At 35.7% G+C, this 72,089-nt stretch overlaps 3 protein-coding genes and 1 long non-coding RNA gene across 8 annotated transcripts in view; 2 read left to right on the top strand and 2 right to left on the bottom strand.

Moving 5' to 3' along the window:
• The window catches only part of LOC114164037 (TITAN-like protein), a 3,385-nt gene extending 2,223 nt beyond the window's left edge, over nucleotides 1-1,162 (top strand). For 2 of the 4 annotated variants that reach the window (XM_028048498.1, XM_028048501.1), the window contains exons 7-8: nucleotides 248-351; nucleotides 467-656. In XM_028048498.1, coding sequence (XP_027904299.1) covers nucleotides 248-351; nucleotides 467-542 — 180 coding nt within the window. In that variant the 3' untranslated portion in view covers nucleotides 543-656. The other 2 variants (XM_028048499.1, XM_028048500.1) reach the window with 2 other exon arrangements.
• Nucleotides 1,163-47,277: 46,115 nt separating this feature from the next.
• Nucleotides 47,278-49,484, top strand: LOC114162109. Of its 2 annotated transcripts, none has more exons than XM_028045885.1 (4): nucleotides 47,278-47,523; nucleotides 47,831-47,895; nucleotides 47,979-48,071; nucleotides 48,159-49,484. In XM_028045885.1, exons 1-4 carry the CDS (start codon nucleotides 47,466-47,468, stop codon nucleotides 49,092-49,094), a joined length of 1,152 nt encoding a protein of 383 aa, XP_027901686.1. In that variant the 5' UTR covers nucleotides 47,278-47,465; the 3' UTR covers nucleotides 49,095-49,484. The 2 variants fall into 2 exon arrangements, with proteins under 2 accessions (XP_027901686.1, XP_027901687.1); XM_028045886.1 differs by lacking the exon at nucleotides 47,278-47,523 and adding an exon at nucleotides 47,529-47,593.
• A 1,325-nt stretch (nucleotides 49,485-50,809) lies between these two features.
• On the bottom strand, nucleotides 50,810-58,178 carry LOC114195861. The gene is made up of 3 exons (XR_003606589.1): nucleotides 58,034-58,178; nucleotides 57,821-57,908; nucleotides 50,810-51,003 (listed from the first exon to the last, which is right to left on the bottom strand). It is a non-coding gene; the product is annotated as an uncharacterized LOC114195861 (long non-coding RNA).
• A 5,218-nt stretch (nucleotides 58,179-63,396) lies between these two features.
• On the bottom strand, nucleotides 63,397-65,814 carry LOC114163805 (acetolactate synthase 3, chloroplastic-like). The gene has a single exon (XM_028048141.1). It carries the CDS (start codon nucleotides 65,666-65,668, stop codon nucleotides 63,704-63,706), a length of 1,965 nt encoding a protein of 654 aa, XP_027903942.1. The 5' UTR covers nucleotides 65,669-65,814; the 3' UTR covers nucleotides 63,397-63,703.
• Nucleotides 65,815-72,089: the final 6,275 nt, after the last annotated feature.

The following is a 72,089-nucleotide window of genomic DNA, read 5'->3' as shown; positions in this document are numbered from 1 at the left end:
TTGTAAATGATTTTTCTGGTAAAATGCCTTGACCAGCCTACATGGTGACCAGAATCAAATCATAATATCTGTCTTAAGTCTTCGAGAAATATCCATTAGAAGTTGGTGGGTTAAGTTAGGTAACAGTTAGTCTGGTATGGCGTACGGCTGTTTAACTCCAAATAATTATTGTTCCTTATGCACTTTTAACTTAGATTAGTTTGTGTTTGTCTGGTTGATGAATGTTTGTTCAATGTTAAATGTTTAGGAGTTGATCTCTTTCCGAGTTTATGGCCCATCTAAGGTGGCTTCATGGCAAATAGTACATGGTGTCATGACCCTCCTGCCATGGATGAAATGCAAAGCAAATTGGCAAGTGAATGATATTTTTATTTAATCAGTTGTAAATCCAGGATATTCAAACATTTTAACGCTGAAATAAAAAATAAAGAGTCCACAGAAATCATTATTCTCATCTCTTGGGTAGGTTCAAGGCAACACTGGATAATGTGCTTGCCCTGCTTTGGGCGAAATTAAAAACAATCTGGCAAATCGATGTGTGAATTTATAGCACTAAGTTGAGTTGTTAATTTTGGATTTTCCTTCTTCCATGTACTATGATATTGATATTTCAGTTATCATATGTAAATATTGGATATGCTCCTTTTGTGTGTTCTTTGCAGCGGATGGATAGTGGGGGTGATAATGGAAGCAGATGAAATTTCTTGTCGCAAAGATGCTCGGGGAGTGTAATCCGTATGGTAAATATGCATAACAACATCTATTGCATTGGAGGGGAGAAGACTGGAAAAAATTTACACGGTGAAATGTGGCACGTTTATGTGAATCCTTGGAAAAAAGTACCTCAGTCATTGTACAGTATTGAAGCATAACAATAGATTACTGAAATATGTACATGCATTAAGCTGAAAACGAAGGGTTAGTCTGCATGAATGATTGTGATGATTGGGAAAACCCATTTTACGACATTTCGATTTAAATGCCTTGTGATAACAATTCTTGTTATAGTTGGTCTGCCCATTTTTGTGCAGTTATTGGGTGCCTAGGATCGCCTACCAGCTTGCTTTTGAAGGTAGGGATGGTTACTATTGAATATTAATATTCAGATCGGCACTGCCTTTAAGCATGCTCTTTTACATTGAATGGAACAAACTTATCCAAAGATTATAGTTGCCAGCTATACAAGAATACCACTGTAATGTCCTGGATCTTAACTTCTAAATTTAATCTTACATTTCAATTATTTTTGTGCTTCTAACTCCTGTCCAATATTTACACCAAGACAAAGTATGATAAACTTTTCATTAAATAGTAGAATCGCGACTAAAATCTTTACTTATTTGTTTACTCAGAGTGTATGGTACTGCTACGAGTCAGTAGTATATAGACCTAAATAATTCAGGAGAGGAGTTCCGAAATATTTGAGCGTGAATTTTTTTTTTAAGCTTGTAGTTACAACTTTCAGGGCTGAACAGTGTAATATTTGATGGTTATCTTCTAATTTTGAACTGCGTGGTCCTTATCGTGTTCTTATCAAGATGATACTATATATTTTTTTAGCCTGTATTCAATTTGAATGAGGTAAATTGAAAAAACCAAATAATCATACATACATATTAAGATTCGTAAAAAAGTTTGCTAAGGTTCATAACCGTTTCCACATACATTTTACTGGCGCATCACTAATATTCATTGTTTGTAGTTCAGATAAAAGGACATGATTTAGTTTGTTAGCACACTATCAGACCTTATGTGGTATTTCTGAGGATGCTGTATCTGACCATAATAAATTACCTATGCCTGGTGCACCATGACTGCATGTGCACCTGCTTTGTTTGTTGATTCTATTTTTATTTAAAGTGGGTATTATTCACGTTTGAAAACTTGATTGCGTTACTGTATGAAGAATTTCTAGAAGACAATTCGTTTTTATGAAGAAATTGTCATTTTTATAATAAAATATAATGACTAGAATAAGAATTTTAAGAGAAATGCAAATTTTAAGAATGTAAGAATTTATAAGAATCATTTGATTATTTAAATTTACATAATCTTAAATTTTGTCTTAAAAAAATAAGAATATGAAATTTGTTATGTTCTCTTTTTTTCCCAAATTCATATATTTTTTTATTTTTTTTTCAACTAGTTCGAGAAGTATGTGCGTATGGATTGATTTTTTTTTTTGTGTTTTTCTATATTAATTTATTTGATTCAAAATGTTTAAGTTTTATTTATTATATTATTAATAAAGTCTTTTTATAATTTATTTTATATATTATTATTTTTAATTTAATTTTATTAATAATGAATTTTAACTAATGATATACATAGTATACGAAATAATTTTAATAAAAAGTGGTTTTCTTTTAATTTTTGTATTGTATTTAGAAACTCATTATAACATGAAAACCAATTACAATCCTACAGGTTCAAGTCTTTATAAGAAGTTAGCCTAAATATGTTAATAAAAAAAGAGACTAGCATTACACAATATATAATATTTACTATATCTTGGCTTTCGCATCAACCCAACTTCAACTACCTAGTATTATTGCCACTTGCAGCCTCGTATGCTCTTGCCATGACACTGAGAGGGCTCATACCACAAGAGAAAACACAACAACCAACCAAAAAATAAGAAAGAGTAAGCTAATAATAACTTTTGAATATTTACCATTTAGAAGTCATAATCTACAATGTAATACATCAACTAACACTCAAATTAATTCACATATACTTATCAACAAACAATACATATTAAAAGATTCATAGACTCAATTCCATATTCATGCATTAAATCATATATTAAAAGTCATGCACATGCCATGAACTCACGAAATAAAATGTCACGACTAATCCAAATTTTCCAAGGTTCAATCCCTCATGACAGGGTAAATCACACACCAAAACTAGTCTTTACCATGAAAACCCTATATTTCTCTTTCTCTCTACACTCACAATTTTCTTCTGTTTTGTGTGTCAAATACTTAATCTCATCTGGTAATTGAAATTCATTTCCAAAATAAAATAAAAGGATGTTGAAAAAAACATAGAAAATAATAAATTAAATAACAAAATACTATATTAAAATAACCATTAGTATTGTACGCAACCTTAATTTTGTACATATTTATAATTTTGTAGGCATCCATAAAGAAAACGCAAACAAAAATATGATGGATCGACTTTTATTTGATTTAATTGTTCATTTTAGGTTCATTCATTTGCTTTACATTCTTTTATTTTTTACTATTATTATATTTGATGAAATCTTACTTAACAGTTTAAGGAGAAAGGTGAAAGAAGAAAAATTGGTGAAGAAAGACCACAAATGATGGTTGAAGAAGAAAATATAAAGATACCAACTGAATAAGGTCTTCCATGGACAACATAATAACTTGAGTTAAGGTCATCTTTTCATTCAATTACTTTGTTTATGTTACTTGTTACAATGTATACTTCTTAATTACAATGAATTAATGGGCTTTGCCACTTTTCGCAGCATTTGTTAAAATGTACCGTGAAAGAGAGAACAAGGCCTATTGACCTAAAGCGCCATAGTGATATGTGGGCAATTGATTTTGCTAAATTTGACCAACAAGTGCCTCTTTCATCCATTTATTTTCCTTTTACTTTATTTTTGTTACTAAGTAGTTTCTTTAGGTTTTCCAAGTTTATTTTGAGCCATATCTTTCATTTGAGAAAAAAATGAATGATTGTTCAAAATACAACCAAATGTGAATCATTTGTCTGTAGGTGGCACAAAATATGAACTTCATAGAACAACTGAAGTTGGAAAGGGAAAGACAACATAAGGTAAACAATATCTACCATATCTATTGTTTGTATGACAAAAGATTCCCTAATCTCCATACTAAAAATATTGATATCTTTGTACCTCATTCCCTTATATAGATGACATAAAGAGATAAAATAAAGAGGGTGAGGAAGGAACTCGTTCCAAAGGCTCAACCGATGCCTTATTTAGGGATCTATCTAGGTTAAAATGCTAATAAGAAAACGAGTTTAAAAAGAGATTTTGGAATCGCCACCATAGTTATTTCTGGAAAATTATGGAAAACTATAAAGATAAGATGAGTCTATAAAAAACCATATTTTGGATCCGGGAGTCCGTTATACGTAGGGAAGGTGTTAGCACCCTATCGTACTCGCCCGAGGGCGGTACTTTTAATTAAACACACAAGTTGATGTGGTTTTCAAAGTGTTAATTTTCCTAAAAAATAATAAGATAAAAATATATAAAAGAAACAAAAATATTTTTTTGGTTTTTGGGCTCGATAAGGAAAGACCTTGGTCCTACGTATTCTCATTCAAAATGAGAAATCAGGGTTACGTAGTTCTTAAGGAGAAACAATTTGGAAAACTATATGGAAAATGATTTGATTTTTGTTAGAGGTGAACCTGACAAGGGCTAGCCTTGTTCATACGTATCTCGTAGTGGAGAATCAAGGATCACATAGTTCTTAAGGATATCGTTGTTTAAAAATGTATTTTTTATATTTTGAAAATATTATATTTTTTTGTATTTTTGAATTACTTGAAAATAGATGTCACATGACAAATCGGCTGGACAAACACCAAAAGAAAAAAAAGAAAATATTTTTCATTTTATAATTTTTGCATTTTTTTTGTAGTTTTTTATAATTTTTAAATTTTATGAAAACACAAGCTTAGTGTGAGAGAATGTGAGTTATTAAAAGGAAATGAGGTGGAAGTGTGAAAAGTGTTTTTAAAGTTTAAAATAATAGTCCAAAACATAGAATGAAACCAAAAAAGAAAAAGAAAAAGAAAAATAAAAATAAAAATGAAAAAAACAATAGGTGTGCAAGATAGTAAAAAAGGTGGTGCAGGAAGTAGTTAATGAGAGGTGTGTATGCAATGAAATGTGGGTTGCAATTAAAAATAAATAAGCACAGAAAAACACACAAACAAATCCAACACAAAAAAATGGCGGTGCAGAGATTAAAACAAAGGGGTGCAGAAAGTAAAATGTATTCTAGCCTAAAATGAAATAATGGAAGGTGCAAGGTACAACTACGAGGTGTAAGGTGCAAAATGATGGTCAGATGTGACATGTGAAACCCAATTTACCTAAACCCTAACTGCTAAAAAACCAAAAGAGGCAAGCCCTCTTTTTATTTCTCTTAGAGATGGTAATATGGATCTGATCCGTCAAGCCGACCCGCTGACCTGCAAAAAAAATGCAGAGTGGACCAAGAAAATGAACCCACAGGCCCGCAGTGACCCGTGACCCGTGCAGGCTGCCCGTTGGCCCGTAAATCCTAACTTAGTAACCTAGAAATAAACCTAGCACCCACGTTCACTGATTCAGTTGTCTTCTCTCCGCTGCCTACAACTTCACTTCTCTACACTAGTTCACGTTCACCATGACCATGACGCACGCCGCTGCTCCACCGCTTGCACGCCGTTGATCCAGTGCACCGAAGCCTCCATCGCACTCCACCTGTTTCTCTTCTCATGTCTTGCGCGTCTCACATCGCACCACCACCACAACCTTCATCGCACCGGTGCGACGCCACTACATCGCCACTACCTTCCTCGACTCATCTCTTTCTTTCCCTCACATCCACCCATCCCCTCGCATCTGGGCTCAAAGAACGCCGCCGCAGCCGAACACCGTCACATCCCTCCCTTCCCGTCTCTCGGAATCATGGCTAGCCATCTCGAACCCTGAATACTGTCGACGAAGACAAATCAGTTGGGCCATTCTCTCACGTTTTGTTTCCGCTGTCCATATTACTCTGTTCAATTTTAATTTCATGTATTTGGCTGTGACAGTGATTATGCAAGTGAAATTGTGGATGGGGTTTTGTTGGATTTGGTTGGACCAAGCAGGGTTTTCCTTTGAAATGGGGGGTTCAAAATTGTGACTGACGTTATTTTGCTGAAGCAGGGATCTGTTTTATTTTTAATTTAAATTGTCTCAACATGTGCGCGCCAGCCCGCGGGCTTGTGGGCCAATAACTGTGCGGGGCGGGCCATATAATTCAACCCGTGAATTCTATGTGGGGCGGGCCTGATGCGGGCAAGTCTAAATGGGCCGGCCCGGCCCACATTGTCATCCCTACTTGACACCAAGACCCTATCACCATTCACCTCAATTTGCTTCACAACGCTAACCCTGAGAGATCGTCACCTCGCCGCAACCATCCAAAGACGTCGTTGGCGGTAGCGACATCCACCACGGACCTTGACGACGAAAGCCTAGGGACATGCGACCTTCACTCTCCCTCCTCTCAGGCACGACATGCACTGCTCTCGCGCGAACCCCAGGGCCACTGCCATTAGTGTGCATCTTCCGTTCAAAGCTTTGAATCGTCGTCGACGAAGGTTTCTACTCCTTTGTTCATCTCTCTACTATGATTGGGTGTGGCTGATTGGGGAATATGAGACTTGAATGTTTGGCACTGGAATGGGGTTCCAGTTCTCTATTTTTTTTTTATGCAGGTGAATGATAAAGATGAGAAACAAAGGTTAACTAATGGTTGAATAATACATGATGGTGATGATGATTTTTGTACCCAGAGGTGTGTATGAATGTTTCCCTTACGGGAGTGTGAGTACGATGAAGGTTCTGAATGAATGGAGAGAAGGATGGAGATGGAAGCCTAATGGTGATGGTAGTGATTCTCCTCTTTTTGTTTTCATCATTTTGTTTTGAAAATCACGAACTTGACAACTTGCAAGAAAACAAATGACTAAAACGTGACCATCTTGCTTTCTTTTATTTTTTTTTTCGTGACACCCTTTTGGACTTGTTCATGATGAGAGATAAGATATATCATATGCTTGAAATCCATGAAGGAGAACAGTGCAACTAAACATAATTGTCATAACAATACGATAGAGAAATCACACCACTATCACAATATGAAAAACATGAAATTGCCAATGTTTACAAACCTCTGAAGGTCTTCATGTAAGGGAATTTTTGTGCCCCAGTAGAGGATTTTCTTCAACATTGGGTTGTCCTCCTTCAAATGTTAGTCATCTTGAATCAATCAAGGATTGCACCTTGCGCTTTAGAGCTTCACATGCTTCTGTTGAATGTCCTGACGCTCGTCCGTGATAATCACATCTAGCATTTATGTCATAATTCTTCGGGTATGGAGGTCGTACAGGCTTGGTAGGACAAACCTCTATAAGGTTTTTACAGAGGAGATTTGGTAATATCTCTCTATAAGTCATAGGGATAGGAGTGAAATTCATCACTTTCTTGTCCCGGTTGTAATTTCCTTTCCCAATGGCCTGATTGGATTCATCACATTGCAACTTTTGAGGACAGACAATGAGATGCATATTAGCTATTTGTTCTTCTTCTCACATCCTGGAATATGCTCATTCAAATTTGCTACCACATTCAGGCTGAGTGCAATTTTTTCACTTCTTATGTTTCCCTCCATCCTATCTCCAATTATCAATATATCAACAAAGCTTGAGCATACACTACTTATCATGTGTTCATAAAATGGTGATTGTAGAGTATTTAGTGATGAAGGATTATCTTGTTTCCTTTTAAGATTATTGAATATGGTGAAGAGTTGTTTAAGGAAAACTCAAGGAAATCCCCACTGGACATTAAGATAGCAAGCTATCTAGATGTGAAGGTTCCTTTCCAAGAGTTCAATAGGAGAAGATGATGGATTGATTCAAAACAAAAAGGAAATGGAAGGCACATAAACCATAGAAAACCAAGAACAATTAAAGGAAGAAGAAAACATAAAATGGAAAGGAAAGAAATGATAAAAATGTGAGAAGCACGCCACTACAAGGCTAGGCTAGAAGCCATGACATCCTTGAAGATGAGTGGATGTGTGCCGCCACTTGCTATGCAAGATAAGGCTTAAAAGTATTCACTTCCAAGGGAGGAAACTCTCACAAATGGTTGAGACACAAGAGTGTTTTACTTCAAAATGTTTAACCCTTTTACATGTCTAGGACCACCCCTTATATAGAAGAGTTTAGGGGCCTCTAAGCAAATAAAAGATACCTAAGGATGTCTCTACAAAAACCTAACCCTAGCTTCTAGAAACTAGGTCAAATAAGGTTACAAAAATGAGAGACAAAAGAGCCAACTATGGTGTGTGCAAGGCTAATTTCGTTTTAGCACAAAAGGAGACAAAGAATGTGTCTCATATGTCTCCAAAAAGTGGCCAAAGTGTGCTAAAAATAAAGGAGACCGAAGGTACATAGGTACACTTGTTTTATGCCTTTTACTTTATGCTTTATGCCTTTGCTTTACTCTTTCATCCACATCATTTATGCTCCCCAATCACCATGCGCCACCTAGCATTGCTTTCTTACTCTTAATTAACCTACAAAGCAAATAAACATAGATTAGCATGTTGGCTTAAGTCAAGTCAACTATAGTCAACAAGTCAAACCTAGTCAAAGGTCAACAAGTCAACTAAAGTTGATTCAACTAAGTCAATTTAGGGAATAAAAAATAACAAACACAAATGAAAGGGATGAAGGATTAATGAACTTCCTTTCTAAACATGCTTAGTCTTCTTAAGCATGTGCCTCCATCCTTGGTTGGGGTCAATCCTTCATCATCCTCCCTTCCTTGGAGAGAATTTGACCACAAATTCTTTAAGCCTTTGTAGATGGAGCTTGACTTGATGTGGGGGAGGATTTGCACCTCCCTTTTATGAGCTCTTGTTCCATCCTTTCTAAAGGTATTACCCCTAGCTTTGGTTAGGCCATCCCTCTTTTCTAGACCATTCTTCCTCTCATGCTTGCGCATTGGGTCTTCCTTTTGAGCCTTGGAAGAGAAGGAAGAATGGTGATGTCCATCTTGCTTTGGAAATATTTTTTTGGAGGCAAGTAACACTTTGAAGGTAACTTGCTCTTTTTCTTTTTTATCTTTTCTCTTATCTTTCACTTTATTTTGGTCCTTATTTGCTTGATTGGGTGAGAGAGGTAGGAGTGTGAACTTGTTGCCTTGGAAGGAGAAAGCATAGGTGTTAGCATGGCCATCATAAACGACTTTTCTATCAAATTGTGATGGCCTACCTAGCAAAATATGAGTTGCTTCCATAGGCACAACATCACATAACACCTCATCTTTAAAATTTCCAATTGAAAAGTTAATGAGGACTTGTTGAGTTACTTTAATGTCTTCTTCCTTAAGCCATGATAGCTTGTAGGGCTTGGCATGAGGGATAGTTTTCAAGCCAAGCTTGTCCACAACCCTTGTGCTAGTCACATTTACACAACTTCCATTATCTATGAGGAGGGGACATAGTTTGTCATTGATATGACACCTTGAATGAAAAAGGTTTTGTCTTTGAGAAGGGTCAAGTTCCTTGGAAACTTGTCTTTGTTGGTGCCTTATCATTAACAATCCACCTTCAAGGGGTTTAATCCTTTCACTTGAAAAAGAAGTGTGGGAAGAAGTACTTTTGGGGGAAGGGGGAGAAGAATGTTCACTCTCTATTTCTCTTTTAAGGTTTAAGGCCATGGTTCTTTTGGTAGGACAATTTGAAGCTATGTGCCCATATCCCAAACACTTAAAACATTTTATAGAACTTGTCCTTGTACCTTGAGAAGAATTAGGAGTTTCATTAGAAGGCCTAGAAGAATTAGTCCTAGGAAGTGGGTCTTGGGAACTCTTGGGTGGTGATTTATCATGTTTTCTTTCTTTACCTTTCCAAGTACTAGAATAGTAGTCATTGTATGAACCACTCCTCTTGGCCTCTTTTTTCTTTTGCAATTGAGTTTCAACTTTGACGGCCAAATGTAAAACTTTGTTAAGAGAGGAGTACTCATATAACTCTACTAAATCTTGTATGTCCCTCCTTAACCCACTCACAAATCTAGCTACCTTTTCCTCTTCACTTTCAAATTGGAGTCCTAATTTTAGAAGCATGGACTCCATTAACTTGTAATATTCATCTACATACATGGACCCTTGTTGAAGCCTTTGGAGCTTCAAAAGAGTCTCCCTCCTATAGTAGGAAGGAACAAATCTAGCGCGCATCAAATTTTTAAGGTCCCTCCAAGAAGTCGCGAGTGACTCTTGGTTAATATTGTCCATATATAATTGATGCCACCAAGTCATGGCATAATCCTCAAACTCTAAGACTACCAAATCTACTTGCCTTTGATCACTAACTACATGAATGGTAAAAATTTGGTTCACTTTTTGTTCCCACTCAATGTAGATGTTTGGATCATTTTCTCCTTTGAACTTAGGAATCTTTGGAGTTTGCTTCTCTTGTGATGGGTTGCGCCTAGATTGCCCTCTTTTCCTAGCCTCTCTTTCTTGCTCCTTAGCTTCAAGCCTTTGAATGTGCTCTTGGATTCTTAGGTCACTTTGCTCCTTGTCCTTTCTCAATTATTCAAAGGCCTCCTTCCTAGACAACTCCAAATCCCGAAGCAATCTCATCAATGTATTGTTTTTGTTTGGTGTAGGTGCATTTGATGAACTTGCCATGATTCCTACAACAAAAACACTCAAAGCCAAAACAAAATAAATGAATTAAGGGTTAGACAACATGAAAACCAAGACCAATTCCAACCCAAAATGTAACCCAAGTGTTTAGATCACTCTCCCAAAGTAACAAGGCAAGGCTACACTTAAAGCTCCTCAAAGGATTGAAGAAAACACTTTTAAAAACTTGTGCAAAACCTTTCAAATGCAAGACAAGTGATTTGGCCACAACACCCCAAGAGTTTCAAGAAAAGAAAACTAGTAAGACAAAACAAAGAACACCTAGTGACAAGCAAGAAAAGCACAAAAACAAGGAAAGCTAAACTCTATAGAAGAAAAGTTTGAGACAAAACTTTTAACAAGACTAAAACAAGAAAAGCACATTTTAAAGACTCTATGGAAAGTACTTGACAAGCATCTTCAAGTCTTAAATCATGCATACACCAAGAAAGATCATAACCAAATTAAAGCATGGAACTAATTTGCCATTATCACCCTCTTCTCAAGCATGAAAACTAGTAGCATAACACTTAGTGAAAAACACACTTTTAGTTCACCAATGAGCAAGATTGCTCTAGGTTTTTTAGACAATATTTGGTGCAAAAATTTTCTTCTTTTCACAACTAGTTTCATAAAATGGTGAGAAAGAGTTTTAGGTGGCTTGAACACTTAGTTCCTCAAGTTTTAGGCCAAAATCAATTTCATGGAGCATACATCAAGCAAGACATAAAGTGAAAGCAAGATTCAAATACTTGGAAAAACAAGAATAAGAAAACTTCAAGTTAACATATGACATATGACTTAAGCAAAAGTTAGGCACATTTAAAGACTCAAACATGTAGCTATCATGCATTTAAAATTTTGGAAATGAAGGTCAATGATTAAGCACACAAAGACATGTTATCCAACAACATTTAGGTGTAAGAAGAGTAACAAAAACAGTAGCCAAAACTGCCCAACATAACCTGCAAAACGTTGATTCGCGGTGATCTCGGCAACTCTGACCTTTGCTCACTATTTCAATCATAACTCTTTCCACAGAACTCCAAATGCATTGGTTCTTTTTTTTAAGAACTAGACTAACAGAGCTTTCTTTGGACATCAAGAACGTAATTTTTGGATCACTGAGCAGGTGCAGTTTAATCTTTTAAAATCGTGAACAGTTTCTGCCAGCATTGTTTTTATGTGGACCATTCAAAGATAGCTAAACAAGACAATGTTAGAACATGAAAACACGATATTCAAGGACAACCAAAGCTCTAGATACCAAATGATGAAGGATTATCTTGTTCCTTTTTAAGATTATTGAATATGGTGCGAGTTGATTAAGAAAGCTAAGTGAAATCCTCACTGGACATTAAGATAGCATGCTATTTAGATGTGAAAGTTCCTTTCACAAAGCTCTAGAGAAGAAGATGATGGATTGATTCAAAAACAAAAAGGAAATGGAAAGCACATAAACCATAAAAAACCAAGAACAATTAAAGGAAGAAGAAACATAAAATGGAAAGGAAAGAAATGGTAAAAAATGTGAGAAGCAAACCACTACAAGGCTAGGCTAGAAGCCATGGCAACCTTGAAGATGAGTGGATGTGTGCCGCTACTTGCGATGCAAGATAAGGCTTAAAAGTATTCACTCCCTAGGGAGAAAACTCTCACAAATGGTTGAGACACAATAGTGTTTTTACTTCAAAATCTTCAACCCTTTTACATGTCTAGGAGCACCCCTTATATAGAAGAGTTTAGGGGCCTCTAATAAAATAAAAGATACCTAAGGATGTCTCTACAAAAACCTAACCCTAGCTTCTAGACTAGGTCAAATAAGGTTACAAAAAATGAGAGAAAAAAGAGCTAACTATGGTGTGTGCAAGGCTAATTTCGTTCTAGCACAAAAGGAGACAAAGAATGTGTCTCATATGTCTCCAAAAAGTGGCCAAAGTGTGCTAAAAACAAAGGAGACCAAAGGTACATAGGTACACTTGCATCATGCCTTTTACTTTATGCTTTATGCCTTTGCTTTACTCTCTTCCACATCATTTATGCTCCCCAATCACCATGCACCACCTAGCATTGCTTTCTTACTCCTAATTAACCTACAAAGCAAATAAACATAGATTAGCATGTTGGCTTAAGTCAAGTCAACTTTAGTCAACAAGTCAAACCTAGTCAAAGGTCAACAACTCAACTAAAGTTGATTCAACTAAGTCAACTTTGGGAATCAAAAATAACAAACACAAATGAAAGGGATGAAGGATTAGTGAACTTCCTTTCTAAATATGCTTAGTCTTCTTAAGCATGTGCCTCCATCCTTGGTTCAACTAAGTCAACATTTTTGGCTTTAGGCCACACTAAACTTTTTCACATGTAGAAAATTGTGGTCTAAGCATAGAAAACCCCGCAGTTATATAAGTGTGGTTTAAAAACTATTAAAGACCACAATTTTAAAACCGTAGATATTTTATGCCATTTTTATTTAAATGTGGCCTAAGACATTAAAACGTGGCCTAAATTAAATTTTAAAAAATCTAAAATCTATCAAGTTATTTTAAAAATAAAACAAAATACCTCATCTAAACTTTGAAATAAAAAGGTATCCAAATTTTTTCTCCTCCCGTGTGAGACCTAATAAAAAAACTTCCCCCCTTTTGGCAGAGTAAACGAAACTCTTCCCTCCTTCGATAGAGACATCTCACACCTCTATAGTCACTAAGAAATCCCAACTCCTTTCCACCATCACCGTCACCAGTGTGGCCTCGCACCGTTGATTCGTCTTCCTCTTCCTTCCTTTGATCACTGTCGGTTCCACCTCCGTCTTCATCTTTCTCCGTCTTTGTCTTTCCCTCTCACTGCCGATTCTTCCTCTCAACATTGTTTCACTTCAATCTTTGTCATTGTTCAATCCTTTTAGTTGTGATTCAGGGTTTGTAATTGTTTCTTCTTTTATTATTAGTTTGAAATTAGGGTTTTTATTTTACTTTTTTGCCTACTGCTTGATATTGAACATGTGGTAGAGAAAGTGTAGATTTTTTCTACAATTAGAATCTTTTGATTCATCCCCAAGTGCAGTAGGAATGGGTTCTTCTCTTCTAATGTGAGATGGGGTGACATTGATGGCCCTGAGAATGTCAAATAGGAAGTGAAAGAGACCACAAATCTTTCTTTAAATTTGATTATACCTTCATTCTCAAAAGGTTTACTCCTTTAATGATCCAATCAAACGTTCAAAATTTTGCTATTTAAAACAATTGCTATTGAATATGAAAGGCATTGAAAATATGAAGCAACCACAATTGTGAAGGTTCTTTAAACGCTACTCTCCAAAATTTATCTCTGCCTTTTTGTTTTTCTGGAAACCTTTACTTGGGTTTACTCTTAATACTGATATCATTTGACATTTCATACACAACTGCCATTGATCCTGAAAATCATTTTATTTAGAGCTTTTGTTTCACATAACCTCAAACATGTTCATTTTCCAATCATAAGACTATAGTTTTTCTTACTTTGCTTTGATACAATTTTATTGTAATGATATCAACTAGGAAATTATATTGTATTGATATCAATAAAATTTGTCTTTCTATCTATTTTATTCAAAACTTCTGCACATCACCTACCTTTTACAGAGTTGTATGTACAGAGTGTTCATTTATATTCTCATCAATACCATCTTGATGTGACCTTTTGTATTTGACTATTTATTTCCATTTACAGTTGGAAATTTGCATTTGCCTTTTAATTAAAAGGCTACCAAATCATGTCTATTTTTTCATTGGTGTTGAACTTTTGAACTTCTAAAATTTATTTGTGTTTGAATATGTCGAAGCAATATAAAACTGAAGTTCAAAATCAACCACAAAATTAAGCGATCTTCTCGAAACCTTGAAATGTTAGCTAACTTTAAAAAATTTTAAGGTGCATGTTAGAAAAGAGAGGTCTGAGTAAACAAAAGGATTGGCATATAGATGGAATAAAGAAGGAACCTATTTTCTTCTTTTAAAAAGATATTTATTCTCTTAGTATTAAATTAATTGTTTAAAGATGAATCAATCATGAGATTCAGATTAGTGACATTACTAACTATTAAATAACCAATTTGAAATTGATTATTTATTTACTTTTTATTTATACCCATTTTAAAATGGAGAAATTAAGATTCCATTGAGTTCAAAGTTTAGTTTGAATTCAAGTCATTCATTCCTTTTTTAATAAATGAATATTATATATAGTTGTTAAGTATTAAGTATTTAAATATAATAATTAAATTTTACATTAAGTTGTTAAGTGAGTGTCTAACTTAATTCGATAATTATTATTTATTTATTTATTTATATATGAAAGCTAAAGACTCAAAGAAAGATGTTATTATGCAAGGTAATAGATGCACTTGACTCGTAAGTCCAATTTTGTGATTAGATGTTAAATTTCTTAATCCCTGGTATGAGTTATCATGTTTTAATAGCTATTTAATATTCTTTTGATAAATTTGAAGTTGCTTACTCCATTATTCAACACCATAATCACAAAGCATGGCCACCTTTCTTGTGTCTTGTAATATAATAAAGGAAAAATATTTCACCTTGATTTGTGCCTATTCAAAACTCAAGTGAATCTGCAGAACAAGCATTTGAATCATTGTTTGGAAAAGAAAAGTATGGGAGAGTACTTTGTTATGGAAAGACTATGACACCATCAACATTTAAGAAAAATGAAGAGTTGTCAAGAAAGAATATGAAAATAAAATGACTCACATGACACAAGAAATTCAAGGTCTAAAGGCAATGGTAACATTTGTAGTAAAGCAACAAAATCCAGATTTAGATGATGAAGACCTAAATAATATGATGGCACGCATTTTAGGTAAAGAAAGTAGTGCAATAGGGCCATATTCTTTTGCATCAACCCATGATCCTTTCAATGAGCAAATATATATTATTGAATATTGTCTAGTGGATTTCCAAATATATGTAGCTAAAAAGTGGTGTTTATTTGTGTTTAGATATTAAAAAGATATTCAATGATAGGAGAACATGGTTTATTAGGATATTGTGATTTTTAGTTGTTTTAGTAACCTGGCATTGAGGCGTCTTTATTATTCTTATATATAATTATATAACATGTTGAGAGAATTTGACACCATATTTTAATATTTTTTGTAGCTTCAAGAGCATGAAGATGATGGAGATGAAGACAATGAAGACAATCTTTTAGATTAATGAAGTTATAATCATGTAGTAAGGAAATACTTCTATATATGTAGTTTTTTGACTTTTTAGTTTTAACCTTGATAACTTGATCCTTAATTAGTAATGACTTCATAACAATTATTTTAGTCATGTACTTTGAATTCTTATAATTCTTAAGTTTATGTTTCAATTATATATATTTTGCCTACGATCATTTAAGTTATTGTTGTCTAATGTTGTGATTTGAGGATATAAAGAAATAATAAAATTATATGAATTACAAATATCCATCTTTGTCTTGCATAAGCAATTTATAAAAAAATTATTTTACATCAAACAACAGTTTAACAAATATGGCCTAAACTCAAAGACAATACATATATTAGTGTGGTCTAAAGAATAAAACAACAAAGTCATAATTGTGGTCATTCCTAAGATTTTAATCCAAGGTTTTGAAAATGTGGTCATATAAAAAACTGTGGCTCATTACCTGCGGCCACGCCAACCTAGTCCACACCTGAAAAATCGTAGCCTAAAGATTAGACCACAGTTTTCATGCTTTAGATTACGGTTTTATGCCGTAGCCTAAAGTGATTTTTGTTGTAGTGATAAGGGGTGCTCTTAGACATGTAAAAGGGTTGGACATTTGGAAGTAAAAACACTATTGTTGCTCAACCATTTGTAAGAGTTTCCTCCCTAGGGATTGAATACTTTTAAGCCTTATCTTGCATAGCAAGTGGCGGCACACATCCACTCATCTTCAAGGTTGCCATGGCTTCTAGCCTAGCCTTGTAGTGGCGTACTTCTCACATTTTTACCATTCCTTTCCTTTCCATTTTATGTTTTCTTCTTCCTTTAATTGTTCTTGGTTTTCTATTGTTTATGTGCTTTCCATTTCCTTTTTGTTTTGAATCAATCCATCATCTTCTTCTCTTGAGCTTTGTGAAAGGAACCATCACATCTAGATAACTTGCTATCTTAATGTCTAGTGGGGATTTCACTTAGCTTTCTTAATCAACTCACACCATATTCAATAATCTTAAAAGGAAACAAGATAATCCTTCATCAAAATGGGATAGCATCTTTATGGATTTTGTGACCCATTTGCCACAAAATTTTAGAGGACATGATACGATCTGGGTTATAGTGGACCGATTGACCAATAGTGCTCATTTCTTGACGATGAATTTGAGGATGTCTATGACCAAGTTGACCTAGTTGTACATTAAGGAAATTATGAGGCTGCATGGAGTACCCTCGAGCATTGTATCAAACAGGGATCCACGATTCACTTCCCGGTTTTGGCAGACTTTGCAGAGTGCTTTGGGTAGCAAACTAACTATGAGTTCGACTTATCATCCCCAGACCGATGGCCAATCTGAGAGAATGATCCAGTCACTTGAGGATCTTTTGAGGACGTGTGTGTTAGATCATTTGGGTGCTTGGGATGAAGTTTTACCACTGATAGATTGTTGACATGAGAAGCCAAGGTGGTTTGTTTCTTGAAGATTTGATGAAGATTGAATGAAGCTCTTTTGAACTATCTTGAAGCCATAACCATTGGAATGAAGCCTACATTGATGAAGGAAAGGAGATTTGATGATATCCATGGTGATCAAGACTGGAATGTGTGCTCTCCATGTAGTTACATCATTAAGAAAGTGTACTTTTAGTTTGTAATTCATGTTGTAGACCTTAAAGCATTAATTAGATGTAGTTTGGTCTTTGTTGTGTTTTTAATTTGTTGAATTGTTTTTCAACAGGTTAAAATGTCTCTTTTAGTCTGTTGAATGGTTTTTCAACAGGTTAAAAGGTTGGCTGCAGTAGTCTTAAACTGCAACAAATTCAATCAGTTAATTTAGTTTTTAATCGACTGATTTCACTTAAGTCAAGTGAAATCAACCGATTGATTTGAAAATAAACCTATTGAATTTCGTAATAGTTTGACTATAAAAGTTGTGATTTTCGAAAGAGAGGTCTGTTGATCATTTTAGAGCACAATTTGGTTATAGAAACTTGTGGAAACTCTCTCCTTCGTGATCATAGGTGTTGCAGCTATTGAAGATTGATCTTGGATCAATTCTTGGAGCTTTTGGTTTGGTTTGAAGCTTGGAGAAAGTGGTTTGTGGTAGGCTAGGTTGTGCTACCACTAAGGTTTGATCTTTCTCAAGCTTTGTGTGTGTGCCTGGTGGTTTTCCAAGTATGCAAGAGGGTTCTTGCTGTGCTGGTGTGATTCTTGTGTGATTCAAGAGTCTTTTGTGGTGTTTTTGTATATTTTGGAAGTGTAAGGGTGGATTCTTTGTAAAACTTTTGAAATAGTGCAAAGTCAAGCTCAGGTTGCCTTGACAAACTGGATGTAGCTCAGGTTTGAGTGAACCAGTATAAAAATTTATGGTGTACTCTCTTCTCTAACCTTTCTCCCTTGCATTTTCATTTTAAAGTTTCAAGAGCTTGTGCTTTAATCATCTTTTTTCATGTTCTTGCATGTTTTCATAGCATCTGAAGCATTGGGCATGTTTGTATAATCATTTGGAATTGGTCTTGATCATTCTTTAGCATTGTTTCTAGTTTAAAATTCAAATTTGCATTTCTGCATTTTTCCCAGTATTTCAGTTGATTGTTTTTCAGTTTCAATCGATTGATTATACCATAACAGAATCTGTTTAGTAAAATTAATCTGTTAACTTTGTTTTTGATCGATTGAAAGTGTATAGTTCAGTACTGTTTGCATCCTAACTTGGTGATCTATTTGATTCAATTAAAGGTGGTTTTTAGCTAGCAAAGATTGTTGACATGAGAAGCCAAGGTGGTTTGCTTCTTGAAGATTTGATGAAGATTGAATGAAGCTCTTTTGAACTATCTTGAAGCCATAAACATTGGAATGAAGTCTACATTGATGAAGGAAAGGAGATTTGATGATATCCATGGTGATCAAGGCTGGAATGTGTGCTCTCCATGTACTTACATCATTAAGAAAATGTGCTTGTAGTTTGTAATTCATGTTGTAGACCTTAAAGCATTAATTAGATGTAGTTTGGTCTTTGGTGTGTTTTTTAATCTGTTGAATGGTTTTTCAACAGGTTAAAATGTCTCTTTTAATCTGTTGAATGGCTTTTTAACAGGTTAAAAGGTTGGTTGTAGTAGTCTTAAACTGCAACAAATTCAATCAGTTGATTTAGTTTTTAATCGACTGATTCCACTTAAGTTAAGTGAAATCAACCGATTGATTTGAAAATCAACCTGTTGAATTTCGTAACAGTTTAACTATAAAAGCTGTGATTTTCGAAAGAGAGGTCTGTTGATCATTTTAGAGCACGATTTGGTTTTGGAAACTTGTGGAAACTCTCTCCTTCGTGATCACAGGCGTTGCAGCTGTTGAAGATTGATCTTGAATCAATTCTTGAAGCTTTTGGCTTGGTTTGAAGCTTGGAGAAAGTGGTTTGTGGTAGGCAAGGCTGTGCTACCACTAAGGTTTGATCTTTCTCAAGCTTTGTGTGTGTGCCTGGTGGTTTTCCAGGTCTGCAAGAGGGTTCTTGCTGTGTTGGTGTGATTCTTGTGTGATTCAAGAGTCTTTTGTGGTGTTTTTACATATTTTGGAAGTGTAAGGGTGGATTCTTTGTAAAACTTTTCAAATAGTGCAAAGTCAAGCTCAAGTTGCCTTGTCAAACTGGATGTAGCTCAAGTTTGAGTGAACCAGTATAAAAATTCGTGGTGTCCTCCTTCTCTAACCTTTCTCTCTTGCATTTTCATTTTAAAGTTTCAAGAACTTGTGCTTTAATCATCTTTTTCCTGTTCTTGCATGTTTTCATAGCATCTGAAGTAGTGAGCATGTTTGTATAATCATTTGGAACTGATCTTGATCATTCTTGAGCATTGTTTCTGGTTTAAAATTCAAATTCACATTTCTGCATTTTTCCCAGTATTTCAGTCGACTGTTTTTCAGTTTCAATCGATTGATTATACCAGAACAGAATCTGTTTAGTAAAATCAATCTGTTAACTCTATTTTTGATCGACTGAAAGTGTACAGTTCAGTACTGTTTGCATCCTAACTTGGTGATCTATTTGATTCAATTAAAGGAGGTTTTTAGCTTGCAAAAATAGCCTAAAGTTTTAACTAGCCAATTCAACCCCCCCTTCTTGGCTTTTCAACCATTTCAAAACTAACAATTGGTATCTAGAGCAAGGTACTCGAAATTTGATCAAGTAAGGTCCTAAATCTCTTTTGAACTACTTGAAATGGGTGAAAACAAGTTACCCTTTGGTGAAGGTGCCTCAATTCATAGACCCCCTATGTTTAGTGGCATTAATTACCAATTTTGGAAAATTAGGATGAAAATCTTTATTGAGTCAATAGATCAAGGGATATGGGATGCAATCATAAATGGACCATATACTCCTAAGCATATTGTTGGTGATGTGCAGGTTAATAAGCCATGGACTCAATGGAATGAGGAAGAAAGGAGGAGAGCCCAATATGATTGCAGTACAAAGAATATCCTCACTTCATCTCTCAACATGGATGAGTTTTTTCCTGTTTCACAATGCAAGAGTGCCAAGGAAATGTGGGAGGTTCTTGAAGTGACTCATGAAGGAACCAATGATGTTAAGAGAGCAAGAAAGCATGTCTTGATTCAAGAATATGAGCTATTCAAGATGAAACAAGGAGAATCCATAGCGGATGTGCAAAAGAGATTCACTCACATAGTCAACCATCTCATAGGCTTGGGTAAGGAATTTGACAAGGAAGAGTTAAACATCAAGGTGCTAAAGTGTCTTGATAGATCTTGGCAACCAAAGGTCACAGCTATCTCAGAAACAAGAGATCTATCCACTTTGCTACAACTGCATTGTTTGGTAAGCTTAGGGAGCATGAGATTGAGATGCAAAGGCTTAATGAGCTTGAGTCAAGTGAGAAAAAGGTGAAGAACATAACCTTGAAGACTAACACCAAGAAAAATGAGGAACTTGAGGATGAGGTGGCTGAATCAAGTGAAAGTGAGAACTTGAATCTCCTTGTCAAGAGGTTTGGTAAGTATCTCAAAAGGAAAGGTATCAAAGGTAATCCCAAGAGGTATACTTCCAAACACAATGAATCAAACTCTTCTAATTTTACATGTTATAACTGTGGAAAACAAGGACATATCAAAATTGAATGTCCAAATGCTAACAAAGAAAAGGAGAAGAGTGTTGATAGGAAAAAGGAAAAGAAGCCAAAGTAGAAACGTGCATACATTGCATGGGAGGACAATGATGATTCAACAACAAGTAGCTCCTCACAAGATGAGAGTGAAGAAGCCAACTTGTGTCTCATGGATGGCTGTGAGTCATCTTCCTCAAGCCAAGTAAGTTCTCTAGACTTAAATGACTATAATCAATTGTCGCATGATTTTGAAGAGTTGCATAATGAAACAAACGAGATTTCTGCATTAAACAATCGGTTGAAAGGCTTAAACAATTGGCTGGAAAACAAAGTTAGTCAACTGGAAAAAGAAACAGCTGATTTAAAAACTGATTTTGAACATTTGAAAATGATTTACAGTAATTCAACCGACTGTTTTAGAAATCAGTCAGCTGAAAAATCCTGTGAAAACTGCACAGTTTTGAAAAATCAAGTGAAATACCTTATAAAGACCTGTGCAAGGTTCACAAGAGGAGAAGCAAACTTAGAGGCTGTTCTTGGTTCACAAAATTGTGTATTTGGCAAAGCTGGACTTGGTTTCAATCCTTCTTTTCAAAAGAAAACCAAGAAGTTCTCTAGTTTCTTTTCTAAAAGCATGCCAAGTGACATGCCATTCATTTCATGCAACTATTGTATGCAAAAAGGTCATGTTATTAAGAACTGTCATGCTAGAAAATATGATGTTCCTAAAGGGATTATGAAATGGATCCCAAAAGGATCTAGAAAGGCATAACCATGATGGACCCAACCTATCAAAGGGTACCAAATAATCCAAATCTGTTTTGCAGGTCATGAAAGGTGATAAGAAAGATTTGTGGTACCTTGATAGTGGATGTTCAAGACATATGACAGGAGATAAAACCTAATTTGCAAAGTTGGAGTTGAAGGAGGAAGGGTTTGTAACCTATGGAGAGAACAACAAAGGAAGAATCCTTGGAAATGGAGTCATAGGCAATGGATCCTCTTTCAATATCAAGAATGTGCTGCTGGTTGAAGGACTCAAACACAATTTGATAAGTATAAGTCAACTATGTGATAAAGGCTTTAAAGTCATGTTTAAACCAAATAGTTGTTTGATATATGATGCACATGGTAGTATTGTTTTTATAGGCAAGAGAGTCAATAATATATATCTACTTGAATTGCATCATGCATCATTTAGCATTCATTGTTTGGTTACAAAAGAGGATGATACTTGGTTATGGCATAGAAGACTTTGTCACATACACATGCAGCATTTCAATCGGCTGAATAGAAAACAGTTGGTTGAAGGACTACCAAAACTCAAGTTTGAGAAGGATATAGTGTGTGAAGCATGTAAAAAAGGAAAACAAACTAAGGTCTCTTTTAAATCCAAAAATGTTGTTTCAACTGAAAGACCTTTAGAGATGCTTCACATGGATCTATTTGGTCCATCTCAAACCATGAGCCTTGGTGGCAATCTTTATGCATTAGTCATTGTTGATGATTTCTCTAGGTACACATGGACTTTGTTCTTAGCTGCCAAAAATTACAATTTTCATGCTTTCAAAAGACTTGCCAAGATGCTTGAAAATGAAAAGAGTTCCAAGATAGTGTCTATTCGAAGTGATCATGGTAGGGAATTTCAAAATGAAAAGTTTGAACACTTTTGTAAAAAGCATGGTATCAACCATAATTTTTCTGCACCAAGAACATCACAACAAAATGGTGTTGTTGAGAGGAAAAATAGATCACTTGAGGAACTAGCTAGAACTATGTTAAATGAAAACTCACTACCTAAGTACTTTTGGGCTGATGCAGTCAACACTACTTGCTATGTCTTAAATAGAGTGTTGATTAGGCCAATTTTGAAGAAAACCCCTTATGAGCTTTTCAAAGGGAGAAGGCCTGTTTTAAGTCACCTAAAAGTATTTGGATGTAAGTGCTTCATCTTAAATAATGGCAAAGAAAGTCTTGGCAAATTTGATGCAAAAGCGGATGAAGGTGTTTTTCTAGGCTATGCTACACAAAGTCATGCATATAGAGTCTATAATAAGAGATTGATGACTGTTGAAGAGTCTATGCATGTTGTATTTGATGAAACTAACCTAAAATTGCAAGATCAAGTGCCAAAGAATGCAGATGAAGAAGATCTACTGCAGGAGCAGATTTTTGCTACAGAAAAGTCCACTGCTGCAGGAAATCAGTCGGCTGAAAAGGAAAAACAGTCGACTGAAAAAGCTGCAGACAAAAAATTGCCCAAGGATTGGATCTAGCTTAGAGGCTTATCAAAGGACAACATCATAGGTGATATCAAACAGTGATGAAGGATTATCTTGTTTCCTTTTAGAGTTATGAATATGGTGAAGATGTTTAAGAAAGCTTTTTGAAAATTCCTACTAGAGATTAAGATAACATGTTATCTAGATGTGAAGGTTCATTTCTGAAGCTCATGAAAGGAAGAAGAGAGTTGGATTCAAGCTTAAACACACACGGCAATATCAACACTTAAAGAGCAAAATGAAAGAAGAAACAATAAAAATGGAAAGCATAGAAGATGAAGAATGGAAGAAGCACGCCGTTCATAGGGGGGATCTAAGCCAACCAAGCCCTAGAGATGAGTGATGGTGTCGCCACTTGTAAGCAAGATAAGGCAAAGGTGAGTTCACTTCTAGGAAGGAGAGCTCACGAAAATTGGTGGTTGAATGCACAAAGTTTAGAACAAAATGATCAACCCTTTTACAAGACAAGGAGCACCCTTTAAATAGGAGTTCATAGGGGTCCTTTAGCAAATACAAAAACATGAAAAAGGATTAACTAGCAAACCCTAAACCTAATGTGAGAGTGAGTCTTGGCCAAATGAAGGGAGATGATTGGTGGAGGCATTCACATGAGGATTCTAGGCCACGAGAGGAAGGAGACCAAGTGACCTTCTAAGGCATAAATGATGGAGGATTGACCCCAACCAAGGATGAAGGCACATGCTTAAGAAGACTAAGCATGTTTAAAAAGGAAGTTCACTAATCCTTCATCCCTTTCATTTGTGTTTGTTATTTTTGATTCCCTAAGTTGACTTAGTTGAATCAACTTTAGTTGACTTGTTGACCTTTGACTAGGTTTGACTTGTTCACTATAGTTGACTTGACTTAAGCCAACATGCTAATCTATGTTTATTTGCTTTGTAAGTTAATTAGGAGTAAGAAAGCAATGATAGGTGGCGCATGGTGATTGGGGAGCATAAATGATGTGGATGAGAGAGTAAAGTAAAGGCATAAAGCATAAAGTAAAAGGCATGAAGCAAGTGTACCTATGTACCTTTGGTCTCCTTTGTTTTTAGCACACTTTGACCACTTTTTGGAGACATATGAGACACATTCTTTGTCTCCTTTTGTGCTAGAACGAAATTAGCCTTGTACACACCATAGTTAGCTCTTTTGTCTCTCATTTTTGTAACCTTATTTGACCTAGTTTCTAGAAGCTAGGGTTAGGTTTTTGTAGAGACATCCTTAGGTATCTTTTATTTGCTTAGAGGCCCCTAAACTCTTCTATATAAGGGGTGCTCCTAGACATGTAAAAGGGTTGAAAATTTTGAAGTAAAAACACTCTTATGTCTCAACCATTTGTGAGAGTTTCCTCCCTTGGGAGTGAATACTTTTAAGCCTTATCTTGCATAGCAAGTGGCGGCACACATCCACTCATCTTCAAGGTTGCCATGGCTTCTAGCCTAGCCTTGTAGTGGCGTGCTTCTCACATTTTTACCATTTCTTTCCTTTCCATTTTATGTTTTCTTCTTCCTTTAATTGTTCTTGGTTTTCTATGGTTTATGTGCTTTCCATTTCCTTTTTGTTTTGAATACATCCATCATCTTCTTCTCTTGAGCTTTGTGAAAGGAACCTTCACATCTAGATAGCTTGCTATCTTAATGTCCAGTAGGGATTTCACTTAGCTTTCTTAATCAACTCACACCATATTCAATAATCTTAAAAAGGAACAAGATAATCCTTCATCAATAAACCACAAAGGCAAAAGGAGACAAGGTACATGTCTACTTTTGCTTTTGCTTTATGCTTTTTGCTTTCCTCTTTCTTCCACTTCATCCAAGTGCTCCAATCACCAAGTGCCACCTAGCCATGCTCTACTTTCTCCTAATTACCTACAAAACAAGACAAACAAGGATTAGCATGTTGGTTTAAGTTAATCTAATGTTGGTCAAAGGTCAACTTGGGATCAAAGTCAACAAGTCAACCAAAATAAGTCAACTAGAAACCAACTTAGGGAATTCAAACTAAAGTAATGCAAAACAAAGATAAAGGTGATGGAATAGAAGACTCCCCTCTAGACATGCTTATAGTGATCCTTCTTGAGGGAGCTTCTAATGAGCTGGTCACGCCTTCATCAAACAGGGAGTATCTACTAGACGTAGGATTGTATTTTGTGAACATGTTGCATTTATATCTCAAATTGAACCTAAGAATGTGAATGATGCTTTGAATGATAGTAATTGGATTATGGCTATACAAGATGAACTTAATCAATTCACAAGAAATGATGTTTGGTTTCTAGTGCCTAAAACTAATGATATGAATATAATTGGAACCAAATGGGTTTTTAGAAACAAAATGGATGAAGATGGTAATATAGTAAGAAACAAAGCTAGACTAGTTGCTAAAGGTTATAATCAAGAGGAAGGCATTGATTTTGATGAAACTTATGCACCTGTAGCTAGGCTAGAAGCTGTGAGATTACTCTTAGCATATGCTTGCATGTGTAACTTTAAATTGCATCAAATGGATGTGAAAAGTGCATTCTTGAATGGTTTCCTAAATGAAGAAGTGTATGTATCACAACCTCCTGGATTTGAGGATCATCTCTATCCTAACCATGTTTTCAAATTGAAAAAGGCCTTATATGGTTTGAAACAAGCACCAAGGCAATGGTATGAAAGGCTAAGCAATTTTCTCTTATCAAAAGGTTATGCTAGAGGTGTAGTGGACAAAACACTCTTCATTAGAAAACATAATAATGATGTTATACTTGTTCAAGTGTATGTTGATGATATCATCTTTGGTTCAAATAATAACACATTGTGTGAAGAGTTTGTTACAGCTACGCAGGAAGAATTTGAGATGTCCATGATAGGTGAGCTTGCCTACTTTCTAGGGCTGCAAGTCAAGCAACTCAAGCATGGAACATTTTTAAATCAATCAAAATACTTTTTTGACTTGTTGAAAAAGTTCAAAATGGAGGATTGCAAGGAAGCTGCCACTCCAATTGCAACAAATTGTCTTATGGATGCAGATGAGGCTGGCCAACTAGTGGATTCAACCAAATATAGAGGGTTGATTGGGTCTTTGCTCTATCTTACAGCAAGTAGGCCAGATATTCAGTTTGGAGTATGCTTATGTGCTAGATTTCAAGCAAATCCAAAGGAATCACACTTTAAGGCTACAAAAAGGATTCTAAAGTACCTCAAAGGAACAACCAATGTTGGTTTATGGTATCCATGTGATTCTAACATATCTCTTAGTGGCTTTTAAGATTCAGACTATGCAGGGTGCAAATTGGATAGGAAAAGCACAAGTGGTAATTATCATTTGCTTGGATAAAGTCTAATCTCATGGAATAGCACAAAGCAAGCTTGTGTGGCACTTTCCACAGCTGAAGCTGAATATATTGCTGCTGGACATGGCTGTGCACAAATCATATGGTTGAAACATCAACTTTTAGACTATAGTGTAAGGCTAAGCAAGGTACCTTTGTATTGTGATAACACTAGTGCAATAAACTTAACCAAGAATCCAATACAACATTCTAAAACCAAGCATATAGAGATTAGGCATCATTTCATTCGTGATCATGTTCAAAAGGGAGATTGTGAAATCAAATTTGTTAAAACTGAAAATCAATTGGCGGATTTGTTTACAAAACCATTAGCTAGAGATAGGTTTAACAAGCTAAGAACTGAACTAGGCATTTTAGACATCAAGAATGTGGTCTGATGTGTTTGTAGCATGTTAATCTTATGTACTCATGCATTGGTTTCATAAAAATCTGTTATTGTATGCAAGAGTTAAAAACTGTCATAGTCAACCTGTTGATTTTGCATTTCAACGTGTTGATTTCACTTAAATCTGCCTCTATTTGCACAATTCATGATCTGTCAACCTGTTGTTTCTGTATTTGAACATGTTTATTTCACTTAAACTGCCACTAGATGATGAAAAATTGATCTGTTATGATTTTTAATCTACTGTTTTCATAATTCAGTATGTTGATTTCATTAAAACTAAATCTAGAAAAATGAAGTTCAATTTCATGATGTTCAATCGATTGATTTTCAAAATCAGTCAGCTGATTTCACTTAACCAAATTCTGTTTTTAATCTATGATGCTCTGATGTTGTTTTAGTCGACTGATTCTGTTTTTCAACGTGTTGATTTCACTTATGATGTAACCCCAACAAGCCCAAGCTCAAGTGCATCAACAAGCCCAAGCCCATATCAAGGCCCAATCACTAGAAGCATGATGAGAAAGATTCACATGGGCCTCTCACAAGATGATCAAGTCAATCATGGGCTTTTTACATTATTTACATGGGCTAAAGAAATCTCTAAAATATGAGATGATGCATGAAGGAAGTAGTCTAGATTTAAATTGGGCCATTGTTTAGGCTTTGCTTTCAATAAAAGCTAGAGCACTTGTTGGGATCATTTGGGTCGAGCCCATTGTGCTACCATTGGTCGAGAGTTACTAGAGTGGCTCTCCTTTTGGATGCAAGCAAAGCATGAACTAAGCAAGGAGCATGTGATGGAAGCATGGTGCGTGTGACTTGGGCAAGGAGAGTGTGATATGCCACTTGGCACCATCTAGACTCATCTACTACATCACATGGTCTATAATCAAGCTTCTTCTCCAAGCTACATTTGCATTTCATCTTTGTTGCATTTTCTTTTCATTTGGCCGGCCATGTGCCTATAAATAGAGCCACTCAAATATTGTAATGGTTACTCTTGAATTGCTAATAGATGCTAGTGTTTGAGATCACTCCACACTTCTATTAATTTGAGAGCACACATGGCTAACCTTCTCCTTCATCTCCTCTAGCCACCTTCCATACCATAGCTCCACTTCTACTCTTCATCTTCACCAAATTCTCCATTTCCGAGAGCAACCTTTCTCTAATTCTCCAAATTCCGCTGCACTTCATCTTCTTCTCAACATTCTCCATGGATTTCCTCCCTCTCCTACTCCAAGGACGTCCATCAACTTAACCTGTGCTTTTACTCACGAATTGAATTGTTAAGTTGACTTAGTCAAAGAAAGCATCTTTTTGTCAGGTATTATCTGCTCTTAACTACCCATTTCATCAGCCATGTGTTACTTTTACTGAATTGTTTGACCAAAAAGCATTCTAGTGTACAATTCCAATGTGCATGCAGCTCACATGATCTAAACTGATTGATTCTCTCATAAAAACACATTGAAAACATCATGAATGCACAAGATACTATTTTGGACTGTATTAAATTGATTTGGATAACATAAAACGAATTAATTAGAAAAATCTGCACCATTTAATCAACTGTTTCTGAAAATCAGTTTGTTGAATTATAAATACTACACTTGTATTGCTGCATTTTCATCATACATCTCTTATAAACAGCCACACCAACACTCATCATGCCTCGTCGTTCCCAAAGAGCTACCCAATCTGATGATGAACACTCCACTCCCCCTACTCCAAGGTCTCCAAATCATGAAAGCCATGGGAGAATTGAAGCATGGTTTGAGGATCATGGGGACAACATTGAGATGAATAGAAAGCATATCAACATTCCTAAGGTACTGAGGTTCTCATGGCTAAGGCCTGAAGGCTTTGAGAGCCTATTCCAACAACTAAAGCATCAAAAGTTGAACTCCTTCCTTGAACTTTCAGGGAAAATCTATCCAGACTTGGTGAAGGTATTTTTCACTAACTTGGAGTTCAAAAATGATGTCTTATTGTCCAACATCAAGGGTGTTCAAATGGAGATCAACAAGAGAGCTTGGAAAGATGTGGTTGGACTCAAACCAAGGGGTGTGCAAGTGAGAAAAGGTGAAACTGGGGCTGTTCCAGAATTCAACAAGATGCAATACTATGGCCAATGCTTGAGAAATCCTATTGCTGAAATCAAACACTTCCATGTTGGTGGTCTCAAGGTGGATCAAAGGTTACTTGGTATGATTGTCACAAAAATCCTTGTTCCACGTGGTACTAACCATTCAACATTGAATGAGGGAGATTTGATACTGATGAGTGCGTATTTTTGCCCTCATTTAATGTTTAATTCTGGGTATTTAATTGAATTTGTGTGCTTAAAGATTGATTTAATTGAGATTTCCTATTATTGGGTTTATTGAGCATGAGATACAAAAACATGTTAAAAATAGCTTTTTAGTTGCATAAATGTTCTTTAGATATTTTGAGGTGTGTTAGTGCAGTTGCAGCTAAGTTGAGCTCATGGAGGTGTGGAAATAAATTGATTAAAGCTTCATGACACCTTAAAGATAAATCCAAGAATAAGAAATTATCAAAAGCACAAAAATCCAAGCAAAGTATTGCATGAAGATGGCAAGAAAATCTTGAAAAAGTGAAGAAGTTTGGCTAAACCAAGAAGAGAGGAAAGAAAAATTGGACCTTGCGGTTTTCTTTATCTTTATGATAGAAGATAATTTGAGAAAATATATCTTTAGATATTTTATTTGATATTTTTAAATAATTATCTTATTTATATCATAAAATATTAAAAGATAATAATTACCAAATCTTTTTAAATATGACAAAATCTTCTTGAATCTTTTTAGTTCCACAACAAACAAATATATCTTGAAAATATTGGAATATTTAGAAGATAATTTAAGGAGATTGCAAAGGGTTGATTTGGAAAATTAATACAAATACTAATTGGTGATAATTTATCATATATCTTTAATTAATTAATTAATTAATTATATTAGATATTGATATTATCAACCAATTATATTTGTCAAATAGTCTATATCTCTCCAAATATTTTTAAATATTTATCTTTGTCTTTATTTTAAAAGATATTTGAGAGATTTTAGCAACAGAAGAGCCTAGTCCAATTCCTATATAAAGAGACCAAGGGAGAAGTAGAAAGGACAAGCTCGGAACTTCGGAGTTTAGGAACCCTTAAGGGGGGCCTAATTTCGTTTCCCTTCTCTCTCTATTCTTCTTCTTTTTCTATTTTGTATTTCATGGCGTGCTGAACTTCTTTGGTTGATTCCATTGTAATTTCTTAATTGGATTCTGAGGTTACATCAATTAATTTGTTTGTTCTTTTGATTCTTGTTGAGATTTATTTTCATCTGTCTTTTGGTTCTTAATTTAGTGAAAGTAATGATTTTTACATTGTAGCAAGTTAGCACAGTGTTAAATCTACATAACATTACAATCGTATGAGTCCAAAGGTTTTTAAATTTTAATTGAGAAGTTACTTTGATTAATTTTAGAAACTTTCATATGATTGCATGAGTTTTTGCTAATAATTGAGAAGTTACTTTGATTAAAGGTGAAAACTTATGTTAGAACTAATCAAGAAGTTACTTTGGTTAGTTAGCTTTTACTAGATATAAGAGGTAAAAGAATGAACATGATTAGAATTAGTAATATTTAATTGAGAAGTTACTTTGGTTAAATTTACTAAGATTAATCTACAAAGGTCTTGCTTTTGATTGAGAAGTTACTTTGGTTGAAAGTAAGGATGCCAACAAATTAATTGAGAAGTTATATTGATTAATTTGACCTATTATTGTTTATTATTGTTGAAAGTGGAATCGACCTATTTTTCTTTATTATTGTTTATATCTTATTTTATCCTTTTATTTTTATCTCTCATATTTTATTTGACTAACTCTTTTGTATAGTTTTATAAGAACTAATTTGTTAGAAATCAATTTCGTGTTCGTTAGGAGACGACTTAGGGTTGACTTAACCCATACTAATCTTTTGGCTACTTTCTTAACAATACTGAAGTTGTTATAGATAAGTAGTATTAATTTGATCGCTTGACGACAGCGTTATCAAATTTGGCGTCGTTGTCAGGGAACACGGTTATAATTTTTATCATTTTAGTTCTCTTTTTTTTTCTTTTGATTTTATTTTTTTCTTTATCACTAACATTTTTTTATTTTCTTTAGTTATTTATTTTTATTTTATTTTATTTTAAGCATAATTTTTGTTTGAGGAATTTTGTTGGGAAATTTGTGAAACTAGTTGGGAAAAACTTTGGCTAAGGAAAGATAAGGTACTTAAGTTGTCCATTGAGACACACCTCTCTTTCCTGGAAGTCTATTCAATAAGCTTTCAACTTATTTCTTTTCAGAAAACCTCTTTCAGAAATGCAAAATAATTTTTCATACGAAAATAATCAACATTGTAGTTTTCAAATGGATTACAATTGCTATCCACAACAACCACGTGATTTTCAGCAACAAATTGTCACACCTACTTTTGCACCTGATATAAGTGGGTTAACTTTACGACAATTTAATGATCTATATCCTAGATCATCTTTTGTGGAATATGAGCAACCATCATACCATGAGCAGTAACCATATTCTGAGTGTCCACCTCAGCCATTGTATGTACCATTGGGTTCTCAACAACAACAACATGCATCATCACAACAAGTTGCAGCAATCAATGGGCCATCCTATAAGGAAGTTGTGTTATTAATGGATGGACTGAGAGAGAAATTAGACACCATAGATGAAAGGTTGCGAGCTGATCAACGCTGCAAAGATATTGAGCAAAAATGGTATGGAAATGATAAAGTATTGTATGACATGATCGAGGATGCAAGTAACAACAACTTTGTAGAATTACTTTGTATTGTTAATACCACCCTCCAATGCCATCCGAGCTTTGCTGAAATCCCAGAATTTAGATCACTTTGTTAAGAAATAGAAGATATGCTTCTAAAGTTGGCCATTAGAGCTGAACAAATGTCTGAAGATTTAAGTCAGCTAATAAAAGACAAAGCTATGGAGGCCACCTTAGAAAAACTTATGAAGACGATAGTTGAGCAAAGGGATGAAATGATAATGTTAAGGAGCATGAATCAAAGGATGGAACAATTGAGCACTGATGTGAATGAGTACACAATTCAAATGTTAGATCAACCAACACCATAATCACATCACACTGATATATCTACTGATAGATATAATGATGCTCATAGTAATATGTCTATTGATGGACATATTAAGTTTACTAAGGATGTTGCTGAAGTTGATAAAGAAATTGAAGATTCTCACACATACATATCTACTGATGGATATGTTGATGATGCTCAATTTGAATATAAAGTTTTATCTGTTAATGATGTTATGGGTTCAAATGATCATTTTCGAGAGCAAAGTTGTGAGACTAATACAATGGAGGAACCAAGTGTAGTTGAAGAGCCAACGATATTCGAAGATGTAGCTGAAGCATCTACTATTGCAACTAACTTGGAAGCAGCAAATTCAACTACTTCAAGTGCAGATTTTTGCTCACAAGATGAGATTATAAGGATTATTGATGATCCGGTTAACCATCCGAATGCACCTGATGATGCTACAATTGAGTTGAAGCCACACACTCCACACATCAAGTTTATTGATGTGAATGATGAAAATAGATTTTTAGTGGTGATTTTTGTTGACTTGGTTGCGGAGCAAAAGGGAAGGTTGCTGCAACAAGAAAAAAGGTTAGACTCATTCTTTTGAAAACATTGTTGATCAAAAATTAAAAATGCATGCATACTTGTTTTCTGTTTTTATTTTTAATTTTAAAAATATTAAAAAAATTTCAAAAATATGTGTTTTTGTTTTCTTTAATATAATTTCACAAGCTGACTTGTACTTTATAAAATTAAAGAAAATAAATTTTGACGTATGGCTAGATTGAGCCAGAAGTCACAATTTTTCGTTTGCTCCCTAAAATAAGTCCATCAAGGACATTTTTTTGAAATAAGTGTGGGGGAGACAAACTGTACGTAGAATTTTTTTTCTATTTTTCAATTTTTTGTTTTTGTTTTCATTTAAAAAGAAAAAAAAATTGTGATTTCTTTTTGAGAAAATTGTGAAAGTATTAACTTTTTACTAAGTGAAACTTTTAAACAATATGTCTCATAAGAAATCCACCAAAAATATTTCTCTACTTTCAATAAAACATATTGACATTGGATTTTTAGGACTTGATTCAATAATTGGGATGATCATAATTCTGGAAAAATAAAATTCATGTTGATATGAGTGGATTGTTTCTATGATTTGCTAATTGAGTTGATTTGAGAATTTCTTGATTAAATCTTTTGTGAAAGAGTTTTGACCTTGTGAGTCTTGAGCCTTAATGCAAAGGATGGACCGCCATGTGCCATTCCATTTTCTTTCTTGAGTGACTTGCTTATGTTTGTTTATACTCAAATATTTAGCTTGATTCTTTTGTTTTGCAACTTAGGTGAATATGCATGGTTTGATATGACTGACGCATTTCTTGTTTTTAGCTACTTGGCCAAATAAGCCCACCTTGATATTAATCCATTGATAGCCCCTTTGAGCTTTAAACCTCCTTTTCTTGTTTTAAACCCATTGTAAACCTTTAAAAAGAAAAAGACCATGTTTTTTCTTATCTTAGGAAGGAAGAAAGAAGCTAGTGGATTATGATAGGATTGGTTGAGGAATAAAGTGTGTGGGTGAGTACCTCACCCACAAATTAATAAAAATGGCAAAAGGAAAAATTATTGATGAAAAAGTGTTGAAATGAAAAAAATAATTGCTTTCTAAAAAGAGAGAGAGCAAAAAAGAGCAATAAACGAAAAAGAGTTGTTTTTGAAATTATGCTCCATTATTCTTCCTACATTACTATTTCAAAAATCCAAAACTCCTAAAATTTTTCCTACCTTTGCCTTGGCCCCATTATAACCTGTAAAAAAGTCCTCGTGATCTTTGAATGCATGTTTTCTGAAAGTTTGTGAATATTAGAGTCTTGTTAAGTATTACGGGTGTTTACTTGCATGACTATTTTGAGTGAAAACAAAAGCCAAAACACATGGGCGAATTTTGGTGAGAAAATCCACATCTAACTTGAGTGTTTTCTTTCATAATTGATTGTCTTGTGAATTAAAAAGATTAACTCATGTGTGAAAAATAGAATATTTTTCCATTTGTTTATGCATGGTAACTTAATTTCTAGAATATTGATTTGTCTCAAGTAAGGTTCATTCCTTTGATCTAGTGTTGATATGAAGTAAAATACCTCAGAATAAAGTTTTGAAATTGCTCAATTTTAGCCAGGAGTGCAAAAGAATAAGTGTGTGGTTATGATGAGTGCATATTTTTGCCCTCATTTAATGTTTAATTCTGGGTATTTAATTGAATTTCTGTGCTTAAAGATTGATTTAATTGGGATTTCCTATTATTGGGTTTATTGAGCATGAGATACAAAAACATGTTAAAAATAGCGTTTTAGTTGCATAAATGTTCTTTGGATATTTTGAGGTGTGTTAGTGCAGTTGCAGCTAAGTTGAGCTCATGGAGGTGTGCAAATAAATTGATTAAAGCTTCATGACACCTTAAAGATAAATCCAAGAATAAGAAATTATCAAAAGCACAAAAATTCAAGCAAAGCATTGCATGAAGACGACAAGAAAAGCTTGAAAAAGTGAAGAAGTTTGGCTAAACCAAGAAGAGAAAGAAAAATTGGACCTTGCGGTTTTATTTATCTTTATGATAGAAGATAATTTGGGAAAATATATCTTTAGATATTTTATTTGATATTTTTAAATAATTATCTTATTTAATTATATCATAAAATATTTAAAGATAATAACTACCAAATCTTTTTAAATATGACAAAATCTTCTTGAATCTTTAGTTCCACAACAAACAAATATATCTTGAAGATATTGGATTATTTAGAACATAATTTAAGGAGATTGCAAAGGGTTGATTTGGAAAATTAATACAAATACTAATTGGTGATAATTTATCATATATCTTTAATTAATTAATTTATTTAATTATATTAGATACTGATATTATCAACCAATTATATTTGTCAAAAAGTCTATATCTCTCCAAATATTTTTAAATATTTATCTTTGTCTTTATTTTAAAATATATTTGAGAGATTTTAGCAACAGAAGAGCCTAGTCCAATTCCTATATAAAGAGACCAAGGGAGAAGTAGAAAGGACAAGCTCGGAACTTCAGAGTTTAGGAACCCTTAAGGGGGGCCTAATTTCGTTTCCTTTCTCTCTCTATTCTTCTTCTATTTCTATTTTGTATTTCATGGAGTGTTGAACTTCTTGGGTTGATTCCATTGTAATTTCTTAATTGGATTCTGAGGTTACATCAATTAATTTGTTTGTTCTTTTAATTGTTGTTGAGATTTATTTTCATTTATGTCTTTTGGTTCTTAATTTAGTGAAAGTAATGATTTTTACATTGTAGCAAGTTAGCACGATGTTAAATCTACATAATATTACAATCGTTTGAGTCCAAGGGTTTTTAAATTTTAATTGAGAAGTTACTTTGATTAATTTTAAAAACTTTCATATGAGTGCATGAGTTTTTGCTAATAATTGAGAAGTTACTTTGATTAAAGGTGAAAACTTATATTAGAATTATTCAAGAAGTTATTTTGGTTAATTAGCTTTTTACTAGATATAAGAGATAAAAGAATGGACATGATTAGGATTAGTAATATTTAATTGAGAAGTTACTTTGGTTAAATTTACTAAGATTAATCTACAAAGGTCTTGCTTTTGATTGAGAAGTTACTTTGGTTGAAAGTAAGGAAGCCAACAAATTAATTGAGAAGTTATATTGATTAATTTGAAGTCTTAAGCAAGAAATCAATAACAATAATCTTTAGGAAAGCAATGATGAATCCTATTTTGAAAAGCAGTGGAATCGACCTATTTTTCTTTATTATTGTTTATATCTTATTTTATCCTTTTATTTTTATCTCTCATATTTTATTTGACTTACTCTTTTGTATAGTTTTATAAAAACTAATTTGTTAGAAATCAATTCCGTATTCGTTAGGAGACGACTTAGGGTTGACTTAACCCATACTAATCTTTTGGCTACTTTCTTAACAATACTGAAGTTGTTATAGATAAGTAGTATTAATTTGATCGTTTGACGACAGCGTTATCAGATACTCATGTACTACATTCAACACAACATTCAAGTGGATTGGATCTATGTTTTTCTTGATCACATGCTCAAGGCCAAGAGGCTCACTAATTTTAGGCTTCCATATGTGGTTTTGGTGTCTAAATTCATTGAATACTTTGGTATTGATGTAGAGGATGAGCTAGAGGAGTCAACTGGACTATTGAACCATATCTCCAACCAAAATCTGCAAAAAATGGGCTTTATCAAGGTGGGAAATGGATGGACAACTATTGAAGCTGTTGGTGGTGGTGCACATGACCATGAAGCCGGTCCAAGTGGTGCAAATGAAGAGGAAGAACCAACTGTTGGACCCATGGACTTGATTCCCTACAATCCTCCAGAGGATAGAGGCCTTGTGTACTCACATTTTGATAGGATGGTGTTGAACCAGCTGCATAAGCTTAGTGTGTCTCAACATGAACATCACAACTATTGCAATGAGAGGTTCAATGCATTGGATGGCCAAATCCATGATATCCATGATATGCTCCACTCATTCCAGACCAGAAATGACCCTCAGGATGACTGAGTGTGTGGTTGTTTATGATTATGCATTGCATCCTTGTGTTTGTGATTTTTCAGTTTGAGTTCTGTCTGTTTCAGTTGGTTGTTTTTCATTTCAATCGGCTGATTGTATCAGCTTTATGCATCTGTTTTCTGCTTTCAATTTCTGTTGGCTGTATTCCCTTCCAGTATTAATGAAATGAAATGCAATGCTTATTATCTTTATGCATTTGTTATGTTTGATGAATCCAAAGGGGGAGAAAAATTGGAAAATTGGAAAATGGATAATTGATCACATTAAACTAAGCATTAAAAAATTGGAATCAATAATCAAATCTGAATTTGAACCCATATTATTGATAGGGGAGCATGATCACAGTTGTATACTTGCTAGCTTGTGTGTATTGCTGCTGTAAAATGTTTTTTCAGGTTCACAAGCTTCAAGCTAAGGTGTTACTTCATCCATTGGTTTCCAACAAATGGAACAAACATTTTGCAATGGAAGATAGAAGAAGATAGATGGAATAGAGGTTGGCTTCATCAAATCAGGGGGAGATTGTTGACATGAGAAGCCAAGGTGGTTTGCTTCTTGAAGATTTGATGAAGATTGAATGAAGCTCTTTTGAACTATCTTGAAGCCATAACCATTGGAATGAAGCCTACATTGATGAAGGAAAGGAGATTTGATGATATCCATGGTGATCAAGACTGGAATGTGTGCTCTCCATGTAGTTACATCATTAAGAAAGTGTACTTTTAGTTTGTAATTCATGTTGTAGACCTTAAAGCATTAATTAGATGTAGTTTGGTCTTTGTTGTGTTTTTAATCTGTTGAATGGTTTTTCAATAGGTTAAAATGTCTTTTTTAGTATGTTGAATGGTTTTTCAACAGGTTAAAAGGTTGGTTACAATAGTCTTAAACTGCAACAAATTCAATCAGTTGATTTAGTTTTTAATCGACTATTTCACTTAAGTCAAGTCAAATCAACCGATTGATTTGAAAAAAACTTGTTGAATTTCGTAATAGTTTGACTATAAAAGCTGTGATTTTCGAAAGAGAGGTCTATTGATCATTTTAGAGCACAATTTGTTTCTGGAAACTTGTGGAAACTCTCTCCTTCGTGATCATAGGTGTTGCAACTGTTGAAGATTGATCTTGGATCAATTCTTGGAGCTTTTGGCTTGGTTTGAAGCTTGGAGAAAGTGGTTTGTGGTAGGCTAGGCTGTGCTACCACTAAGGTTTGATCTTTCTCAAGCTTTGTGTGTGTGCCTGGTGGTTTTCCAGGTCTAAACTTATGCTTTAATCATCTTTTTCATGTTCTTGCATGTTTTCATAGCATCAGAAGCATTGAGCATGTTTGTATAATCATTTGGAATTGGGAGATGGTGACGTGGCAAGATTTGATCGGTCAATTTGGTGAGTGGAGGATTATGACACGTGTCAGCTTATGGTTGGCCTGATTTGAAAGGTGGGGTTGCCACATGGCATAATCTGGTTGAGTGGAGTTTAGTGGTAGGAGGGGTGCAACTTAGTGAAAACTAGGGGTGCAGAACAGGTTTTTGGTGGTCCACTTTAGAAGGAGTGTGCAAATAAAATCTGGGGGTGCATTTAGCTCCTGATTTATTCTTTTCCAGAATTTCCTGATTTTGGACTTATTTTGTAACTTTGAATATTTTAAATCCACTCTATTAATGACCAAAAATAAATTCCAGCTGCATTAACAAACGTTAGAATATCCAATAATATTTTATGCAACTAAAATCAATTTTTACGCCACTTTTACCAAACTTACTCAATAAATCCAATAATCACAAATCCTAATTAAATCAATCTTTAAGCACAGAAAACTCAATTAAATCTCCAAATTTAAATATTAAATGAGGGCAAAAATTTGAACTCATCAAAACCATAGACATCAGCATTCCCTATTTTGGAAACATATTCGTTTAAATACCTGCATTCAAACCATTAAGCATAGACGGGTTGGCAATGTATTACCTTCCGGGAGCATTAGATGCAACAGTTCTAGTAACTCACTAAAACTTTTATCAGTCCACCAATTTTTGGCTTTAATGTTAAATAATCTTAGTGTCGCTAACAAACGAGTGAAACTCCTACAACCAGGATATAAAGTCTTCTCTGAATCATCTTTCAATGAATCATACACGTGTGCTGTACGAAAATTTTCTTGTCCAATATCTTCAATCATATCTTCCATGCGATCCTCACAGTATGGATTAAACTCTTGACTTTGAGATGAGCTTGGAAGGTGTACAACTTCGCCATGCCAGGTCCACGTTGTATAACTCTTTAGGATACCATCACATAAAAGATGTTCTCGTATCAACTTAACTTCTTGCTGTCTCCCGTTCACACAATTAACACAGGGACAAAAATATTTTCCATTCAAGGCAGTCCCATGTCGTTCAGCAAATTTTAGAAACTCTTCAACGCCATTCTCATAGACATCACTGATTCGAATTGCATTCATCCAACTTCGATCCATTACTACATGACATGAGAAGTTGGTTTAAATAAATATTATATTTAGTGACTCAACTGGTACTCTTAACTACTTCTGCAAACAAATAAATGAATGAACTTGATAAAAGATCAAGTTCATAAAACCAGCCACAAGGAAAAAATCCAGTCTTATGCTTTGAATTTCAATGTAAATTATTTTAAGGACTTAACCAATTTTATGTGCACTAAAATTCCAAGAACCAATTTAACGCATTTCAATATAATGAATGAAGTTTGGAGGAACTGACCTTTATCAATGCAAGTGATAATCTTCCAATGGAGGTAAGAGCAGCGGCGAAAAATGGAGCAAACAAAGTGGCGACCGCAATAGCTCAAGCAACTTCAAAATGGATCATGTTTCTGTAATTTAAACCAAAACACATTCAAGGTTCGTGGTGCGGCGGGGGTTTCGTGGTGGCGCGACAACGAAGCTTCGTAGTGCGACGATAGCGGAGGCTCGTGGTGCAGCGACAGCGGCACTTCGTGGTGCGGCGACAGCGACGCTTCGTGCTGCGGCAAACAGCGCATTGTGGTGCGGCGAGGGTTTCGTGGTGGCGCAATAGTGGAGCTTTGTACTGCGGCGACAACGGAGGCTCGTGGTGCAGCGACAGCGGCACTTCGTGGTGCGACGAGAGCGACGCTTCGTGGTGCGGCGACAACGGAGGCTCCTGGTGCGGCGACAGCGGCACTTCGTGGCGTGGAGGTGGTGGTTCTGGTGTGGACGCTAGTAGACCAGCAAATGGTGAACGGAGAAGGGTTCGTGGCGTGGAGGTGTGGAGGTGTGGAGGCTCGTGGTGCGGTGAACGGAGAAGAAAGCAAACGGCGAACGGCGCAAAATGGCGATGATGCACTATGGAGAAAAACGGAGAAGATGAACAGTGCAAACGGAAGCACAGTGAGGCACGAGAGAGAAGAAGTGGGTTCGCGGGTTTGTGCAAAAAACATTACATCGGTTATATTTCCAACCGATCTAATATTTAAAACCATCAGTTTTTTTTAATTTAAAAAAATAACATTAGATCGGTTCCCCGCTTAACCGATCTAATGTATACATGTTAGATCGGTTTCCTACACAACCGATCTAATGCAAATGAAGTTATTTTCAAAATTGCCACCGCGTGAATTGTTAGCTCGGTTCCTACACAATCGATCTAATATGCCTGATCTAATATCCCATTTTTCCACTAGTGGTAATTTCATTATGGATTCTGAGGTTAGAATGAAATAATTTCTTTGTTCTTTTTATTATTGTTGAGGTTTAATTTCATCTATGTCTTTTGTCTTTGAATCACGTAAAAGGTAATGATTTTAAATCTACACGCATGCTAATCATATGAGTTAAAGGGTTTTTAAATTCAATTGAGACTTTACTTTGATTTTATTTAGAAACTTTCATGTGATTGAATGAGTTTTTACCAATAATTGAGACTTTACTTTGGTTAAAGGTATTTACTCTAATGAAAATTAATCGAGACTTTACTTTGATTAATTAAGCTTTTTATTTGGTGAGGAGATAAAAGAATAGACATGATTAGGCATAGTAAAATTTGATTGAGATTGTACTTTGGTTGAATTTACTGTGGATAATCTAAAAGTTCTCACTTTTAATTGAGACTGTACTTTGGTTAAAAGTGAGAACGCCAACAAATTAATTGAGACTTTACATTGATTAATTTGCAAATCTACAACAATAATTAATTGAGCAATAATCTTTACATAACCGATGATGAATCTATTTTGAAAAAGCAATGGAATCAATCTATTTTCTTTACTATTGTTTTTATTTCTTTTTATCTTTTAAATTTTATTTCTATCTTTGTTTATCTTAATCCCCTATATTTTTTTGATTTGACTAACTCATTTGTATAGTTTTATAAGAACTAATTTGTTAAAAATCAATTCCGTGTTCGTTGGGAGACGACTTTGGGTTACTTTACCCTTTCTATTTTGTTGACTACTATCTTAGCAATACTGACGTTGCTATAGTTTAGTAGTATTAATTTGATCGCGTCAACGACCGCGTTATCAATTGGGCAGGTGGCTTATGAGATTGCCTTGCCTCCTCAGTTGGCAATTCTCCATCCCGTATTCCACGTGTCAGAGCTGAGGAAGTACGTGTTTGACCCGTCTCATGTGTTGGAAGTAGAGGATGTACAAATCAGGGAGGATCTCACTATGGAAGTACCACCCGTGGCTTTAGAGGATAGTCGAGTGGAGGAACGTCGAGGAAAACTAGTCAGCCTAGTCAAAGTCATCTGGGATCGAAGGACAGGTGACTCTACTTGGGAGTTAGAGGAGGATATAAGGAAGTCACATCCACATCTATTTTCCTGGTAAGTCTTCATTTTTGAGGTCGAAAATTTTCTTGTTGGGGAGAATGTAAGGCCCAATTATTTTTCTATCCTTATTTTAAAGGGTTGCCCCCAAATCATTTTGGCCTAGGGCTGGCCCATAGGGAACCAAAGACCCTAATCTGCCTAACACCCTCATTCCATTCACTTTTACAAAAATAGTTTCCCCTTATTCCTTCCTAGAGCTGTTATTGTTTCTCTGCTAGGGTTTGGTACCACCTTGGTCAAGCAAGCTCAACCTCATTTTTCTAGCTCCATGTAAGTTATTCTCCAGCTCATGCTTCTTCCCTCTAGGCATATTTTCATATTTCTAGTAGGGTTTCGTAGTAAGCTCATTTTTGAAATTTGTTCCACTATTCTTCCAGTTTCTAAGCCTATTCCTCGAGCTGTTGCGCTCCATAGTTGGTGTTAAAGTCCGTTGCTCATCCTTTCCAGGTAAGGGAAGCTAGGGTTTTCATATTTTGGTTGTATGTTGGCTATTTTACCTCTGTTTTGTGGTTTATATGCTTGGATGATGTTTGGGGTCGGATGAATATGAATAGAATGTTGTTTGGAGTTGGTATGCTGTTGTTGTCACATGAAACAGGGAACGCGAACTGCTATTTTCGCCCAAGTGAGCTCACCTCGCCTAGGCGAGAGTAGCCGAACCTCGCCCAGGAGTTTTGCTCGAGTACTCGCTCAGGCGAGCGAATTGAGTTTTGAGCGAAAGACCATCTCACTCAAGCAAGATGGCCTCGCCTAAGCGAGCGTTCGCAAAACCTTCTAGGGCTTTTGTTGCGATCTCGCCTAAGCGAGAGTCTGCAGCTTAAGCGAGGGCACCCCTCTCGCCTGAGCGAGGGCTTCTGGCTTGAGCGAGATCTGCTGCAAGCCACCCTATTTTCCTTACATGGTTGTTATTAATTGTTTGATTGATTGGTTTGCTCTATTTAAAGTATGAGGCATGTGAATATGCATGAAATATCTAAGGTTATGAATTGGATTGATGTGTTGGTATGGTATTGGCATGTAAAACAAATGAGATGGTTGGTAATGAAAGTGGAATGGTGTTGGTATGAGATATGATTCTATATTAATGGATGAAACATGATGTTGGTGTGTGATGAGTTCAAATTTTTGCCCTCATTTAATATTTAAATTTAGGGATTTAATTGAATTTTCTGTGCTTAAAGATTGATTTAATTAGGATTTGTGATTATTGGATTTATTGAGTAAGTTTGGTAAAAGTGGCATAAAAATTGATTTTAGTTGCATAAAATATTATTGGATATTCTAACGTTTGTTAATGCAACTGGAATTTATTTTTGGTCAATTAATAGTGTGATTTTGAAATATTCAAAGTTACAAAATAAGTCCAAATCAAGAAATTCTGGAAAAGAATAAATTAGGAGCTAAATGCACCCCCAGATTTTATTTGCACACTCCTCCTGCAAGTGGACCACAAAAACCTGTTCTGCACCCCCAGTTTTCACTAAGTTGCACCCCTCCTACCACTTAAACTCCACCCAACCAGATCATGCCATGTGGCAATCTCCACCTTTTAAAATTAACCAACCATAAGCTGTCACGTGTCATAATCCTCCACTCACCAAATTGACCACTCAGATCTTGCCACGTCATCATCTCCTCCATCTCACACATGAAACCCTAACCCTAATTTCCCTTCCACCCACCATGGCAGCCGCCGCCGCCATCTCCTCGCCGGCCACCACTGAAACTAGTCGGAAACAGCAGCAACCTCGCGCTTCCTCCACCATCATCTTCCTCCTTCGCGCCACCTTCACCTGCAACGCACCAGCGGCGCCATCTCCGTCAACCACCATGAGCACCGCAACTCCGCCACGCTCGCACCATCTCATGGCAGCAGCGGAGACGTCCGTCATCACCGTTCCCGCTGCAGTAGCGCAACCACGACGCACCATCTTCGTTCGCACAGCGGCGCCACCGTCTTCCTCCATCAAATCGCGACCATCTTCTCCGCGTCTTCACGCCACCACCGCAGACCTGCCACAACTTCGCAGTTCCGTCATGCCACCTCCATTGCAGATCTCCTCCGCGAAGCTTGTTCCGCGCCACCACAGATCGGTCTTCTTCTTCCTTGTTCGCATACCTGCAACAACGTCCGAACACAGACCAGATTCGTGCAACACCATCTTCTCGCCACCACCGCAGACCTTGCGTCTCCACACCAAGCCGGAAACGCGCCCGCACACCACCTGAACCAAGCCAGTGCACCGCACCACCACAGTTCAGCCACCATCTTTTCTTCACGGACCATGACGCAGCACCACCACCACGCCCGTCGAAGCAGCCGCCATTGTCGTCAGCCGCGCCGTCACCCACAAGCCTCCATGAAACCCTAAACGCAACAAACCCTAGTCTGGAGAGAGAAAGTGCACTCTGCTGTCAGCATCTGATAGGCAGTCAACTGGTCAAACTCTAGTCAAACTGGTCAACTGGTCAAACTCTGGTCAAATTCTGGTCAATTTTGTAAAAATGCTTAAATAAGAGGGGCAGAATTGGAAATTGGACAGAAATTAAGTTGCTAATTAATTAAATAAAAATAAAAGATTTTAGCAACTGACAGATAAAGCCCAAAATCCAGTTGAAGCCTATATAAAGAGACTTAAGGGAGCAGAAGCGACGACTTACAACTTACAATTTACAACTGACAGCTTTAACGCTTAGAACTCTCTAGTTTTGGCAGATATCGTCTCCACCACATCTCTCATTCTCTTTTTATTTTCTTTCCTTCATCATATTATCATGTATTCCATCAAAGCCATGGAGGGCTAAGCTTTTAGGGTTGATTCCACTCTAATTTCTTAACTGGATTCTGAGGTTAGATGAATTTATATGTTTTGTTATTTTGATTATTGTTGTGGTTTTTGTTTATCTATGTCCTTTGCTTCTTAATTGAATAGAAAATAATGATTTTAAATCTACATGCATGCTAATCATATGAGTTAAAAGGTTTTTAAATTAAATTGAGACTTTACTTTGATTTTGTTTAGAAACTTTCATTTGATTAAATAAGTTTTTGCCAATAATTGAGACTTTAATTTGATTAGAGGTAATTACTTTAACTAAAATTAGTCAAGACTTTACTTTGATTAATTAAGTTTTCTATTTGGTAAAGAAACAAAGGAATAGACATGATTATGCATAGTAAAATTAATTGAGACTGTACTTTGATTAAATTTACTATGGACAATCTAACAATTCTCACTTTTAATTGAGACTGTACTTTGATTAAAAGTGAGGATGCCAACAAATGAATTGAGTCTTTACATTGATTTATTTGTAAATCAACAACAATAATTAATTTAACAATAATCTCTAAATAACCAATGAAGAATCTTATTTAGAAAAAGCAGTGGAATTGACCTATTTACTATTACTATGTTTACAATCTTCCGTGTCATTTTCTTTGCATATCAAAACCCCCTATTTTTATAATTGCTAGTTTTAATTACATTTTTAAGAATCAAATATTTGAGATCAATTCCGTATTCGTTGTGAGACGACTCAGGGTTATCTTAACCCTAACTATTTTGTTCACTACTAACTGGCAATACTGAAGTTGCTAAAGTAGTGGTAATTTGATCGCCTAACGACAGCGATATCAGTGTGTTTAGGGCGTAATTCCATGATAGTTTCGTGGTGGTGCCTCATTGTTTAGGGCGTAATTCCATGAGCCTCTAGGTGAGACCTCATGGTGGTGCCTTAGTTGGTCGGGACGTAATTCCATGACCCCTGTTAATGGGAGTTCATGGTGGTGCCCCATCTATATAATTTAGTAAGGATTCAAGGTAAGGTTGCAATCTGACACTCTAAAGAGTCAGTTAGTCTCACATAGAGCGTACTGACTCTAGTGGTGAGAGTAGCAAGCCTGAAACTCATTAAGGGCTAACCTTGTGTGTGGGGGGATGTGACATTGTAACAATTACCTCGGTAGAGCAGCTCGGTAGAGAAGGGAAGTCCACCACAAGTGCAAGCATCCGTTGAATCTGACTAATTATATGCATATGGATGAGTCGTGTCTGAGTCTTAGTATATTGTTTGAAAAGTCATAACATGTTTGGTTGACATTTACATCTTGGACTGTGAAATAGTATGTAATTGTATGATAAACTGTTTTCTACTCTAGCTTACCCTTTTGTTTGTTGTATGTTCTGTCTGGTGTGGTTTTCTCTCTTTGCGATGATCATCAATTTATTGATGTGAGCATATGCGAGGACTACCCGTGGTCAACAGGGAAACGATGATTCCATTGCGTAGCCTCTCTGGTTTGGATTCCAGGTTTCATTTAGGGCTAAGGCCCATGTATTGTCTTGTCTTTGGATTTATTTGAATTACTGTCAATTTCTTACTTCACTTTGTATCTGGCATCGTGGTGTGCCTTAAATCTTTTCCTAGATTTCTTTGGATATTAGTAAGGAGTGACGTTATACTCCATGACTTTGTTTTTCATTCTATCTGTGTGACATTTCATTTAAATTAAGGTTATTACTTAAATAGGGTGTTACATTTATGGTATCATAGCGGTCAACCCTTAGAGTCTGTGGACTTGGATATCCATTTGGCTTTCTCTATGTTACAAGAATGAAAGAGGACAGAGGAGAAATAAGAGCAAAAATAAAGATATTTTTCTCTTCAAAATCAAGAAAAAACATGTGAGAAACAATTTGTGAGAAATTCAAATCATAATAAATAAAAAAATGAAAATATCTTGATAAATATTTTTATTCTTTATTTTTTATTATATTTTATTTTATATTTTATTATTTATTAACATTAATTATTATGTTTATAAAAAAATAAAATATTTGATTTAATCATCATTGATTTGTAATATATTTTTTAATATCTATAATATAAAAAAAATTAAAATTTTTGGGGGCCATTGGCCTCACGGTGCTACGCCACTGATTAGAATTAAAATAAAAATATCATTTCCACATATATTGGATAACCATTGTAGCATCCAAGTCATTTCCGTATGCAAATTTAACCATGCCCAACGGCATTCCATTACTTACTATCTATCCTCCTTAGCGTAATTATGTTAATCTTCGTTTAATCATCATATTATTATATTAAACACTTTATTGTGACCCCCTTGTCCTTGTCCATATCTAATATTCGTTTGAAGGAATCTCTAAACGGTATAATGCCCTCTTCCTCTCTATAAATAAAGATTGATTTATATTGTATAATTATATTGGTAGATGTGTTTGTTTAATTATTTTTGAAAGACTAATTGGTTTTTCTACATTAGGGAAACAAATAAAGGTCAAATCCTCATATGATCCTAACATTAACTTAATATTTTCGTCCTTATCAATGGTATCGCAAGTTGTAGCGTGACATATGGGAAAATTCAATTATATTTTCAATTAAAGCTTTCCCCCATTTATTATTGCCAAAATTTCGTTTTATTGCTCTTTCTTATTTGCATTAAATCACGTTCTAGTATTCCATGTTTCTAAATAAACTTGCTGAATTTTATCTGTTAAATATGAATCAGTTCTGTGTTGAAGTGATTTCATCATGTATCTAGGATTTACCTGAGCAAAATTCAGTGACAGTCAATTTTGTTCAGGTTTAAGTAATGTCTTTAAATGCAGCTGTTAAAACTGTTAAAAAGCCTTTTCCAAGGAGCTAATAAAACTCAATTACCCAGAGATTTGAAATTTTGAAATATTCCATCTGTAAAGTTCGCTAAGATATTAAAAAAAAAAAGATGCCACGGCTCTGTTGACATTTCATCAAGGTTCTCCAATGATCATTTTCCATTAAGAATATAAAACTCAAGAGTGACGTTTATTTAACAATTAACAAATATGGTGATGTTGTTGCCAATGGAAAGCAACACCTCAAAAATCCTCTCCTAACGTCTTCTCTGCCTCAATTAATAGAGTTTAACAATCAAACCCTAGGCTCAGATTTTAATTAAGGTTCAGTTTGAATTTTGAGACTAATAATTCTAGGTGCCAGGGAATAATTTTGGAGAAAATTACACAAACAAACCATGGTTAAGCCAAGAGGGACATGTCACCCCTTTCATCATCATCTTCTATTTTAAAGCGTTGCTATTGTCTTTCTCGGTGTAATCATCTGACTTTATTTGTTTTCTTAATTTCTTTGTCTTAAGAAGATTCACAGCTTCAACAAGAAATGTAAAGCTTCTTTTCAAACATGCCCCCATCTTAACCAAACTATATACTTCACTATATTGATTTCTCTCTAGCTTCAATCTCTTAGAACAAACTTTTGTTGGAGGATCTTTCAGAAGGATTCTACACATATTGGCTTCTCTTCTTTCCTTTTTGTTATTGTTGTTGTTGTTCGCCATCTACCTAAGATTTTCTCTGGTATTTTGTACACTAAACAAAATTATCTTATGTTTCTATAAGTGGTGAAGACAATTGATATGGGAACAAACCGGCAGCAGCATGAAATTTCAGAAGGAGGGTCTGAGGTGAAGTGGTCACAATTCAAAGCTATGTTTGTATATTTTATGATGTTGTGTTGTAACGATTCTAAATCCACTCCCTAATTCAGGTTCAATATCAAGAGATGGTAGAAAATGAAGAGAAAGGTCCAACACACAAATTAATAACTGAGAGCTGCAAATCAAACAGCATGGTTGTAAAGGTAACTAACTACCATATTCCAACTTTTTGTTCTTTCTTTTTGGATGGTGCATCTTGAATTGAGGCTGAAAAATGGTCTGAACTGCAGAAAAGGCAAACGTTGATTCCTGCTCACATCATAGCTGAAGCCATATCAACTATCCCTGATCTTGACATTAGATGGTCAGGTCCAATCACACCAAAAGAAATGGAATATGTTGAACAATATGTGCTGGCAAAATATCCAGAATATTCAGGCCTAATGGAAGGAGATGGAAATGGGATAGACTTGTCTAGCTTTATCATCTATGAGGAGGCATCAGAACCCATGATGGATGATAGGGGCAAGTCACCAAGGGAGTCTTCTACATATTTGTTTGGCAGCAATCTCCCTGAAATGGATAGGGCCAAGATCCAGTTAGAGCCATCAAGATTACTTGACATTCTCAACAAGAAATCCTCTTTTCCTGGAAGTTTCATCTCTATCCCAGAAATCCAAGCTCGTAATAAGATTCTGAAGCATTATGGGTTGCCTGATGAAGAGTACCTTGTTCTCTTCACTCCAAGCTACAAGGATGCTATGATGCTGGTGGGAGAAAGTTACCCTTTTGTAAAGGGAAACTACTACATGACAATTCTTGACCAGGAAGAAGACTATATCAGGGAATTTGCTTCTTTTAAGGAGTCCAAGGTGATCTCAGCACCCAAGACTTGGCTGGATTTGAGGATCAGTGGGTCTCAGCTGAGTCAAAACTTTAGGAGGAGGTGTAAGATCAGCTCAAAGGGCTTGTTCTCTTACCCAGTCGATGCAAATGGAACAATGCATTGGATTTCTGAGGCTCATAGGAACAACTGGCATGTTCTTCTTGATGCATCTGCTGTGGTAGTGGGAAAGGATAGGTTGCATCTTCTTGCACTTCACCGACCAGACTTTGTCATCTGTTGTCTCGACAACACTCATTCCAACCCTTCCAGAATCACTTGCCTCTTAGTGAGAAAGAAATCCTTTGAGAACTCAGCTGCTTCATCTCAGGTAGTTGAATGAGTGATAAGGAGTACTTTCTTACGATTTTAGAGCAACTAGCAAATGGACAAAACTTCCATGCAGATTCTTAGGTGTTTTTTCTCCTATCACAATTGGAACTTCACCTTAAGTAACTTATATCAATCTTTATGCAAACAAACTACTAAGGTGAACTTCCAATTCTGATTGAAGAACCACTTAATAAACTGCATTTCGGTTTTGTCTCAGCAAAATTTGGTATCATTGACTTTCAGAAGTCATGAATTTTCCGGGAGTACTTTTGTAGATTCAATAAATGAAAACATGCACATGTATACGACCACTTATTACTGGTAGGAAAGATTAATCATTCCTAATCTTCTGGTCTGTTTGTAACTTATAATCTATATAATTAGTTATCTTAGTTTGGTATGTTATTTCTGCCAAACCCATTTCTTCAATATTAATTAGCTTTTGAAGATTTATCCTACTTTAACTTCCGACTTCGATTCTGGGAGAGTAACAAATTACAAATGCATGTGTTGGTTTCAAAACTCTGTTACCAAGTTTTGTTATGCTTAATCTTCAAACCTTTTGGCTCCTAAAACTGGAAGCTTGCAAACCCTGGTTATTTATATTTTATCTTGCAAGACACAAAGATAAAAATAGACACGCGTAAATATTTTAGTTAGCTGAGTGGTGTCACGAAATTCTGCGCTGGCATTTGGTAACATCTATGTTTAGGGACGTGTAGACCAAGACATGTTATGCATTAAGTTGTTTGAATGAAGCATGAGCAGTCACGTTAACATGTCTGCAGTGTAAAAGTCAAAACTCAAAAGGTTCGTATTGTCCTTCTCGATACAACATTTGCTTTGTTCTATGTGTAGAGTACAAAAGCATAAGTTTCTTAAATTAAAACCATGGTTAGTAATGCAGAAACATGATTGTCTGGATGAGTTCAAGAAAATGTTCAAAAAGAAATGCAATAGATTCAATATCTAATTTGCTAGATTCATTTCATGCTCAAAGTGCTTCTTTGTTTCAGACTTTCTTTAACCTTAAACACAATTATAAAGTGTTCTTAGTTATATTTGCCGCTGCATGCAGCTTGGTTTTTGAAAATCTGGTAAGTGGACATAGACTGGAAAATGCTTGATGGTAGTATGGCAAAATAGGTTAATCTCGCCTCTCATTGCCCGTCGGCAAAAACGGTTCAAATTGGACCCGTGACTTTTTTTCAGACTAAACTGGACTAAAACGGAATAATGGATTGAAAATTTAAACCCAATCCGTTGAACTCAACTTATTTTGTGACCCGTACTTGATGGAGGACTTTTTGTTCAACCGAAGCCATACACTGACCCAAGACCCAAAAATGACCCAAATAACATTCCAAATATGTATGCAGATTGCACAATTTTTTTATATCAGAATTTAGTACTCTAAGAGCCAAATTTAAACTCTATAATTTTTTTTAGATGATTTTTTTTCAAAAATTCTCTTCTTTTTTAAATGAAAAAGAAAAAAAAAGTTAAAAATCCACTTCAGGATTCAAGTAATATACTTTTCAATTAGATTCCTTTCACTTACTATTCAAAATTCAATTATTTGAGAACCAAAATTGTAACAGCCTAAAATAATAATGCACTTATATGGTTACTATTCAAAAAAGCACACATAAAGTATATAAATTACTTGATTTACAATCATAAATTAAATCATATTAGGGAACTAAGTAATTCACACCATTATAAGCAACAAGTCATAACATAAAAGACCCATTAGACTTAGTTATCCGGATAACAAGCATAGAGGTAGAAGTACTTGGAATATTTGGCATTTGTGATGGATAACCTCCACCCACAAGGTTAATCCTATAAGGTTCCTAGAACAACAAATGGTTCTTCCAATCAGGACCTCCTGATACTCTCACTCCTAATTCATTCTCCTATACATGAATTTGAATGATTAGTAGAGTGTTAGGATAAACTTCCAAATTTTGAGTCCTTACATCAATGCACACCAAAGCACACATCCTTTAAAAGGATTTTCCCTTGAAAATCTATTCATCATTCTCAATTCACAATTAAACAAGATTCATACATTATATCATCAACATATCCATTTACAAGGTCATCATCACACCATCACAATACATCATTATATTCCAAAAGTTCATATCATCCCCACACATTCACATAATCACCAAGTAATTTACGCAGTAACTTAACAACACATGCAAATTGGTTAGTGGTTTTAAAAATAAAACTGCAACTTGTACAAAGCTCCAAAAGTTATGTTCTTACATTCAAATTAAAGATAATTGAATCAAGAACTCAATGCAAAAAGAATCAATCAAATTGGATACCTATAGAAAAAGTTATGCACTAAACAAGTGACAAATGTCAAAGTTGTCAACCGCCTAATCAATAGGAACCTCACAAGAAAAACACTCTCACTATAAACTTTCAAGCAAAGATCACAATGTAACATTCTAGCCAGATATTACTAATTTAAATAAAATAGAGTCATACATAATAAAATCCGGAAATTAATAAAACCTCTTTCCCAAAATGTGGGAAATTTAAATATTATTAATAGCGCAAAAATCAAAACTTAAACTAAAAGTATTACAAGTTTCAAGTTCCCAAACCGTAAATTCAATTGTATTCAAAATACATAAAATAGTTGTCAAAATATCTCCAAAGCTAACCCCTCTCCGACTCTAGAGGCCAACCTCGCCACCTACAATATCAATTGCTTTCGTGTAACGAGTTACAGAATCATCGCCAACCACACACAGAAAAGGTGAGCTCATTATAAAACCCTTACCCACATCATATTAATTTACCCCAAAACCCCCCTTTGAGGACATTCACCCTCATGCACTAGAAATCATGGTCTTCCACCATGTTCATCCAGATTCTACACACTCTGATAATGTCCTTGAGATGACTCTTGTTGCCACAAGCTCCAACTTGTGGTTCCACCATCTATCGGCTACCACTTGTAGATCACATGCAAGAATTATCCTGTTACAAACTACAATCTACAACACCTAGTGGAGCTCCCCAATACAATCCACAATTCGTATTATCATAAGACTACCAGCCTCACCGGCTTCGACCATGAAGGGCAATCAAGTGAAACACTTCGTACTAGCCACAATTAGCACGCTCACACTGAAATTCCAATTACCATCACGCTCCAACCTAGAATGGTCACATGTTTAACTCCCCATTACAAGTTATATAACTCGTAAATGGTCCCCTAACAAGTCATACTCAAAGTCATTACCACAAGTCGTGTAAAACTTTCAATATCATCAACCCGACCTATATAAGATCAATACACACTCAACCTAGGTCTTAGGGATTCTAATGCTTTCAAGAACATGTTCGCTCTTGGTCCAACTCTACAAACCTCCCTACTCGTAGTTCAACTCTACGGACCTCCCTGCCCATAGTCTAACACGCATGATCAATCTAGCTATGAACCTCCCCGCTCGCAACAACTCTCAAGTGTGAGCACAGAACATACGAACCTCCTCGCTCGTATCCTCACATGAGAGTATCATTAATATGAACCTCCTTGCACATATTAATCACGCGTTCCATCATCAATCATGAACCTATCCGCTCGTGATACTGTCAAGCATCTCCCAAACTAGGACCAACACACCTAACCATGCAAAATGCAACAAAACAACACACTGCCCCCACGTTATCGCCTAGCGCTGCCTACACACCGTCAGGTGATACTCCAGCATAGACCACGGATGAAGGATTATCTTGTTCCTTTTTAAGATGATTGAATATGGTGTGAGTTGATTAAGAAATCTAAGTGAAATCCCCACTGGACATTAAGATAGCAACCTATCTAGATGTGAAGGTTCCTTTCACAAAGCTCAAGAGAAGAAGATGATGGATTGATTCAATACAAAAAGGAAATGGAAAGCACATAAATCATAGAAAACCAAGAACAATTAAAGGAAGAAGAAAACATAAAATGGAAAGGAAAGAAATGGTAAAGAATGCGAGAAGCACGCCACTACAAGGCTAGGCTAGAAGCCATGGCAACCTTGAAGATGAGTGGCTGTGTGCCGCCACTTGCTATGCAAGATAAGGCTTAAAAGTATTCACTCCCAAAGGAGGAAACTCTCACAAATGGTTGAGACACAAGAGTGTTTTTACTTCAAAATATTCAACCCCTTTTACATGTCTAGGAGCACCCCTTATATAGAAGAGTTTAGGGGCCTTTAAGCAAATAAAAGATACCTAAGGATGTCTCTACAAAAACCTAACCCTAGCTTCTAAAAACTAGGTCAAATAAGGTTACAAAAAATGAGAGACAAAAGAGCTAACTATGGTGTGTGCAAGGCTAATTTCGTTCTAGCACCAAAGGAGACAAAGAATGTGTCTCATATGTCTCCAAAAAGTGGCCAAAGTGTGCTAAAAACAAAGGAGACCAAAGGTACATAGGTACATTTGCTTCATGCATTTTACTTTATGCTTTATGCCTTTGCTTTACTCTCTCCTCCACATCATTTATGCTCCTCAATCACCATGCGCCACCTAGCATTGCTTTCTTACTCCTAATTAACCTACAAAGCAAATAAACATAGATTAGCATGTTGGCTTAAGTCAAGTCAACTATAGTCAACAAGTCAAACCTAGTCAAAGGTCAACAAGTCAACTAAATTTTATTCAACTAAGTCAACTTAGGGAATCAAAAATAACAAACACAAATGAAAGGGATGAAGGATTAGTGAACTTCCTTTCTAAACATGTTTAGTCTTCTTAAGCATGTCCCTCCATCCTTGGTTAGGGTCAATCCTTCATCATCCTCCTCTCCTTGGAGAGAATTTGACCACAAATTCTTTAAGCCTTTGTAGATGGAGCTTGACTTGATTTGGGGGATGTACATATCCCCGCTATAATACTCATCCCCGCCATATCTCTATTCTCGTTTAAATTATTAAAATATTCACAATTAATTAAGTAATCATATATATATATATATATATATACTTTCTATTTTTTATTTCTTTTAATTATTTGGTTTGTTATGAAACTCATTTGCATCTCCAATATACTTTTTTATCTTATCATAACCTTTATGTAATTATGTTAAAATGATGTATGTCAATTAAAAAAATTGCATTTCTAACATTTGAATGTTTCTATTATTTTTTAATATTTTTATTTATTGTATATTTTTCTTTCACATGAAAATATTTAATACTCTCAATTTAAGTGGTTAAAAGCATAAACCTTTCATTTACTAGGTAATATAAAAAAAATTACTTATTATTATTAATTTTTGTTCCATTTGAAGAACTCTTTTGTTTTGCTAAAACAATTTTTGTTATTTCTCAACCATTGAATGTATATATGTTGATATTTGAAAATTTTTCTGAGATATCTAAGATATTTTTCATCTTATCATACCCTTAATTATACATTTGTTTTCCTTTGTGCGATTCCTTCCAATAGTCTCCAAATTGTTTATAAGACACACATTTGTTAATTTTTTAATATTTTTATTTTTTGTTTATTTTCATCATGTAGAATACTATTTCGATATATTTTATCTAATTATTTTTTATTTTCTAACTCATTACAATCATACTTTAATTTTTTTCACTATAATTGTATAAATAATTTTTATTTACTACAATATAAAAATTTAATGTAATTGCTATGAATATTTTTTTATCACCATCTAACATATATTGGAGTTCAAAAGATACAAGATCTATGTTAAAATTTTATTATGTTTATTATTTGTTCTGTGTTATTTTTTTATCAAGTGATGTATTATAACTTTTATTAGTGTATAAAAAAGATATTCATTATAATTTAAAAAATTGAAGTAAACAAACATTTAAAATATATTTTAATTTGAATATTTTTTTCCTTTTATATATTTTTTTAAAATATTTTTAAATTTTATCAACTAGTTTTCATTAATGTTTCCAAATTTAATAAACGTTTTGGTTCTCATAAAATTTTATTTGGTATTCTAATCTAAAATGTAAAAAATTATAATTTATTTCAAAGTATTTGATATCGAAGAAACAATCATTCTCCTAATATTGAATATTTGATAATATTATGTTTCCTTTACCGTAATTTTTTATTATTTTATAAAAATAATTAAAATTAATATTAAAGTAGTAAGAAAACGGGTACGGGTATGGGTATGAGATTATACCCGTTACCCGGTGGGGATGGGGATGGGACAAAAGTTTGATACCCGTTGAGTTTTGGTATGGGGATGGGGATGAATTTTTTTGACGGGGATGGGTATGGGATAGCGAAACTCGTCCCCGCCCCACCTTGTTGTCATCCCTACCTGGTAGTCTAACAACACCAACAGGAGCTATACACTACTAATTTTTGCACCTCTAAAAGGTCCTAACATCTAGCCATCTAAGGCATACACCTCTAGAATCCAGAACATTAGTTTACCCATTTCAACATGGCTCAAAATGATCACCACATATCATATGCATCAACCCTTATATATTCATATATATACTCCACCATTTAAATCCATGCTAGCATTCAATTTCAACTTATGAATAATAGATGCTCATATCAAATATAAAGCAACACTCTAACAACTTAAGCACATGATTCTATGCACCAATGCGAATTAATATAGCATTTCACACCTCCTATGCAAAATTTTCATTTATATTGATACACATGCATTCACCAATAAACCAATTCTCAACATGTGACTAATCCAAAGGAACATTCAAATTTATGGAGACTCACAAAAGAACCTAATCATGATTCCAACTCATGCCACATTGAACTTGCTTCCAAAACAGTACCTACACACTTCATTTATCCCAATACATCACACCAAAACCAATATTTAGCACTCTACATGATCATGTATCCATACATAGATTCACATTAGTAGTTTCTTGAAATTATCAAGAGATTATTCATACATTTTAAAGACTTCCCAAACCAGCAATCATGTGTATCACACCGTTCAAACTAAAGAACAAAATGTTATGAACCTGCTGTCTAAAATTTAGCTAAATCATACGGTTAACAAACCGAAAAACGCAATTTTCTAAAATCTACGCAAACCAAAAAATCGTAGTCGCCCCGCGACTATATCTTGCCGGCGACCATATCTTGTCGCCTAGCGAAACAAAACTAGAGACCTAGTGCCTAGCGGTAGGAAACACCGCCTTACGATCCCTGTCACGCGAAAAATACGAGAAAAAGCGTAATTGCACCTATTTTGGTCAATTTAAAGACACTCAACACATGTAGAATTTAGCAAAGGTTCATCCATCAAGCAAGAAGTTACACAAAATCAAAGGTGCACGTTTAAATAGAATCCACAAAATCGTAGACAACGAACGCATCCAATTCGTGTTGCCTGGCGAGCCTTCATTGTCGCCAAGCAGTTTCTGGGCAGAACCCAGAAACTTAGTTCAAAAAGCATGTATTGCCTAGCGGTTCAAGAACACCGCCAAACAATTTTTGGGCAGAAGCCTAGAAACGTGATTTTTTCAGCGACAATCGAAAGAGAAAGGCATCCATGCATTCAACACAACTTAAAATACATCAATCACAAAATAACCATGTAAGAGCAGCTCCCCTTACTTAGTTTCCTTGCTCCAATGAGTACTCCTAAGCTTCCTCCTTGATGAAAAGAGTCCCTTTTTTGCCTCTAACACTAGACCACTCACCAATTTTGGTGCTCTAAAACCCTCTCCAACTGTTCCCACGAATTCCTTGCTTCCAGTACACCACTCTCCTCCTTCTCCCACTTATTAGCCTAATTATTTTTTAGGATTTCCTTGGCTTAGCAAAAATAATAAATGTGAAAGGAAGTTATTTCACGCTAGTCGAGGTTCAAACTCCAATTCATGTTTCTAGACATTTTATGCACATCTATAATTATGACATCATGCCACATGTTCACACATGCACACAAAATAAATCAATTAATTAAAACTTCACCTTAATGGCATACACAAGACTCAAACACAGGTCCTCTCAACACCACTCCACACGCTCAACCACTTGAGCTACCATTGCTCCTTGTCATAATTCTCTACATTAATTACTATAAAGATCCCTTTTAAATGCATTTATATTAAATAAACAAATATTTATTTAATTTTTTTTTCCAATGTCTTACACACAACGGTAAAAAAAACATCATAAGTCTAGGACCTGCTATAAAACTTTCAGCTTGATCCGACAGTGAACAAAGTGAAAATTCAAACTTTTCTAAGATAAATCATAACTAGAAAACCCATTTGCCCAGCAAGAGGATTGCTCACCCAGTGAGAATTGCTTTCCTAGCAAGGAAAACTCTATGTCAAAATTAATCTTGGCACTCGCTAGGCGAGTCATTTGCTCACTACGACGCAGAAGCTCAATATCTGTAGTTTTTCAACTACCCAACATACTAGAACAACCAAACTCAATAATACCAGATCATAAACAATCCCAAACCAGTTACAACCTCTAAATAATACAAATGTATCTCAATTAACATGCATTCAACAAAATTCCCAAAATTTCATAACACATACACATCTTCAAGACATGTAAAAATTAAAGATTTTTCCCTTCACACTCATAAGGAATAAAATCAATAGCTCATGGATCAAAACACCCATTATGCATCATAACAATAGTACCCATAACAGATTCAACATGCAAATAACAAATTTGGTAGAAAAATCATCATGCAATTTGTGAAAATCTAGCTTCCCTCACCTTCGAATATAGACTCGAACTTTATGAACCCCAAGGCATCTTTGAACTTGCGAAAGTTCAACCTCGACTTCAGACAATGGAAAACAATCTGATCGTGTTCACACAGCCACCGAGTAGAAGAGATATCAGATGGAAACCAAAAAGACATATGTAAACAAGGAATACTTGCATGCACCGTAGAAGAATCGAAGAAGGCGAGAAAAAATGGCTTACCCCAAATAAGAAACTCATCGATAGAAATCGAAGATCTTGTCGCGAGGAACGACCCTGCAGTCTCAGTTCTATAAACTATCAAACAGAGAATGAGGAGTGGAGGTTCAAAGATGGAGATGGAGTGGAGAGAAAGGAAGAAAGGAATTTATGCTTCTTTTGAAAACAAAGAGCTTGCAATTTGAGGTTATATAGGAAAAATAGATTTTATAATGTTTTAAAAAATTTAACCTGAAAAAAAAAAACGTATTTGTCTATGTAAATGTTTGAAACACTACTCTTACCTGAATATTTTTTTAATTCATGATGAAAAAAAGTCCCCAATCAGCAACCATAGCATCCTTCAAAATATTCAAAAGGCTAAAAAGTAATGGATGATAAATGTATGAAGGTCAAAGAATTATTATGTCATGTTGGGTTCCAAATACTCTAGAGAAAAAGTGGCCACTAATGAATAAAGATGATGTATCTTTTTGTCTTGTCAAGATTGAAAGTTTATTATGGTGCACAAATAATGCAGTTCACAGTAGATTATCTAAATGGGAAGAATAGTAACGCTTTCCCAACATGGATATGCTACTTTAGAGTTTATTTGGATAATTTTTTTAAAGAAAATGATAGGTTTCATCATAATTGTTGGAATTAAGACTCCTGTGGATGGCAAACTTGGCAAGAAAACAAGAATTAGCTTCATGATAAAAACTTACCACAGGCCTTCTGTGCAGAGATTATAGATGTTCTACCTGGCCCTGATTGTATGAAGATTCCTAGAAATTACCCTATTCATAAGTTTTTTTTTAATTCTTTTGCCTTTTTTTATAAAAGTTATAATCTTCTGGTTGACATATTTCCCAATAAATGAACAAACTTTTAATAAAAAAATAAATGTTGAAAATTAATGAGAAAAAGCTTTTACTTTTGTATTAGGATCGGACAAGATGAATAACCATGAATTTTGTAATCATTATTCTCTTTAAACACTAATTGTATGCGGAACAATATGATTAATTTTAAATATTGATTTAAAGAATAACATTATAATTCTTTTAACAAATTAATATCAATAAATAACATAAATACGAGTTAATTGAAGGAGTCTTATAAACTTATAAGTAATTAATTATTTCAAAGTAAATAAATAATAACTTATATTATTCTTTCAAAATTATCACTACTAAAAATTCTCATATTACATGCAATTTTTCTCGCAAATTTGTTAAAAACATTTACACAAAAAATCTTTTTTCTACCTTTTTTTCTAAAAATTTTAATTAGCAAGTAATTACTTTGTGGGTAATCATTTCCTACAAAATTATAAAATTTGCAAGTATTTCTTATAAAATTTGTTGTAAAAAGTGTTTTATACAAAATATTTTACAAGAAAATTGGTAGCAATTTCCTGCAAACTTTTTTTCACAACAAAATTTGTAAGTATTTCCTACGAAAAAGTTTTCAAAACAAAATTGACAGAAAATATGAGTTTTTTTAATAGTGTATCTATGTAATATTTTATAAATAATCGTTTCTATCTTATTATTTAACTTTTTCTTATTTAACTAATATTGGGAAAATGGTAGAATGGTATAGTGGTTCATAATACTCGAGAGTCACTCAATCAAATTGAGGAGTAAAAAACAGGGACCGTAACGTCCCATTTAAAATATAATATAATTAAATGAAACATTACACAAAATAGTAAAGGAAACAAGGTCCTGGAGTAAAGTCGCTACTCCTTACAGTTAACCAACGAAAACATAATTGAATTAGGGCACACCACGATGCCAATAGACAAGTAAAGAAAAGAGTCAATAGTAATTCAAAATATAACCCAAAAGTATGACGCTACATAGGTCATAACCCTAGAGAAAAGCCCAAATAAACGGAATCCAGTCCAAGCGGACTATGCAGTGGAATCATCCCTTACCTGTTGACCTCGAGTACCTCTCGCATCTGCTCACATCAATAAATTGATGATCATCGCAAAAGTAGAAGAACGACATAAAAGCAACCAAACAAGCAAAAGGGTAAGCTAGATCTAACTAAGTTATAAATTGATGATCATACAGATACATGCTATTTCATAGACCAATGAATATATGTTAACCAATCATGTCATGACTTGCAAACAATACACTAAGTCTCAGACTCGACTCATCCGGATACATATAACTTAGTCAGATTCAGCGGATGCTTGCACTTGTGGTGGATTTTTCCCTGCTCACCCCCGAGCTAAGTGTTACAATGTCTCAATCCCCCACACACAAGGCTAGCCCTTAATGAGTTTCAGGCTTCCTACTACTCTTACCACAAGAGTCAGTTCGCTCTATGTGAGACTAACTGACTCCTTAGAGCGTCAGGATGCAACCTTACCTTGAATCCTTACTAAATTATATAGATGGGGCACCACCATGAACTCCCACTAACAGGAGTCATGGAATTACGTCCCAACCAACTAAGGCACCAACCTAAAATCTCACCTAGAGATTTCGAGGAATTACGTCCTGACCACACACCAATCATATTCAATCAATTGAGTAATATTTATCATGCATATAAACCTCATGCCAACTTTTGTAACCAATCCTCATTCATATTCCATGTTGAATCCATACCAACTCATTCTTCCCAATCCGTGAATATAGAATTTCGACTCATACCAATACCATGACACTTTAATACTAACCATTTCACGCTCATTACATGCCAAGATCATGCCAACACATCCATTAAATTCATAACCTCAGAGATTTCATGCAGAATTACATGTTTCGTACTGTAAATAAAATAAACCAACCAATCAAAACACCAAAAATCAACCATTAGAGGAAAATAGTGTGGCCTGTAGTGGATCTCGCTCAAGTTAGGAGTCCTCACTCAAGCGAGAGGAATGCCCTCGCTCAAGCTGCAGACTCTCGCTCAGGCGAGATCGTGACAGAGGTCCTGGGAGGTTCTTCGAATGCTCGCTTAGGCGAGACCAACTCGCCTGAGCGAGACCACCCCTCTCCCAAAGGTGGGGTTCCTCACCTAGGCCAAAAGTGCAGCGGCATGCTAAGGCTCCCATGCATTCTCGCTTAGGCGAGCCCTCTCGCCTGAGCGAGATGTCACCTCGCTCAAACGAGAGCTCTCCGCCTGAGCGAGAGCTCGAGCACGAACCTAGCATGTTTCTGCAAGTCTCGCCAAGGCGAGAGAGGCTCGCTTGGGCGAAAACATTCGATCTCGTCACTGTTCTCCCTGCAACATCCATGCATACATATCCACACAACATAACTAGGCATTTCACATATTCATAGTAGCATATAATCCATACAAAACATGATACGCGACTGGAAACGGGTAGATCTACAAAAAGTACTAAAGACTCTAACTTCCATTACCTGGATTGAGCTAGCACAGGACCTCGACACCAACTACGGAGCACAGCAACTCTAGGAACGAACTAAAGAACTGAAAGAAATAGCATAATAGAACTAAGAAATGGGGTTACCATGAAACCGTAACTGGAAATATGAAGAGTGATTAACGGGGACAAATATGAGCTAGTAAAAATACTTACATGGAGTAGAAAATGAATTTGAGCTAGCTTGAAGAGGACTAGGAACCAAACCCTAGTAGAGCTTCTGAAAGGAAAGGAGAGTGTAAGAGAAAGGGGGTTGTTTGCGATTGAGACCAGAATGAGGGTTCTTAGTTGCTTTAGGGGCCTTGACACCCTAGTCAGCCCTTAGGTCCAACGGATTTGGGGCAGCCTTTAAAACATAAGGCAGAAAATAAAGTGGGCCTTACAGGGACCAAACTGATTAACTTGTCAAATATTTTTTTCAAAATAAAGTTGAAATAAAAATAATTTAAAGAATTAATTTCTTTTATATTTTATCATTTTAAAAATATAAATATATATATTAATGTTGTCATTTAGATTATTAATATTTATAAATTACGTTTTAATAATTTATAATTATGCATAAAAAATTACTTTTTTTTCACATTTCACAATTTTAATTTTACTTTTTTACTATAATTATTTGTTAAATTTTTAAAAATTATAAACTATTTTTACATATTTTCTATAAAACTGTTTACTTTTCTTATTGTTTTCTGTTTATCAAGTATTATTTTTAAATCTTTTTTCGTTTATTTCACTTTGTTTCAATTAATATAATTTTTATATCTTATATCTTATATATTAACTTAATATTATTATTTACTAACATAATATTATGCATATTTTAAAAAATTAAAAATAATGTTATTACTTTACTTATAATAAAATAATTTAAGATATAAGATATAAGCAGAATTATTATTTCAATGTATTTATAGTCATTAAAACTTAAAAGAGATTAATATGATGAAATATATATATATATATATATATATATATATATATATATATATATATATAAATGAAAAATACTCGCTGTCGAACCGTTGGTTGGTTGGAGAGACGTGTTTAGATTTTGAACCTGTTTACTATGTGTATATTATTTGTGACTGTCAATCTCCAATCTTATCAAGAGTTAATAAGAGAAAAATAATATTAATTTATTGCAGTTATTATCTTTTGTTACTTAATTGTTATGCTTTTACTACTTTGAATAATTCAACTCAAAGACCGGACAATAAATAGCAAGTTACTTAAATAAAAGGGAGACATGGTCGACAATCTTAAAGAGTGCGTGATTGAGTCATCTCATTTGTTCTGGATCCCCGTATGCTCTCTTCTATTTTTTCTTTTTCCTTGAATGAGTGATCTTATTACTTCACTTAGTTATAATTATGTCCCCACTTCCACCTTAAGAATTGTTGAGAATACTCACAATCTCCATTTAAATGTCAAGGTACTCCGCCATTCCTATTTTTGAAGAAAACAAAGTAAATGGGCTTTACGAATAACTGAAGACTTAAATAGAAACCACAACTAAATGACAAATATTTTGGTATGGTTTACTGAAAAAACAAATGCATTTATTATTAGATACATGGTTTACATGGTTTACTGTAAAAAGACCAATTATTACTAAATTTGTAGTTATCAATAGCAATTGCCATTTAGCTATCTTACGTGAAGCAATTTAAGATAAGTCATTACATATTGTTTTGTAATGTCAAGTTCATGACTTTCTTGATGCAATCTTTCTCCAATCCAATAAACATCCACATTTTACCTATTTGTAAGAAAATGATTTAACGGAAAAAAAGTGATTTTTCATTTTTATGCACAGAACCCATTTCCTATAAGTAGTCCAACTTTGCCATTTCTGACATCAAAAGAAGTATGTTGTATATGGAACTTTATAGGAAAGATCGGGTAGCAGAGGAGTTTTTGTGGACAAGTTAGATCGAGGTACAGTAAGGATCTCCACAAGTTAAAAGAGGAATGTGCATGTTTTCATTTCATTTTGATTGAATCCTGCTTCCTTCAATAGATTCTGCTTATACTTGTGACAGAAATAGTATGTCTTGCATATCATTTTCAGTCTGATACTACAGAAAAACCAAAGGCTGCAGTACATAAAACAGGGGATAGACGCCACTGCATATGACAAGTTAAATAAAAGGGGAAATACATAATCTTGCTACCAAAAACTACTACAGAGGCCAAAGCCTGGAACTAGAAAAGCACTATCTTTTATACATTGAACAAAACAAGCATGAGGGAATATTTGGTGTTGACAATCAGTACCTAGTTCTACCATCACCCTCAGTAATGACATCATTGAAGGATCCATTACTGGGAATCATGGGCAGCACGTGTTCCTGATGAGGCACTATGACCTCAAGAAGATAGGGGCCAGGGGTGTCCAGCATTTTCTGAATTGCCCATCTAAGCTCTTCCTTCTTCGTCACACGAACCCCGGGTATCCCACAAGCATCTGCAAACTTTAGCATGTTTGGGAATATCTCATCCTCCCTCGAGGGATCTCCCAGATACGTGTGAGCTCTGTTGGCCTTGTAGAACCGATCCTCCCACTGAACCACCATACCCAAGTGCTGATTATTCAACAACATTATCTTAACAGGGAGATTCTCCACTCTTATAGTCGCCAACTCCTGAATATTCATTATGAAACTCCCATCTCCATCAATGTCCACAACCAAAGCACCAGGGTTCGCAACAGCAGCACCAATAGCCGCAGGCAATCCAAAACCCATAGCTCCAAGACCCCCTGAGGTCAACCACTGTCTAGGCCTCTTGTACTTGTAGAATTGTGCAGCCCACATTTGATGCTGCCCTACCCCAGTGCTAACAATAGCATCTCCATTTGTCAACTCATCCAGAACCTCAATAGCGTGCTGTGGAGAAATCCCATCATCAAACTTCTTGTAACTCAAAGGAAACTTTTCTTTCTGCACATTAATCTCTGCTCTCCAAGCTCCAAGATCAAGCTTACCCTTCACCCCCATATCCTCCAAAATCCTATTGATACCCTGTAATGCCAACTTCAAATCAGCACAAACAGATACGTGTGGCTGCTTATTCTTCCCAATCTCAGCGGAATCAATATCAATGTGAACAATCTTAGCCCTGCTAGCAAATGCCTCTAGCTTCCCGGTGACACGGTCGTCAAACCTCACCCCAAAGGCAAGCAACAAATCACTTTTATCAACGGCGTAGTTGGCATAAACAGTACCATGCATCCCCAACATTTGAAGGGAATGCTCGTGGCTCATTGGGAAAGTTCCAAGGCCCATTAAAGTGCTGGCAACAGGAATCCCGGCGAGTTCCACAAACCGCTTCAACTCGGCGCTGGAGTTCAAAGAGCCACCTCCCACATACAAAACGGGCTTCTGGGCCTCCAATATGAGTCTGACAATCTGTTCCAACTGGGCCTCGCTGGGGAGCTTGGGCAGCCTGGCGGCGTACCCGGGGAGCTTAACCGGAAGGTCCCAATTAGGAACCGCTAGTTGCTGCTGAACGTCTTTGGGGACGTCGATGAGGACTGGACCGGGACGGCCCGAAGTGGCGACGAAAAAGGCCTCGCTCACGACCCGAGGAATGTCGTCTACGTCGAGGATGAGGTAGTTGTGTTTGGTGATGGATCTGGAAACTTCCACGATGGGGGTTTCCTGGAAAGCGTCGGTGCCGATCATCCGCCGCGGGACCTGCCCGGTGATGGCCACAACCGGCACGCTGTCCATCATCGCGTCCGCTAGACCGCTCACCAGGTTCGTAGCGCCGGGGCCGGAGGTGGCGATACACACACCGGGGAGCCCAGACGAACGCGCGTACCCCTCGGCCGCGAACACGCCGCCCTGCTCGTGGCGCGGGAGCACGTTGCGAATGGCCGGGGAACGCGTTAGCGCCTGGTGGATTTCCATCGACGCGCCGCCGGGGTACGCGAAGACCGTGGTGACGCCCTGCCGCTCCAGCGCCTCCACGAGGATGTCCGCGCCCTTGCGTGGCTCACCTGGTGCGAACCGCGAGAGGAAGGGCTCGGCGGCCGGTGGCGACACGACGACGGCGGTTGGTGTGGCTGCGTGAGGCTTGGGGTGGGAGCATGAGATTGCGAGAGGGTGAGCGTGAGAGGGCTTGGTGAGGGCTGGGTGAGAGAGAGGGATGGTGGATCTGACAATGCGTTTGGGGAAGGTCGAGTACGAGGAAGAAGCAGAAAATGGAGTTCTGGACGCGGTGGCCGCCATTGTGAACAGAGGGTACTTGCCAACACTCTGTGATGGTCATGATTTTATGGTGAGTGAAGAGGAACTTTTGTTTTACCCTTATGCCCTTCCGTTTTGCTCATAACTCAGATGGTTCTCTGTGGGTAAAATGGGAAATTTAACAGTGACTTGCACTGAGTGTGAGTGGTGTCTATTATAGAATGCGAGTGTGATGTGAAAGTGTGATAGCCACACAGAGTCTGCAAATAAAAGAAGCAGCATTTTTTTATGGTTGTGTTTTGACAGGGCCCCGCCCACTTAAAAACCATAATGATAAAACATAAATCACTTGAGAAGACCAGGAAACAACTAAACAATTAAAATTATTTTAAATCATTTTAACTATATTTTATGAATCCAATAATAAATATAAGAATTAAATATGTTTTATGTTTTTTTTAACTTTAAACGAAAATTTAAATTAATTCTTCTTGAAAATTTAAAATTAATTTAGTTCTATTATTTTTAGAGATATGTAAATGTAATTTTTTTAATTAAATTATATTAAATTTATTTTATATTTTAAACGTATTTTATTATAATATTTTAATTTATTTATATTGTTGGATACATATTCATTTTAATTTGAATTGAGAAATATATTTGAAACGTTAAATAAATTTTAAAAAATTTTAAAAAATTTGATTGAAATGACTAAATACATGTATTTATAAAAAATAAAAGACTAAATTTATTCAAAATTTCTAGCAACGACTAATTTCAATTTTAACCGAAAAAAAAAACACATTTAACCCTAAAATTTAAATATCATGTATCAATTTTCAAATTTTATAATGCATCTATCAATTATTATTATTTTAGTGCCGAAAGTTCCATAATTAAGGGCTAACTTATTAAATAAAATATGTTTAATGAAATTACATCGAAAGTAATTCATGCAAATGAAATAATAAAATTAAACTTCCATGTATTTATTTCTTTATAAGATCTTCTAGGGAAATGTAAGGCCTAGGTTTTTTTCTGCTGTCTTAATTTAAAGGGCTACCCTAAAGTCAGTTGGGCCTAGGGCTGGCCCAAAAGGAAACGAGACCCTAAGTCTGCCCTAACCCTAACTTTCTTACTCACTTTCAGAAATCTGCCCCTTTGTTCTAAGAGCTGCAGTTGTCACTCTGTTAGGGTTTTGACGTTTGATCGGATTCAAGCCTAGCTCAACCTCGGTTCTGCTCACGTAAGTGTTCCCCCAACTCATAGTTTTCAATCCCCGGTATTATTTCGTGGTCAATGTTAGGGTTCTTGTAATAAACCCACTTTTGTTCATGTTTCTAGCTCTGTAATCTTCACCTAAGAGCTGTGGTGCTCCGCTGTTTGGTGTCAAGGTCTTAAACTAGCTCATTCCAGATAAGGAAAGTTAGAGCTCAGTGTTTGTTTCGATTTCTATGGTGTTTTGGTTTTGTTTCTGGGTTTGAGATGATTGGTTGTTGTTATTGTTGCTTGAACATGCTTAAAAATATTGATTTGGTTGAGATGGTTATTTGTGCACGCGAGAACAGTGGAGAACCCTGATAATTTCACCCAAGCGAGCCAGCCTCGCCCAAGCTAGAATATCAAAGGCTATCCCCTAGAACCTGCGCGAACTATCGCTCAGGCGACGCGCCTATATTTTGAGCGAGAGGACGTGAAGGCTATTGTTCCCTCTTTTCGAGCCCTCGCATAGGCGAAGGGAGCTCGCCTGAGCGAGGGAAACCTCTTGCTTGAGCGAGACTCTTCAGCCTAAGCAAGGACTGGCGAGAATTGTGCGTTGTTTGGTTTCTTCACTGATCTTGAGTGTTTTACATATGTTTGAATGAATATTTATGTGGTAACATGATGTGGGGGAATATACATGATTAAGGGAGATTTATATATGGTGAATTGTGAGTTTGACATGATCTTTATATGGATTTTACATGAGGTTGGATATATATATATATATATATATATATATATATATATATGTGTGTGTGTGTGTGTGTGTGTGTGTGTGTGTGTGTGTGTGTGTGTGTGTGTGTGTGTGTGTGTGTGTGTGTGTGTGTGTGGTCACGAATTTGGCATGAGCAATGATGGACATTGATGGTTTGTAATCAAGAGGCATGATATTAGTATGAGAGGAAGCCCTTTAGTCATGGTTTGGGAATAATGAGTTGGTATTGATTCAACATGTGATATAAATGAGGATTGGTTACTAATGTTGGCATGAAGTTTCTATGCATGATATATATATATATATATATATATATATATATATATATATATATTACTTGGCTGTTTGTATATGTTTGGTATGTTAATGCAGCTGGAATTTATTTTTGGTCAATTAATAGTGTGATTTTGAAATATTCAAAGTTACAAAATAAGTCCAAAATCAAGAAATTCTGGAAAAGAATAAATCAAGAGCTTAATGCACCCCCAGATTTTATTTGCACACTCCTTCTAAAGTGGACCACCAAAAACCTGTTCTACACCCCTAGTTTTCACTAAGTTGCACCCCTCCTACCACTTAAACTCCACTCAACCAGATCATGCCATGTGGCAATCCCCACCTTTTAAAATTAGCCAACCATAAGCCGCCACGTGTCATAATCCTCCACTCACCAAATTGACCATTCAGATCTTGCCACGTCATCATCTCCTTCATCTCACACATGAAACCCTAACCCTAATTTCCCTTCCACCCACCATGGCAGCCGTCGCCGCCATCTCCTCGCCGGCCACCACTGCAACTCGCCGAAAATAGCAGCCTCCATTCCCGCAACCTTCACGCACCATCGCAGCACCTCTTCCGGCCACTACGAGGCACCATCTTCTCCGTTCGCGCACTTGTAGCGAACACCACCGCGAGGAGGCACTCCACACCACACTTCATGTGCAGAACCACCGCACCACCATCTTCAACCGTCGCGAGCACCATCAGCAACGTGACAGCGTGCATCCTCTTCACTCGCGCCACCACAGATTAGCAGCTTCCATTGCACGTCGGAATCACCAACTGCGACGCGCCACTACCACCACGCCTCTGCGAAGCCTGTTCCGCACATCTTCTCGCCTCCATCACTGCAACACCCTCGAGCCATCACTACGGTACACCTGAGCTAGATTCGCGCACACCGTTGGCCACCATCATCGCGACGCCATCTTCTTCCATCGTCAACCATCAGCGAGCTTCATTTTCTCTGCAGCACAACCATGGCAGCAGCGCACCTCACTGCACCCTCATTCTCGTCCATCTTCGCGCGAACCAGCAGCCACAACGAAGCACGCAAACGGAACAGTTGCAGCAACCATCATCTTCTCTTCACGGACCATGACGCAGTAGCACCACCACGCCCGCCGGAGCAGCCGCCATTGCCGTCAGCCGCGCAGCCAAGGAAGAAACATGGGGGCAGAAACCCTAATTTTGGAGAGAGAAAATGCACTGCCACGTGTCAACATCTGATAGGACAGTCAAACTGGTCAACTCTGGTCAACAGGTCAACTCTGGTCAACTGGTCAAAGTCAGCAGTCAATTCTGGTCAAAACTACAAATATGGTTAAATGAGAGGGGCAGAATTGGAAATTGGATAGGAATTAAGTTGCTAATTAATTAAATAAAAATAAAAGATTTTAGCAACTGACAGATAAAGCCGAAAGTCCAGTGGAAGCCTATATAAAGAGACTTAAGGGAGCAGAAGCGGGGGGAGACTTACATTTTACAACGGAGACAGCTGAAAACTCTCTGGTTTTGGCAGACACCGTCATCCATCACATCTCTCATTCTCTCTCTTCTTTTATTTTCTTTCCTTCATCATATTATCATGTATTCCATCAAAGCCATGGAGGGCTAAGCTTTTAGGGTTGATTCCACTGTAATTTCTTAACTGGATTCTGAGGTTAGATGAATTTATACGTTTTGTTATTTTGATTATTGTTGTGGTTTTTGTTTATCTATGTCCTTTGCTTCTTAATCGAATAGAAAATAATGATTTTAAATCTACATGCATGCTAATCATATGAGTTAAAAGGTTTTTAAATTAAATTGAGACTTTACTTTGATTTTGTTTAGAAACTTTCATTTGATTAAATAAGTTTTTGCCAATAATTGAGACTTTAATTTGATTAGAGGTAATTACTTTAACTAAAATTAGTCAAGACTTTACTTTGATTAATTAAGTTTTCTATTTGGTAAAGAAACAAAGGAATAGACATGATAGACATAGTAAAATTAATTGAGACTGTACTTTGATTGAATTTACTATGGACAATCTAATAATTCTCACTTTTAATTGAGACTGTACTTTGATTAAAAGTGAGGATGCCAACAAATGAATTGAGTCTTTACATTGATTGATTTGTAAAACAACAACAATAATTAATTTAACAATAATCTCTAGATAACCAATGAAGAATCTTATTTAGAAAAAGCAGTGGAATTGACCTATTTACTATTATTGTGTTTACAATCTTCCGTGTCATTTTCTTTGCACATCAAAATCCCCCTATTTTTATAGTTGCTAGTTTTAATTGCATTTTTAAGAATCAAATATTTGAGATCAATTTCGTATTCGTTGTGAAACGACTCAGGGTTATCTTAACCATAACTATTTTGTTTACTACTAATTGGCAATACTGAAGTTGTTAAAGTAGTGGTAATTTGATCGCCTAACGACAGCGATATCAAATTTGGCGTTGTTGCCGGGGAATACGGTTAGTATTTCTTTTATTTTGATTCTGTTTTTATTTATTCATTTTATTTTATTTTTTATTTTTTTTATTTATTTATTTTACGCATATACGTTTAATATAGTTTGTTATTTTGTAGTCTCTAGTTTTCTTTTAATATATTCCAAGCAAATTTCTATTTTTGTTTTGATTAAGAATTTCTTTTAAGAAATTTTTTTGAGACTAGTTTGGAAAACTCTGTCTAGGAAAGACTTGGTATTTAAGTTGTCCACTGTGACACACCTCTCTTTCCTGGGAGTAGACCCAACGACATCTTAACTCATTTCTTTCTTGAAACCTTTCTCCAAAACAAGAATAGGAAAAAAAACCACACAAGGAAACACTTTCAGGTGGATTGCATAGTGCATGACTCGGGCCAATCCGGGTCAATTTTATCAACTTGATTCAGAACTTGAAAGGAACTTGCGCAAATCACGTAGGAGACTTGAACTCAGGTGTTCTACTGAAGGAGCACCATCATCATCTGAACCTACCACTGAAAGTGAACTGCTAGAATCACCTCCGGTGATTAGCATATCTTCTGATCCATCACCTGAACCAGAAATTCAAGAAGATAGAATGGAAGAAAGACCAATAAGAGAGTTGGTTTCACCGGATGCAGCAATTACACAAAACATGTGCATCCAATATCCAGATGGAGAATGTGAGCTTAAGTCTAGGTTAATCCATCTTTTACCCAAATTCCATGGATTAGCAGGAGAAGACCCGTATCATCATTTGAAGGAATTTCATGTTGTTTGTTCATCCATGAGACCTACAACAGTGATAGAGGAACATATCAAGCTTAAGGCTTTTCCACTCTCATTGCAAGATGCCGCTAAGAATTGGTTATACTGCCTTCCGCCAGGATCCATCAATACCTGGGAGACTCTGAAAAGATTATTTCTGGAAAAGTTTTTTCCAGCATCTAGAGTTGCTGCTATTCACAAAGATATTTATGGGATAAGGCAACAAGAAAGAGAAAGTCTTCACGAGTATTGGGAAAGATTCAAAAAGTTATGTGCTTCCTGTCCTCATCACCAAATAAACGAGCATCTCCTCATTCAATACTTTTATGAGGGATTGAGTATCATGGATAGACAAATGATAGATGCTGCAAGTGGAGGGTCATTGGTGGACAAAACGCCAACAAATGCAAGACAATTGATTGAAACTATGGCGTCGAACCATCAACAATTTTCCACAAGGAGTAATTCTATAACTCTATTGAAGGGAACCCATGGAGTAGAAGCTTCATATGTTGCAGATCACAAGAAATTAGAAGGGAAGTTGAATGACTTAGCGGCCATGGTAAGGACCTTGACAGACTTACAGAAAAAGCCTATCCCTTCTACTTTATGTGGAATTTGTGCTTATACTAATCATCCTACAGAGGCTTGTTCTATGTTAAAAGAGACAGGGACGTTAGACAATGAACAGCCTCAGGCATATGCTGCAAACATCTATGGCAATAATAGACAACCTCGGCAGCAATACAACCATGATTTGTCCTCCAACAAGTACAACCCAGATTAGAAGGAATATCCCAGCCAGAAATGGGGAAATCAACAGCCTCAACACCAACAAGTCTATGTTCCACCTCAACAGAGGCAACAACCACAACCAGCTGCAACCTCTGGTGATTCAAACATGGAAGCAATGATGAAAATGATGGCTGACATGATGAAGGGACAAATCAATGAGTTGA

This window comes from Vigna unguiculata, chromosome 9 (genome assembly GCF_004118075.2).
Source record: "Vigna unguiculata cultivar IT97K-499-35 chromosome 9, ASM411807v1, whole genome shotgun sequence".
NCBI classification, from domain to species: Eukaryota; Viridiplantae; Streptophyta; class Magnoliopsida; order Fabales; family Fabaceae; genus Vigna; species Vigna unguiculata.
The sequence above is the reverse complement of the archived record's forward strand: the minus strand, read 5'-3'. Positions and strand labels throughout refer to the sequence as shown.

What these genes read in the sequence shown, in the direction of transcription:
- LOC114162109 (XM_028045885.1), top strand. Translation starts at nt 47,466, where the DNA reads ATGTCACCCCTTTCATCATCATCTTCTATTTTAAAGCGTTGCTATTGT. An exon ending in TTGCTATTGTCTTTCTCGGT is followed by an intron (nt 47,524 to 47,830) that starts GTAATCATCTGA and finishes TGTTTCTATAAG; the next exon opens with TGGTGAAGACAATTGATATG. An exon ending in CAAACAGCATGGTTGTAAAG is followed by an intron (nt 48,072 to 48,158) that starts GTAACTAACTAC and finishes TCTGAACTGCAG; the next exon opens with AAAAGGCAAACGTTGATTCC.
- LOC114163805 (XM_028048141.1), bottom strand. Translation starts at nt 65,668, where the DNA reads ATGGCGGCCACCGCGTCCAGAACTCCATTTTCTGCTTCTTCCTCGTAC.